Genomic DNA, 72089 nt, shown 5'->3' with positions numbered 1-72089 from the left:
TTAGCAGTATTTCCTATAAATCCCTTAATTTTCCACTGAAAAGGATTCCAATAGCCATTAGATTTGTTAGTTTTGCATATTGGTTTGGAAAGCGTAGCCATTAATTAAGTTTGTCAGTAGTCATATGGTTGGAATTTTATGTAGGGTTTATTTCTATTATTTGGCGGCTTATTTTTGACAGCATAGCTGGCAAGTACAAATGTTGGGAACAAACAGCGCCAGCGCTGATCCTTTCAAACAAAAGTATTACAAATATAAACAAATGAGCACGTTGAGAACAATCAACCATTAAAAAACACACAACAATGCATCTCATGTATGGTGTGTTTTGGTGTTGTTGTCATCGACGTTCATAACTACTACTAATAGTACATCAGCTTGGACAACCGGCAAAGTTATTCGTAAATTAAGAGCTGATATGTCAGAATGCCGCCAACGCTGGCTGGCTTCCCGCCCTGTCATTCGGTCGGTCTATCCACCGGCAAACAAGAACAACAAAAACGTATATTTCACAGAGACGGAGCTTGCATTGAGCATGCATAGAAATGGGACATTCGCAATGGATGTATGTGCGGTATTTGGTGGCAAAGGCAAATTGCCGCGCATCAACTCATCAGCCCATATATAATATTCCACCTATAGGTGGTCTATAGTACAAAAGTATACTCCACAATCATCAAACATACAAAGACGAAGACAGTAGTCCGTTGAGCGTCAACAGTTTTCATATAAGTTTTCATAAAACAATTAAAAATTCTATTCATTTGATTAAACAAATGGATGGAAGCCAGCAACAAAGTCAAATTTCAATTAGTTGCTAACTGTTAGCCCAACAACAGATTGGTTGTGTGCCCGACCAACCATTATTCGCCTTTCGAAGTTGGTCTTGGTGTTGAAGAAGGCGATGTTGTTAACAAGTGATAACGGTTAGAAATTTTCAAAATAATTTGAAATGGATTTGGAAAATATTGAAAATAAATTCGAAGGCCAGGCCATACATTTTGTTCATCATCATGGCATAGCAAAGTGTTGTATATAAACTAAAACATACTTACATACATACAATGTAGGTATGTAATTGTTACCTAATATAACAAAAACGAAAGAAACGACGATGAATTCGCCCCAAAAGAATAGCAAATTGTAAAAACAAACACGGAATGAAAATGTAAAAGAAAGAAAGAAACAAAAACGCTTTTATATATATTTTTGTTTGTGTAATCAAAAGAACGAAAATTATACATTCACACAATTGTAAATCAATCAAAAATTCACGAAACGAAACAAACACCAGAAACCAGAGTATGTCTGTACACAGGCATATAACACGAGGAGCAAAGGGGGTCCTCTTTGGAAATGTCCGACACAGACATGGTAACACATATAAACAACCATATATATAGGGGTGCTCCAAACAAAAACACCCTCCTCCTTACATAGTGGCAAACACAAACACCCACCTATGTAACTATATGAAAAACATTGGCAAGTTGAAAACAGACCAGACAGACGAAACGAAGATGAAAATTCCTTAATAGATACACAGCAAATTTTCGATTTTTCACCAAAAAGGAATTGCAGCCACGATTTCCACGGCAAGGATTAACAACCTCCACACACACACACAAACGTACACATTTATACATATTGGATACCATAATCGGAATCCATTTATCCATCCATTACCAGCAGCAGACCCACTGCGCACTACCATTTGACGAACAGCATTGTTCCTCTCAAATTCTTATTAGAAATTGTGAAAACATTTCCCAATTGCCATACACATTCCCAATCATTTTTTCACACCTCATTTGTCATCATAAAAAACACAAATAATTTTTTGTCTTTCGATTAGAATATTGTTCACGGAGCAAGTCCGTTGTCTGTCACGTCTGCGTGCCCAGATACGCACCTCTGACCTGCGTGTAAATTTTGTTGACAATATTTCTGCATCAGATTTGTTTTCCAACTCCATTTAAAATTCTCGCTGCGCTTGTTGCACACTTCACATTGCACTTTTCTTTCGGATAATTTGGTAATTTGTTTTTTTGAAATTGAAAATTCTATGGCTTTTAACTGAGGAAAATTCTTGACATTTTCACGCAAATCGATGAAACAGAAATTTTCTCGTACTTGCAAGCGAACAACACGAAAATGGAAGACAACGATTGGGTCGTTGATTAAGGGGTTGTAAAATTTGTTTTGGGGGGGTTGGGGGCGTATGTGTTGTGGTTATTTCTAGGGTTGTGTCGTTCCGCAACGAACTACTTCAAATGAAAATATTCTGAGAAATGAACGTTCGGAACGATTTCGAACTGATTCATTTATCCGGTTCCTTTAGTTCGACTAGTTCAGTTTGAGCAGACGAATTCTTGTCGTGGGTTTATTTTGAATGTATGAATCTATAATGCATAGGTTGGGCCAGATGATGTCACTCGTGCTCTCCGAATGTTTTCTATTTTCAATAATTCATATGAAAACAAAAATGTTGACAGTATGAGGACATTCGAATCGGAAAAAAACTATTTTGTTTGGTTGATCTGTGTAAAAGCCCAAGCAAAATGGGTCCGTTGCGTCATCCATTGCGTTATATATTATCGATAATACAACCACCACAAGGGAATCGATAACGTTTGAAGTTGATGTGCGTTGAACTTCGGATTGACGCGATTCCATGGACAAGTCGACATTGGATAATTTTATGCTGTGTTAAAAACACCAATATCTATTTTATTGTTATCGATAAATTGTTATTTCGATTTAACACTTTTTATGTTAATAGCCTGAAAGTATGCTATGTTTACTTTAGATTATTAGCATCGACAAGGAAACATTTTGGAATAATCACAAGACTCAGGTCATGGATTTTTAATGAATTTTAGAGGAATGAAATCGGGCATGTTATATTAAATTTTGAGGGATATTTAGAGGATTTATGGCGTGGATTTTCTAATGAATTTTAGAGGATATAAGGCGTGGATTTTTTAATGAATTATAGAGGATATAAGGCGTGGATTTTTTAATGAGTTATAGAGGATATAAGGCGTGGATTTTTTTAATGAATTATAGAGGATATAAGGCGTGGATTTTTTAATGAATTATAGAGGATATAAGGCGTGGATTTTTTTAATGAGTTATAGAGGATATAAGGCGTGGATTTTTTTAATGAATTATAGAGGATATAAGGCGTGGATTTTTTAATGAACTTTTTACGAATATTTGGTGAACTTAAGGCGTGAATTTTTAATGAACTTTTTACGAATATTTGGTGGACTTAAGGCGTGAATTTTTTAATGAACTTTTTACGAATATTTGGGGGACTTAAGGCGTGAGGAAGAGGTATATTTGTACGACTTAAGGCGTGAGGAAGAGGTATATTTGTACGACTTAAGGCGTGGATTTGTTTAATGAATTTAAGAGGGATATTTATAGGACATAAGGATTGCATTTTTTTAATAAATTTAAGAGGGATATTTATATGACATAAAGAGTGGATTTTTTTAATGAATTTAAGACGGATATTTATAGGACATAAGGAGTGGATTTTTTAATGAATTTAAGTGGGATGTTTATAGGACATAAGGCGTGGATTTTTTAATGAATTTTAGAGGGTTATTTATTTATTTACTTATGAAACAACTTTCATATATCCAGGTCGATTTCTCAATAAATTAAAAAGTACTATAACACTCATATATAACACACTTTGATCCTTTGAATAAAATTAAATGTGCAAGTTGTACAATTTATCTGACATATGCTGTCAAACATGCTATTATAGACGCATTCTGTGTTGATAGATAGATGTCGCCCTTCATTGACATGTTTATAATTACGAAACTCCCCTGACCATCTTCCTCGAACTAACTTTTCTTACATTGTCAGTCATATTTAATGTACTACTCGTTTGGTCTGTTCCAGAACCTGCAAGAAGTTACCATTTTTTACTACGATAACATATTTTCCTTTATGGTATCGAAGAAAATAGTTAAAATTAGTAGATTCTTGCAGTACGGGAACAGACCAATTATAAGCAAATGCATAATTATATATATATATATACATATAATTTAAATAATATTAATACATTAATAGAACGATCCATTCCAACTGATGTGCTGTATGTGTATGTGTTTGCTAACAGCATTTAAAAAATTAATACATAAAAATAAATAATTTGTGGTTTCTAATTGCTAGCCGAGAAATTTGAATCATAATAATAATATTCCTATTAAAATATTTCGTGGTTTTAATGATTGTTAAAATACCAATCCTTGGGATATATTCTTAGTTAAAAAACAAAAAACCTCAAAACTTTTGTCAATTTGTACTAAAAACCCAATGTAATCCCAAAATAAATGGCATGTTCCCGTACTGCAAGAATCTACTATTTTTTACTGCGATAATGAATTTTCCTTTATTATATCGAAGAAAACAGTAAAATATAGTAGATTCTTGCAGTACGGGAACAGACCAACAATAATTTAAGAGAATTCAGATTTCGACGTCCATAATACTACTTATTAAACAGTAAGAAAAGGGCCAAAGTCGGAGGGGCCGAATATATGATACCCTGAACCTCCTTGGGTATATAAAAGAGGTGTTGCTAAGAATTCACTATGCAAAATTTCGTCTAAATCGGACAAAAATTTGGACATTGGTGTACTATTGAAAATCGGACGGAATTATATGAACCATTTCAAAAAGATTCGCCCTTAGGTCAAATAAATTAGCTGCACCAAATTCCGGATCATAAATGCGACCTGCGAATACTCTATTAAACTTCATTACAAAATTCTCGCCTAAGATCATTGAATATTCAAACAAAATTCCTTTATAAATCCACGCCTTGACTTCTCTGAATATTCAAACAAAATTCCTTTATAAATCCACGCCTTGACTTCTCTGAATATTCAAACAAAATTCCTTTATAAATCCACGCCTTGACTTCTCTGAATATTCAAACAAAATTCCTTTATAAATCCACGCCTTGACTTCTCTGAATATTCAAACAAAATTCCTTTATAAATCCACGCCTTGACTTCTCTGAATATTCAAACAAAATTCCTTTATAAATCCACGCCTTGACTTCTCTGAATATTCAAACAAAATTCCTTTATAAATCCACGCCTTGACTTCTCTGAATATTCAAACAAAATTCCTTTATAAATCCACGCCTTGACTTCTCTGAATATTCAAACAAAATTCCTTTATAAATCCACGCCTTGACTTCTCTGAATATTCAAACAAAATTCCTTTATAAATCCACGCCTTGACTTCTCTGAATATTCAAACAAAATTCCTTTATAAATCCACGCCTTGACTTCTCTGAATATTCAAACAAAATTCCTTTATAAATCCACGCCTTGACTTCTCTGAATATTCAAACAAAATTCCTTTATAAATCCACGCCTTGACTTCTCTGAATATTCAAACAAAATTCCTTTATAAATCCACGCCTTGACTTCTCTGAATATTCAAACAAAATTCCTTTATAAATCCACGCCTTGACTTCTCTGAATATTCAAACAAAATTCCTTTATAAATCCACGCCTTGACTTCTCTGAATATTCAAACAAAATTCCTTTATAAATCCACGCCTTGACTTCTCTGAATATTCAAACAAAATTCCTTTATAAATCCACGCCTTGACTTCTCTGAATATTCAAACAAAATTCCTTTATAAATCCACGCCTTGACTTCTCTGAATATTCAAACAAAATTCCTTTATAAATCCACGCCTTGACTTCTCTGAATATTCAAACAAAATTCCTTTATAAATCCACGCCTTGACTTCTCTGAATATTCAAACAAAATTCCTTTATAAATCCACGCCTTGACTTCTCTGAATATTCAAACAAAATTCCTTTATAAATCCACGCCTTGACTTCTCTGAATATTCAAACAAAATTCCTTTATAAATCCACGCCTTGACTTCTCTGAATATTCAAACAAAATTCCTTTATAAATCCACGCCTTGACTTCTCTGAATATTCAAACAAAATTCAAAATTCCTTTATAAATCCACGCCTTGACTTCTCTGAATATTCAAACAAAATTCCTTTATAAATCCACGCCTTGACTTCTCTGAATATTCAAACAAAATTCCTTTATAAATCCACGCCTTGACTTCTCTGAATATTCAAACAAAATTCCTTTATAAATCCACGCCTTGACTTCTCTGAATATTCAAACAAAATTCCTTTATAAATCCACGCCTTGACTTCTCTGAATATTCAAACAAAATTCCTTTATAAATCCACGCCTTGACTTCTCTGAATATTCAAACAAAATTCCTTTATAAATCCACGCCTTGACTTCTCTGAATATTCAAACAAAATTCCTTTATAAATCCACGCCTTGACTTCTCTGAATATTCAAACAAAATTCCTTTATAAATCCACGCCTTGACTTCTCTGAATATTCAAACAAAATTCCTTTATAAATCCACGCCTTGACTTCTCTGAATATTCAAACAAAATTCCTTTATAAATCCACGCCTTGACTTCTCTGAATATTCAAACAAAATTCCTTTATAAATCCACGCCTTGACTTCTCTGAATATTCAAACAAAATTCCTTTATAAATCCACGCCTTGACTTCTCTGAATATTCAAACAAAATTCCTTTATAAATCCACGCCTTGACTTCTCTGAATATTCAAACAAAATTCCTTTATAAATCCACGCCTTGACTTCTCTGAATATTCAAACAAAATTCCTTTATAAATCCACGCCTTGACTTCTCTGAATATTCAAACAAAATTCCTTTATAAATCCACGCCTTGACTTCTCTGAATATTCAAACAAAATTCCTTTATAAATCCACGCCTTGACTTCTCTGAATATTCAAACAAAATTCCTTTATAAATCCACGCCTTGACTTCTCTGAATATTCAAACAAAATTCCTTTATAAATCCACGCCTTGACTTCTCTGAATATTCAAACAAAATTCCTTTATAAATCCACGCCTTGACTTCTCTGAATATTCAAACAAAATTCCTTTATAAATCCACGCCTTGACTTCTCTGAATATTCAAACAAAATTCCTTTATAAATCCACGCCTTGACTTCTCTGAATATTCAAACAAAATTCCTTTATAAATCCACGCCTTGACTTCTCTGAATATTCAAACAAAATTCCTTTATAAATCCACGCCTTGACTTCTCTGAATATTCAAACAAAATTCCTTTATAAATCCACGCCTTGACTTCTCTGAATATTCAAACAAAATTCCTTTATAAATCCACGCCTTGACTTCTCTGAATATTCAAACAAAATTCCTTTATAAATCCACGCCTTGACTTCTCTGAATATTCAAACAAAATTCCTTTATAAATCCACGCCTTGACTTCTCTGAATATTCAAACAAAATTCCTTTATAAATCCACGCCTTGACTTCTCTGAATATTCAAACAAAATTCCTTTATAAATCCACGCCTTGACTTCTCTGAATATTCAAACAAAATTCCTTTATAAATCCACGCCTTGACTTCTCTGAATATTCAAACAAAATTCCTTTATAAATCCACGCCTTGACTTCTCTGAATATTCAAACAAAATTCCTTTATAAATCCACGCCTTGACTTCTCTGAATATTCAAACAAAATTCCTTTATAAATCCACGCCTTGACTTCTCTGAATATTCAAACAAAATTCCTTTATAAATCCACGCCTTGACTTCTCTGAATATTCAAACAAAATTCCTTTATAAATCCACGCCTTGACTTCTCTGAATATTCAAACAAAATTCCTTTATAAATCCACGCCTTGACTTCTCTGAATATTCAAACAAAATTCCTTTATAAATCCACGCCTTGACTTCTCTGAATATTCAAACAAAATTCCTTTATAAATCCACGCCTTGACTTCTCTGAATATTCAAACAAAATTCCTTTATAAATCCACGCCTTGACTTCTCTGAATATTCAAACAAAATTCCTTTATAAATCCACGCCTTGACTTCTCTGAATATTCAAACAAAATTCCTTTATAAATCCACGCCTTGACTTCTCTGAATATTCAAACAAAATTCCTTTATAAATCCACGCCTTGACTTCTCTGAATATTCAAGCAAAATTCCTTTATAAATCCACGCCTTGACTTCTCTGAATATTCAAACAAAATTCCTTAATAAATCCACGCCTTGACATCTCTGAATATTCAAACAAAATTCCTTTATAAATCCACGCCTTGACTTCTCTGAATATTCAAACAAAATTCCTTTATAAATCCACGCCTTGACTTCTCTGAATATTCAAACAAAATTCCTTTATAAATCCACGCCTTGACTTCTCTGAATATTCAAACAAAATTCCTTTATAAATCCACGCCTTGACTTCTCTGAATATTCAAACAAAATTCCTTTATAAATCCACGCCTTGACTTCTCTGTATATTCAAGCAAAATTCCTTTATAAATCCACGCCTTGACTTCTCTGAATATTCAAGCAAAATTCCTTTATAAATCCACGCCTTGACTTCTCTGAATATTCAAACAAAATTCCTTTATAAATCCACGCCTTGACTTCTCTGAATATTCAAACAAAATTCCTTTATAAATCCACGCCTTGACTTCTCTGAATATTCAAACAAAATTCCTTTATAAATCCACGCCTTGACTTCTCTGAATATTCAAACAAAATTCCTTTATAAATCCACGCCTTGACTTCTCTGTATATTCAAGCAAAATTCCTTTGTAAATCCACGCCTTGACTTCTCTGAATATTCAAACAAAATTCCTTTATAAATCCACGCCTTGACTTCTCTGAATATTCAAACAAAATTCCTTTATAAATCCACGCCTTGACTTCTCTGAATATTCAAACAAAATTCCTTTATAAATCCACGCCTTGACTTCTCTGAATATTCAAACAAAATTCCTTTATAAATCCACGCCTTGACTTCTCTGAATATTCAAACAAAATTCCTTTATAAATCCACGCCTTGACTTCTCTGAATATTCAAACAAAATTCCTTTATAAATCCACGCCTTGACTTCTCTGAATATTCAAACAAAATTCCTTTATAAATCCACGCCTTGACTTCTCTGAATATTCAAACAAAATTCCTTTATAAATCCACGCCTTGACTTCTCTGAATATTCAAACAAAATTCCTTTATAAATCCACGCCTTGACTTCTCTGAATATTCAAACAAAATTCCTTTATAAATCCACGCCTTGACTTCTCTGAATATTCAAACAAAATTCCTTTATAAATCCACGCCTTGACTTCTCTGAATATTCAAACAAAATTCCTTTATAAATCCACGCCTTGACTTCTCTGAATATTCAAACAAAATTCCTTTATAAATCCACGCCTTGACTTCTCTGAATATTCAAACAAAATTCCTTTATAAATCCACGCCTTGACTTCTCTGAATATTCAAACAAAATTCCTTTATAAATCCACGCCTTGACTTCTCTGAATATTCAAACAAAATTCCTTTATAAATCCACGCCTTGACTTCTCTGAATATTCAAACAAAATTCCTTTATAAATCCACGCCTTGACTTCTCTGAATATTCAAACAAAATTCCTTTATAAATCCACGCCTTGACTTCTCTGAATATTCAAACAAAATTCCTTTATAAATCCACGCCTTGACATCTCTGAATATTCAAAAAAAATCATTTATAAATCCACGCCTTGACTTCTCTGAATATTCAAACAAAATTCCTTTATAAATCCACGCCTTGACTTCTCTGAATATTCAAACAAAATTCCTTTATAAATCCACGCCTTGACTTCTCTGAATATTCAAACAAAATTCCTTTATAAATCCACGCCTTGACATCTCTGAATATTCAAAAAAAATCATTTATAAATCCACGCCTTGACTTCTCTGAATATTCAAACAAAATTCCTTTATAAATCCACGCCTTGACTTCTCTGAATATTCAAACAAAATTCCTTTATAAATGCACCCCTTGACATCTGTGAATATTCAAAGATTATTCACGCCGTCACCTCGCTCAATATACTAACAATGTTTCTTGAGTTTTTTGAACATTCAAAGAAAATTACTTTATCAATCGACGCCTTGAGTTTTTTGAACATACAAAGAAAATTACTTTATCAATCGACGCCTTGAGTCTTTTGAATATTCAAGAAAATTACTTTATCAATCCACGCCTTGAGTCTTTTGAATATTCAAAGAAAATTACTTTATCAATCCACGCCTTGAGTCTTCTGAATATTCAAAAAAAAAAAATTACTTTATCAATCCACGCCTTGAGTCCTTTGAATATTCAAAGAAAATTCTTTATTAAAATAATCCACGCCTTATATCTCTAATATTCAAAAAAAAATATTCCTTTATAAAATCCTTTGAATATTCAAAAAAATCATTTATAAATCCACGCCTTGACTTCTCTGAATATTCAAAGAAAATTCTTTTATAAATCCTTTTATTACAAACGCACGCCTTATATCCTCTAAAATGTATTAAAATATCCACGCCTTATATCCTCTAAAATTCATTAAAAAATCCACGTCATATATCCTCTAAAATGTATTAAAATATCCACGCCTTATATCCTCTAAAATGTATTAAAATATCCACGCCTTATATCCTCTAAAATTCATTAAAAAATCCACGCCTTATATCCTTAAAATGTAAATCTAAAAACAACAATATTTACCTAGTGTGCATCGCACTCTGCGATCATGTCACAATATATCCTGTTAAAATGTTGTTAAAAAATCCACGCATATATCCTCTAAAATTTATTAAAAAAATCCACGACATATATTCTCTAAAATGTATTAAAATAACCACGCCTTATATCCTCTAAAATTCATTAAAAAATCCACGCCATATATCCTCTAAAATTCATAAAAAAAAAATCCACGCCATATATCCACTAAAATTCATTAAAAAATCCACGCCATATATCCTCTAAAATTCATTAAAAAATCCACGCCATATATCCTCTAAAATTCATTAAAAAATCCACGCCATATATCCTCTAAAATTCATTAAAAAATCCACGCCATATATCCACTAAAATTCATTAAAAAATCCACGCCATATATCCTCTAAAATTCATTAAAAAATACACGCCATATATTCTCTAAAATTCATTTAAAAATCCACGCCATATATCCTCTAAAATTCATTAAAAATCCACGCATTATATCCTCTAAAATTCATTAAAAAATCCAATTCACGCCTCATATCCTCTAAAATTCATTAAAAAATTTTAAAATTATGGAGTCCTTTTGTTTTCATTTAGATTTCACTTAATTTTTACTTTTGTAATATTTGTGTGGTTGTTGTAGTTATTTAATTTGCACTTTTCGTTGAAATCAAATTACAAGGAAGCCCTTCACAAGGCAGCTAACAATCTGAAAACAGCTATGTTGCCAAATGATGGACTGACTTGAAATTTTTCAAATGATATTCACTATTTAATATATATTTTTATTATTTATTTATTGGTGATCGCTATATATTATTATTATTTATTTTATCCACTTGCTCTCCTTAGGAACAATGTCAGAGGAAATACGAAATGCGACTGAGGAAATGCAAAGACGTAACGGAGACTTAAATATCCCATATTTTCAGAATGAGATTCTATTCGTAATAATATGCGGTTCCGATAAGCGTTTCAAAATGCTTGATATACACCCATATATATATATGTGTGTGCATGTGTAAATCTTACATATGGATGGGTTTTCTGCGACTTGCGGATGACTGATGCATGTCGTCGTCGCCATCTAAAAAAGACCCGCAGAAAATGTGTGGCTTACGTTCTTACTTGCCCCGATGTATGTATGAAACTCAAGATCGTGTGTGTGTGTATGTTAGCGTGCAAGTTATGTTTTATTTTGGTCGCTTATCGCAAAACCACGCCTACACGTCATTGCACAAGAATTAGTGGTTATCATCTTTATTTAGCCTGTCGACTTAGTCGTATTTGTCATATTTGTTCCTTTTGATTATGATGCGTATAATGTTGGGTTGGGTTTATGCTAAATCTGCTGGCTAGATTTTGTTTCATATTTATCCCGAATTGTTTTTCTTATGTTTATGTTTCTTATCTATAAACCGGACAATTCTTAGAATAATTTATTTGGCTTTTTCTCTGTACAATTTATTTTAATCAATGAAAGTTGGTGTGGATTCTTTTATCGTAGATCGAGAATTTTTATGCATTTCTAAGGTATATTTGAATGACTCATGACTCGTAGATATTTTAGGGATTTTTGTAGGATATTTTGAGGATATATTAACTGGCCTTATGTCGTATAAATAGGATTCTTAAGGCGTGGGTTTTGAGGGATATTTAGAGGACTAAAGGCGATTTTTTAATCAAATTTGGAGGAGTATTCAGCGAATTTTTTTATTGAATATTATGGGTATATTAAGAATGCATAAGAATTTTAATGCATTTTAGAGGATATAAGGCGTGGAGTTTTTAATGAATAGAGGATATAAGCGCGAATTTCTTTAATGAATTTTAGAGTATAAAAGGCGTGGAGTTTTTATTAAATTGTTGAAACGAGTTGAATTTTCAATGAATTCTAGAGAATGTAAGGTGTGGTGTTTTTAATGAACAGAGGGATATTTAGATGATATGGATTTGAAAAAAAAAATGAGAGATATTTAGAACATATAAGACGTGGATTTTTATTAAACTTTTGAGGGATATTTAGAGTATAAAAGGCGTGGATGTTTTAATAAACTTTTGAGGGATATTTAGAGGGTATAAGATGTAGATTTTTGTGAGGTATTTTAAGGATATAAGGAGTGAGTTTTTTTTGGATGATATAAGGTGTAGATTTGTAATAAATGTTTGAGGAATATTTAGAGAATAAAAATAAACACATTTTGATGGACATTTAGAGGATATAAAGCGGGGATTTTTTAATAATTTTTTTAGGAATATTTGAAAGATATAAGGCGTGGATTTTGTAATATATGTATATTTAGAAGATATAAAGCATGGAGTTTTAATAAATGTTTGAGGGATATTTAGATGGTATAAGGTATGGATCTTTAATTAACTTTTGAGGCATATATAGAGGATATATGGATTGGATTTTTTAATAATTTTTTGAAGGTTATTTAGAGGATATAAAGCGTGGATTTTTTAATAAATGTTTGACGGATATTTAGAGGAAATTTTTTTTATATATTTTTAATCAAATTCTTCAATGTCTAAGATTTTGTAACTAATTCATTTGTTTTTTTAATAATTTCAATTTCCACATTGACGGCAACTCTGTCTCTCTTTTATGTAATCATTTAGTACATGTCTCCCATGTATACAATAAAAAATACAACTTATTTAATTTTATCGTTCTCCCTTGCATATGCTTTTTTTTAAAAAAATCTGAATGAATTGCTATTTTTTTTCATATTAAATTGATAAGGCATTTTAGGGGCAATGTATCAAAAGTGTACGTACGACATTAAGTAGTTTAGTACAGTCTTCAAAATTTTGGTATCTGTCGTTGGCGGTAAGAATATAAATGCGATAAATAAAAATAAAAACAAAATGGAAAATAATTAAAGTTTGCTTAATTAGTATGGCAAAATTTCAATCAATTTCAATAATAATATTATTAATAATAATAAAAATAGTAATTTTAATAATAATAAGTATTTAATTCAATTTTTCGATGTCATAGGAGGGATTCACGCATTTAGATCATTTAAAAAACGGCCTCTGGAAAATAAAAAAACATTAATCAAAGAAATTAATTATAATTGTGTTTTTATAGTCCCTGCAGAACAATTTTTCATACCTTGTTGTGACTTTCCTTTAATCCTTTTGGAAATGCCTATGGACTGTTTCCAAGGGGTATGATAATAAAATTTGGGCATCGTATGAACCCTGCTTGAACCGTGGCCATATCTCAACACATAGAACTATTCCGGTACCTTTTGAAGATGAGATTGCTTCTGGGTTAGTCTCTATCGGTAGATGAAATTGCTGGAAGACTTTGCTGTAGGTTAAACCCGTTTACAGCTTGCTGGACGGCTTGGATATGAATCAATGTCCGTTCAACCAGCCAGTCTCGATGTCTGATGGTGTTATATTCTGGATGCGCAGGTATATCTCCGGATGTGGCAAGGGGATATATTCTTCCACATGATATAATTTCCAGTGAACAACATGTTTTATTTATGTTCTTGTGTTCCTTAGCTCCTGGTCTTGAACTTTATCCTTAATTTCTGAGCAAATTATATGATTTAAAGATTTAAGAGAATATAAGGCGCTGATTTTTTAATGGATTTTAGAGGATATATGGCGTGGATTTTTTAATAAATTTTAGAGGATATAAGGCGTGCATTTTTTAGTGAATTTTTGAGGATATATGGCGTGGATTTTTAATGAATTTTAGAGGATATATGGCGTGGATTTTTTAATGAATTTTAGAGGATATATGGATTTTAGAGGATATATGGCGTGGATTTTTTAATAAATTTTAGAGGATATAAGGCGTGCATTTTTTTAGTGAATTTTTGAGGATATATGGCGTGGATTTTTTAATGAATTTTAGAGGATATATGGCGTGGATTTTTTTAATGAATTTTAGACGATATATGGCGTGGATTTTTTAATGAATTTTAGAGGATATATGGCGTGGATTTTTTAATGAATTTTAGAGGATATATGGCGTGGATTTTTTAATGAATTTTAGAGGATATATGGCGTGGATTTTTTAATGAATTTTAGAGGATATATGGCGTGGATTTTTTAATGAATTTTAGAGGATATATGGCGTGGATTTTTTAATGAATTTTAGAGGATATATGGCGTGGATTTTTTAATGAATTTTGCCTCACCAAAAATGTATTTTAATTAATGACCGACTTCTATAAAAAAAACAATGGGTGTCATTGTTTTAATACTGACCCCCACATCTGCATATTATGGCGAATGTAGAACGAACGGGACAAGTTCAAAGTTATCATAATAACAAGCTTCAGTCACTCAAACACTCTCAAAATGTTCAAGTACAAACTTCGTTTTGAATTATTTGAAATCTACATACATACATTCGTATTTACGGTATTGTTTTGAATTTTGGTCTCACACCATTTTCCCAAATATTCATTACATATTAGGCCAACTACTTACTGACAAACAAATAGTCGAATAGAATTATTTATATATCTTCATTCAATGTTGGTTCCACATACAATTATGTCCCCAATGTAATGCTAATAAGAATGGATTTATATCTCTGGGAGAATTCAAAATAATAATAAAAACACACACACACACACAACAACAACAAAATATTTTCTTTCATTAGTGGGTCACGTGCAAATGTATTTAGGCAAAAATACAGCACTCATCGCATAATGTCCATAGCCTGAGTCACAGACACCAAACACAACAGAGCCCCACAACAACAAGGAAGCATTTACGGCTTAGCCAACAATGCCACCTTCCACCCACCAACATATACGACGGAACCGACAAATTCGTTTTTAAGTCTTGTTGTATATGTGATGGTTCACAATATCACTGTGTGTGTATGTCATTCCTTTTTGAGGCTACACTGAGGTGCAAATATTTTTCGTAATACCATACCTCAAAATATTCGTCGGTGGCCCTATTAACTGACAAGGGATATTTATAGGACCTAAGGTGTAGATGTTTTACTCATTTTAGGGGAATATTTATAAAAATTAAGGCCTGGATTTGTCAATAATTTTTAGAGGAATATTTATAGCACCTGAAGCGTATATTTTTAAATAATTTTTAGAGGGATATTTATAGGACCTAAGGCGTAGATTTTTTAGAGGGATATTTATAGGACCTAAGGCGTAGATTTTTTAGAGGGATATTTATAGGACCTAAGGCGTAGATTTTTTAGAGGGATATTTATAAGACCTAAGGCGTAGATTTTTTAGAGGGAAATTTATAGAACCTAAGGCGTAGATTTTTTAGAGGGATATTTATAGGACCTAAGGCGTAGATTTTTTAGAGGGATATTTATAGGACCTAAGGCGTAGATTTTTTAGAGGGATATTTATAGGACCTAAGGCGTAGATTTTTTAGAGGGATATTTATAGGACCTAAGGCGTAGATTTTTTAGAGGGATATTTATAGGACCTAAGGCGTAGATTTTTTAGAGGGATATTTATAGGACCTAAGGCGTAGATTTTTTAGAGGGATATTTATAGGACCTAAGGCGTAGATTTTTTAGAGGGATATTTATAGGACCTAAGGCGTAGATTTTTTAGAGGGATATTTATAGGACCTAAGGCGTAGATTTTTTAGAGGGATATTTATAGGACCTAAGGCGTAGATTTTTTAGAGGGATATTTATAGGACCTAAGGCGTAGATTTTTAGAGGGATATTTATAGGACCTAAGGCGTAGATTTTTTAGAGGGATATTTATAGGACCTTTATTAGGCACAAAGACGAACCCTATCGAAATTGGGAAATATCGGTTCAGATTTAGTAAATGGTGCACCAAAGTCCCTATATATCTTTCGATTCACACGCAATTTGGCATAGCGTACAGAATTAGGCCTAAAATGAAGTTCGTGAAATTTCGCGAAAATCGGTTCAGATTTAGATATAGCTCCTATATACATTTTCGTCCGATTTAATGTAAATGGTGCACCAAAGTCTCTATGTATCTTTCGAAATTTGGCGTAGAGTACTAAATTTAATCTTGACTGATGTGTTCTAAGTTTCTTGAAAATCGATCATATATATTTTCATGTTGGTGCAAAAATTCTAATATATCTTTCGTTCATTTTCATGTTAATGTTCTTTCGAAAAGACGACGTCTGTGTTGAAGGGTATCATATTGACGGGCCAGTCCGACTTTACTATTTCCTTACTGTTTCTATTATATTAAATTTATGAGTGTTTTAGTAACACAAATACCGATGTATAAAGTATGTATATAGTTTAGGCTAAATGTTTGTATTTTTTTTATACAAAAGGAGTAATAAATATTTTATCCACAGTGTAATTGTATATTAATGCTAATATATTTTATATATTTCCCATTTCGATTCACATTTTATATCTGAGCGATTCGAAGACCCAATATTTATATTAACATGTAATTATAATTACACATTTTATTAATGTAAACAAATACTTCGATACATTGGTGTACTGCAGAGAGAAGTTTAAATTTTTAGTATTTTATATACCAAACAAAAACACAATATTAAAGTACATCTTTTTATATGTATGTGCACGTTTATTTGCCTTACATACACATGTATATAGTATATATGTAGTATTATGTATATACCCGATTATATACTTAGGCAACATTGTACTACTTAGGGACAATTTTATATACTATACAAGTCACACTCACTTTGCACTCACGTAAAATATAAATTTATTAAAATTTCTTTTTATATTATTGTATATTTTATTTATTTTTTTATTTTTCCAACAATTTTTCACCAGGTTTGTTTTTATAATATAATTACTTATAGTTTTTATTTTGAAAAGAAAAGAAAATTTAATAAAAAGAATGCCACAATTTCCTGTGTCGCGTTTAGTTCTGATACACACTACAAAATACGAGTCCTTTTTACGTTATGTTATGGTATTTTTTTCTCTCTAGAAATCAAAACAAAGTATCCCCGAGCCCCGATTCGGCGTCCCTCTTCTAATAACAAAAACATGCCTTCGCCTATATATGTCCCTCCAAATACAAAAAATCCAACAAACGAACGAACGTACGAACAACATTGATGGTGATGTTGATAATGATGATTATTATGAAGCTATAACCATGATGATGTGATGAGCGTGTACACGAGTATTTGTTGTTGTTTTTTTGTTATTATTGTATTGTATCCAAAAAGTATTTTACGATGTTGGACACACACACGAGGTCGTTTGGCGTATTTACAGGAGCGCATGCGTTTCCTTAAGTAGTCGTTGTCCTTTTTGCCTACAAATTCCCTCATCATAACATTGTATGATGGTGGTGTACGTATTGTTTTTGTTGTTATAATTTTTTGTTTGGGGTCAGGAAGACCGGAGGTTGGGATAGGTTGACGAATTCTTTAGTTATGTTTCTTGTTTTCTATATATTTTTGTTGTATCTTTAGTATATGAAATCGATAGAAAATGGATTGTGTTTAGAGCCATCACCCTCCTCCGAAACTATCGCTCAGTCTACAGGACATTTTTTGGCGCCGCATCTGTTCGTGTTGGTTTTACCTTTTTATTTGATACCTTTTTAGCCGATGTGAATATAGTATTGATGTAGGTTTGGCGTTAAAAAAACGTTAAAACCGGTTATCTTAAGGGGGAAACTCCTCATGAAAGCTGATGCGTTATCCAGAATATTAAAAATACATAAATTTCATTAAATAATACACGCCTTGGTGGCTTTGAATATTGCTCAAAATTGTCATTAAATAATTCACGTTCTGATTGCTTTCAAAATTTCTCAAAATTGTCATTAAATAATCGACGCCTTGATTGCTTTGAATATCCCTCTAAATTTCATTAACAAATTCACACCTTCATTCCTTTAAATATCCACTCCTTAAACCCTTAAAAATCCACCTATTAAACCCTTTAAATCTCCCTCTACAATTCATTAAAAAATTAAGGCTTTCACACCTTTAATTTTTTTTAATTCTACGTCTTATGTCCTTTACAATATGTTAAATATATATGCCATAAAACCTCTAAAATATATTTAACCAGTAAGGAAAGTAGTAAAGTCAGACGGAGCCGACTATATGATACCCTTTACCACATTGGATACCTTTACCACATTTTTTGAATAACCATTGACATGAAATTGGTCTAAATAAAATGCGTTTAGATGTGATCCGACGTTATTGATCGTTACTACGATCAGTAACTGGGTACATTTGCACCTTTTTCGAAATAATCATTTCCGACCCTATAACGTATATGGGCAATATTGCCAATTTTTTAACATAGCTGAAGCGGAGGTTCACCCCTTTATAACTCGGGAACTACTTAAGTATATGAAAAAAAGTGAATAGTTATGGGTTAATTAATCTGTCGTTGCAAACTGTTCATGATATTAACCTCCAAACTCTATTTTGGTGGAAGCTGTGTCTACTTTAATGTAAAAAAATGTGTAAAAACAGGTTGAGGCGAACCAGTTTTTTTATGTTCTCTATCGATTTGTGACTAAGCCACTCATTGCATGGCCTTCGTGTCAAAATAAAACTAGAAGCCAACAAAATGGGGACTACGCCCCTTATGTATCATTTTTCAAAATTTTAACTGCATCTACCTTTAAATGATGCTGACATTTTGAAGCTCGATTTTGAGTGTTTTTTGAATTTTACTTCTAGCTTTAATACGCAAACACGAATTTATAAAAATCGATTATAAGATTATTGTAGTCGCGAATCTGCGTAATTTGATATGTATTTTGTGTATGTAGTATTCACAGCTTCAGAGTAATACTCATCCGAAGGTGCGAATTTTGTGCGATCAAATTTCTAAAAAACCTATTTTTCGGGCCAAATTTTTAGATCTGTCAACTGAATGATATGGGTACCCGCGATCAATAAGGTTTTTTACGTTTCGGATGATATAAAATCTTCTTCGTGAAAATCCATCTACTAGAACGGCGGGAACTGGCCTTCCAAAAACACGAAATTTGGCAAAAAATGTTTTTGAAAATATCGCGGATTTATTTGCGTTTTCTGTGTATCATTTCCACTTCAATAAATGACCTCATACGAATTGTGATCTTTTTCGAAAAGAGAACTTTAAAAACTTCAGCCGAAAGAGAGATGTACGCAATTTATCTCAAAAATAGATTTTGCTGGCACATCCATGGTTCTTAATGGACCACATTGAAATGGTATATATCGATGTATTTTTTTAGGGTGCACACCGAAATCGGATGCGCGTTAATGGCATATGGAGTTTTCGGAAATTATTCGCGTTTTACGATTTTTTGGGTACCTCAATGTAACGTGCGGCACATCTTAACCGTCAAATGAAATTTCGCAAAATTTATATGGATGGGAAGATAAACTTCAGTACTTCCTGGAAACCGCATGCGCATCAAATGATTTTAAGAATTACGCGATTTACACGCAATTTAAAATGTATATTTCATAATATTATTTTATTTTATGATTTATTCCTATTTATAGAATTCTATGATTTATCGGATGAGTCTTGATATAATCCGCAAGGCGTATACTTATACACAAAAAGTGATTTCTATTCTATATGTCAATTTTTCGGCGAAATTCGGGTAAAATAGCAGAATAACCCCAACATTTTTTTTCTGAAATTTTTTGTATACAAATAAAAAAATAAATATTATGACATTATTTTTTCGAACCAAAAACAAATATTTTTCCTCAATATCTTGTTTTGTTGTCGCTGTAATTTACAAACCACTACACGGACTTGTGTGATTTTGATATCATTTGGTTCATCATGGTGTTTAGATTATGCAGATATTTTTAAATTAATTTTTAGGTTTGTGTATGTCATTAGTATAATGAAAATATTGATGTAATCTGCTATATTTTTTTTCTCATATTTCGCGAAGGTGTGCAACTTTATCGCGATTATTATAATATATTCATATTATTATTTTACGGAGGAAGATCTATATCAACGTTTTTGGTCATTATAATAAACGGCGTAATTTTAAGATTTTTTCTTATGCCCAAAATTAAACCCTCGATAACTTTTGCGCGCATCAACCAAAAATTTGATCGCGAACGGTTTCGGAGTCTGAACATTTTTCTCTATATGTGTACCAAAAATCATTGATGTGCCACAAAAACAAAAAAGCTGATTTTTTGAAAATGGAATATTAAAAAATTGGCAATATTGCCCATATATATTCTCAATCAGCGCAAAGGTATAACATTATATAAATCAAACTATTCATTACAGAGCCTCAAGTGGACACTAGTTCATTATTTGGAGGTCAATTAACTGAAGTCAGTCGAAAACATATATAGGAACAATATTTTCATCTGAACCAATTTCTACGAAACGTAATATTCTAGGCTCAATTTAATACCTTCACTTAACACATATCAGGCTATACTGTCGTAAGAACGTAGTGTAAAATTTTATGTCAATCAAAAAAGCATGAAGAGTTTGGTACACGATTCACGTAAAATCGGACGAAAATATATTGGGAGCTATATCTAAATCTGAACCAATTTTTTTAAACATATTTACCAGTCGTTATTGTATACCCATTTCGATATGTTACGCATAATGTTGTGTCAATCGGACACAGTTTAACTCTTTGGTGTATTATTTATAAATAAGAGCTATATCCAAATTGACACCGATTTCAAGCCAATCGGCTTAAATTTTACTTATTTGACTACGTTGTACCAAACGGCCGAAATTCAACTCTTTGGTGCACCATTTGCTTAAAAAAAGGGGACTAAAATATATATGGAAGCTATATCAAAATTTGATTTCAATAAAACTTGGCACACTTTAGGCTATCCTAACTTCAGAATGTTGTGAAAAATTTCGTGCCATTCGGCCTAAATTTGAATCATTGTTGCAGAATTCACATATTGGACCTATATCTAAATCTGAACCGATTTTAATAAAACTTGGCACACGTTAGACTGTCCTAACTTCAGTACTTTGTACAAAATTTCGTATTATTCGGCCTAAATTTGACTCTTTGGTGCACTATTTGCTAAAAATCGGACGAAAATATTTATGGGAGCTATATCTAAATCTGAACCGATTTCAATGAAACTTGGTTCACCTTAGGCTATCCACATTTCAGTCCGTTGTTCAAAATTTCGTGCCAATCGGTGTAAAATTGACTCTTTGTTGCACCATTTTCTAAAAATCGGACGAAATGGGAGCTATATCTAAATTTCAATAGGGTTCGTCCTTGAGCAAAACAAATGGGCTGCGACCTGTACTTTGTTTACAATTTAACATGGACAGACAGACGGATTCTATGCATATTCTTAAAAGGAACCATAGGTCCCACTCGTTTCCTTTTGCCTGTTACAAACATATGCACTAAGACATAATACCCTGTACCACAGTGTGGTAAAGGGTATAAAAATGTTCGCCTTAGGATCTCAAAAAATTATTTAAATATCCACGTCCTAGTTATCTAAACATATATCTAAAATTCACTATCAAAATTTATTTAAAACCTATACCATATTACTATTAACCTGCCCAAAACCTGCAAACATGCCTCTACATTTATTACTAATAAACGCCCTATGTTATCTTCCAAATATCTCTCTAGAATTAAAAAAAATGCTCGCAATAAGACCTGAAAATATCACTGTAATATTTATTAAAACATATACACTTGAAGTCGTCAAACATTTATTTAATTCTTCATTCCTCTAAAATTTAATAAAAATCCTCCTCCTTCAATCCTAACCCTCTAAAATGCATTGATGTGTCCTACCCCCCTAGGAAAATTCATTGTATTTAATTGGTGTATATAATGTTTATTTGAAAGATCACAAGTGATTTTTTTTGTATTAATAAATTATGTGCTTATGTGTTATAATAAAAAAACAACAATTACAACGAGAAAAAATTTAATAGAAAAAAGTACACATATTAATTTGTTCTCATTCAAAAAAAAGTAGAATCGAATATCAGGTAAACGGAATACAAGTATATATAATGGTTTATTATAAATTTGTTACCTTATGCAAAAATAAGTATGTTTTAAACTAAACAAATACATTAATTAAAAAAACAATTTCTTATCAAATATAAACAATACTATTTATAGTAAGACACTTGATAGTTTTCAGTATAATCGTATTAGAACATCTAATTACATAGGGATTTTTGTTTTGTTTTGTAATTCCATTAAATCTATTTGTTGTTTGTTTCATATACTACAAGGACAGGACAGTTGTGGAAACGAAGATTAGCTTTAACATTGTCACAAACTAAAGTGTGCTGCTTCATTTTTTGTTTTATTTGGATCTTCTTTTGTATTCAATAGCGCTTATGAATATGGTGTGCGAGGATTCACATTGATCATTTCGGCATTGCTGTAAAGAAAACAAAAAATAGAATATTATTAAGTTCATACTATATAATAGGGATTAAAACTATGTGTAGAAAACTATATTAAGGCCCCCAAGCCATCGGTGTTTGTGCAATCTCCATATTGCAACCTTTATCAATTATTTTTAAAGACGAAAATAGATTTGTTTCTCTATACATTTTCCTCAAAGCAAAACAGGAGGTAGGACGAAACTGTGCCGCATGCCAATGTGCCCACAATTCTTATTGCTTGTGCATGTGCTTGCTTACTGAATAAATAAATGTGCAAAACAAAATGTTTCCCCTTGCCTCAATTAACCATTTTACACTTTAGATTTCTTTAATATTCAATTTTTATTGTTTCCAATAAATTCAACTGAAAAAAATTAAATTTTACACCTCTTATTTAAACCAAAAAATAAATAAATAAATGAATAAAAATAGTAAATAAATAAAATTTATACGAAATACAATTTTCATGGTAATATATCAAACCTTTTACTACACTTGATATGTATGATCAACAAAGCAATGCCAAGTATAAGACAAATACAGCCAACAACAATATATGCAATGCCCAAGAAGGGATTTTTGCCACCCAATAGCGATGTTGTAGATAGGATCATTTTCTTGGAACCATTAAAAGCGGATACAGGATATTCTGCAAAGAAAATAAATTAAATTAACAATGCAAAAATCTGTAAAACAAACCATTCAAAAATACATACGATAATTTATGGATAATTTATATTGACCACTCTTTAAGCCATTTTCAAAATTCGGCTTACTGTGATCAATGCGTCGGTATAATTTACGAAAACTGGGCAGAGCAGCGGTACGCATCCAAACAATTAGATCTTCATTCTGCAACAAATTGAAAACAACATTAATTCATATTCATTGTTTTGTGCTGCCATTTTTACAACCCACCTGAAAACCATTGTTATCGGGATTTTCCTCATCCAATTCCCACAATTCTTTACTCCAGAACTTGGGCTTAGCAAATTTACGCTCCAGAGCAGCTTGTAAACTTCCTTGAGGATTACGGAATTTTACTTGTTTATCAGATGGCCATGCAATACCAGTATTCAACAAAGGAACTGGTTTGCTATTAAACTCCAATGACATGGAATCTAGGAAAAGGTAGAAAATACAAATTAATAATTTTATTTAGGGTCGTTTGAATTGGTTTACCATTGAATAGTGAATTGGCAATAGCACCACAGGGTGCAATTGGCAATTGAACGCCAGTTATTGGATCATCATCATAGGCAAATGGTACACAATCTGTGGATGGGGTCTGTGATAAACGACCCAGTAATTGATCATCATCTCGTGATTTTACATATCGTCTGTGATTTTGATAATAATTACTAAGACCATAATACATGTAGACATTTCCCTGGAAAGATTGAGGAAATGGATAGAATATAATTTAAAGGTTTATTTATATAGATTTATTAATAAATATTCAACCTAAGACTACTAGAATTCATTAAAAATCCACGTCGTTATCTACTTCTATTTATATCTATTTAAAATTCTTTAAAAAATCCATGCTTTAAATCCTCGTGGGAATATGCAGATGGTGCATTAGTATTTGTAGTATAACCTATATGAGAGAAATATTTTAAATACGATTTAGACTATAGTTTACATGCATCATTCTAGGCTTATGTCTGGCTATTTTAACTATAGAGGCATTAGTACGGAGAACAACCATAAAATCGGATGATATGAGATCAATATTATTCTTATTGTATAACAACTGAGCCGATTCTCATCAATTTTAATAGTGATCCTTGGGGTCCATTGGACAACCGTAAAAGCAATTAAGAAAGTCACTCCATATCTATTGTAATTTATTTTTTTATTGAGTTTTTTTCTTAAAAGTTTCAAAGGGTTCTTGCTATTGCGAATATTGCGTTATCAATTTTTAGACCCACATAGTTTCCAAAATAACAAATATTTATTTCAAAGATTACCATTCAAATTTCTAATCGCAATCGAATAACCAATACTAAAATGTTAATAACTCTAAAAATAGTTATCTATTTGGTTATTAGCTTTCCGTTTATTACTCATACTCACCACAAAATCTTTATCTAGAGTAAATGTTATTTCACATTGGCATGTTGAACTTGGATTCTGTTCCAGATAAGACGAACATGTAACATTCTTTTGGCCAACTTGAAGACAATCGGTGTAATCAATGACATGTTCACTAACTTCATCGGAAAAATATAAGAGGGCCACACCAACTGGTATAAAGAGTATACCGATAATGAAGAATGTTGGTAGGACAGTACCAGCGGTCAAGACAGGTTGCCAGGCTGGTAAACGTTGTTGTTTAAAGGCAGAATCTGGAAAGGAGAATCAATTTAGTATCCACACTAGAAATACATTTGGAAAATAAAATCAAAGTCTTTATTCAATTGATTTGATTTACGTTTACTACATTTTGAGTCATAAGGCATATGGTGGCCCTATCAATGACCCCCACACCTCTTAATCACTCTGATATATTCAACTGTTTTCTTTCTCACGTACATTAATAGACAATTTTTTTCTTCTTACCTGAAGGTCGTTTGGACTTTTGTTGCAGCCCTTGGGCTTCTACAGGCTGCGAAGCCATTTTCTTTTGTAAATAGTCACCTGTAAAATACTAAATATCCAAAAGCTTTAAATAATTATTAAAAATTAATTGATTTAATCAACAGAAAAACAATACAAGTAAAGTCGTCAACTACCAAAAACTCCTTGTCTGCAAAATAGGTATAACTAAATCGTTTATTGCTAATAGAGTTCTAAAGTTCACGAATTTATGAGTTCACTTGGACGATTCATTGAAAAGAGCCCGTGAACAATTTTAGTCCAAATAGTTCAATTTAAGACTTATACCATGGTACAATTATAAAAGGTAACAGCCAAGGTAGATATACAAGGTAGCCGCATCGGCGAATTTCTACAACAAACATCGGTTGTTGTATTTTGATATGTCAAAAATATTTTGCAAAAACAAACAGATTTACAAGATTTTTTTACAAAAATTCTTGTAGAAAATGTTAATAAAAGTAGTGCCAAAAAAGCTTTTCGAAATTCGGAGATTTTCATTTATAATTTTGTTTTTTAATTTTTTGGTTCAACACTACAACAACATTTTTGACATTTATTTGCCCAACAGCTGGGCCGATGCGGCTACCTTATTAAATATACCTTGGTAACAGCAAATCCCAGCTGATTTGATTCCAACGTAATACTAGTGTCAATATGAATTTGACAACTTATGTTTTTAAAAATCACCCAACAGGAAAATTGGGAACGCATACAATTTGAAATTGTTCTTTATTAAATGTGCTACCGTATTCAATTTACTCAATCTGCCTGCTGGGAAAGTTTCAGGAAGCAAATCTTTCTTCAAGGAATAACTCGCTATTCCCAGCTGTTTCATATGTGTTATACATATATGTGGCAATGGCACAATTAAAGGAAAGATGTGGACGCGATAGAAATATAAATTTGAAAGATTTTCATTCATGTTTTTCAATTTTTATTTTGAGGATTCGAAAATATTTCATTTTCAAAATAAAAATAATTTGATGATAATTTGTTTGTTTGTTTACATTTTTCTGTCAAATGAGTTGACACTAGTAGAACTTACAACAACAAATTTTCATGTGGTTGTTGTATCGTTTTTTGTACAACAACACTTGCTGTTACCTTCTATTATTATACCATGGACTTATACCAAGAACAAATAAAAACCACTAAGGAAATTTCAAAAGTCGGACGAGGCCGACAACATGATACCCTTCACCACTTTGGGTACATACCAGAGATTATCATATGTACAATATCCTTTAGATATAATATACATATCATCTTTGGAGGACCATTGAAATGGAATCGGACGAAATTAACTGCGAGAATTGCATAGATATTTGAACAAAATTAAACAATCCATACACATACCAATCTGAAATTTATGATAAATTGAATGTCAATCATCGAGCAAAATATGTATAAAATCTACATAAAAGTTTGGTATGCTGCAGCACAGTGCGCTGTCCAAAATCTATCTCGACATAATCGAACGAAAATATATATGAGAGCTATATCTAAATCTGAACCTATTTCAACCTATTTTGAAAACTTGTAAATCTCATATGAAGCGAATTTCATCCAACTTTTTTTTATATTTTTGCCAGCTATAGATCACGTCCGCAGATTCTTTCCCTCTGGAACCTCCCAATAAATTTGTGTGTCATAGACTGGTGGTATATCATTTTGACACTTTTTTACTTGTTAATATTCATTTTAAACTGAAAGAGAAATACAAGGGTCACAACGATCTTTGAAGACCCAGACCTCATGAAGTCTTCGGCTAGAACTATTAAACCTCTGTATAAATTCATATGATTTTTCTTTAATTCCAACAAAATAATTTCTTCTCGCTTTAGTATTTTCCAATTCACGTGCTTTGCTCTGATAAGCGTATTTAATAATATTGCAATCTTTATTGTACGTACCACAGTAATAAGCGTTTCCCCCTTCAGATATACAAATAATTAAAATGAGTTATAATAATTGCCAATACATTCCAAAAATATTCCATCATCCCATTATAGATACACAACAATAGCAATACCATTTTTGTTTATATCACTTTTTTATTAATTTTAAAACTAAATTATGAAATAAGCTGGATAATGAGAATTTCACAGATACGCCTCTCCTAACATACAAGCCAAAAATTTAGTAACATTCATTTTGTATAGATCGTTCCAAGGAGAAATTATATTCATCCTGTTCGGTGACGGACATTTGTCTGGTTAGGAACGCTAAAATACCATCGACTTGAGTTTGTGTATCATCAAATGTAGATTTTGTACAAAGTTGTGGTGCCAGAACAAATGGTATGTCGTGCACATAGGGAACTGGATGATTTTGATTTTGTGCTATACTATTCGATTCGTTTCCAACTCGTGGTGGTGGTGGTGGCGGACCATATGGATATGTTGGATATGGCGATCCATAGGCTCCCGCACCTGGTGGTATTTGCGGATACATTTGATGTTGAGGTGGTGTTGGCTGTTCAGGTCTAGTATCGCCTTTCTTCTCCACAAATATGAAATCATCTGCTCCGCTATTTTGTGAGTCATTTGTCGATGAAGGTCCTTGTATTATGACAGGAGAATCGGGATTCTGTGCTTTTTTCGTAAAGAATGAAAACATTTTTTTATTTTCTTTTTTTAGTAAATTAATAGGTCTATTATTTAGAAGATGAAGAGCTATATATTATTTATGTTCTTTATTATTAATAAAACGTCATTTCCAAACAATAAAGAACACTGTCGAATCTATTGAATTGAACGGCGTACAATCTAGATGAAACGACGGCTTTGATTTCTGTTAAAGAATGCATCTTCAATATGGATGTGTGTGTATTTTTTGTGTCATATACATTAAGCTTTAAATATAAATTCTTTACAGCTCTTTAAAACGGCATTTACATTAAATTTTTTACCGGGCTAATCTACTTTATTAGGACTTTTTTTAAATATATACAATGGAATTGACAATTTGTATTTGTATTTTTTGTATGTCTCGTCAACAAAGAAAAAATACCCCCTACGCTGTGGGCCATGGCATAACCACGATGCCATAATAAGTTGTCGTATCAAAACAAAAATTTTTGTTTTTGTCTCGACAACATTTAACTGTGACTACATTTATCGTAGTAAAAAGTAGTAGATTCTTGGCTCGATATCGAGCCATATTCGCCAAAAAACGTAACCTTCAAATTTGAAATTTTACAGTAGAAGGTTTCATTTAATAAATTCAGATTTAACAAAGTTATTATTTTGAAATTCAGAACTATAGTTTTGTTATAATACGGCATTTACATTAGAACTTTTTACCGAGTTAACCTACTTTATGAGGATTTATTTGGCATATATTCAAGGGAATTGAAAATTTAAACCCACTGGGTTAACCAAATCCGGTTAAATGTAAACGACCTTTAAACTAGTTTTGTTTTAAAATATTGTTCTAAATTTCAAAATAATAGCTTTATTAAATCTGAATTTATTAAAAGAAACCTTCTATTGTAAAATTTCAAATTTGATGGTTAAGTTTTTTTGGCGAATATGGCTCGATATGTAAAGAACATATTGTGTAAAATTGTGTTCCCGTACTGCAAGAATCTGTCACTTTTTACTACGATAACAAATTTTCCTTTATGATATCGAAAAAATAGTAAAAACTAGTAAGTTCTCGCAGGACGCGAACAAGCATAGATCTAATGCAACCGTGCCGTTAAAGAGCATTAATTTTGAATTAAATGTAAGGACACGTAAACAAAAAAATTTCAATATGGGGGTGTTACCGTTAAAATGGCCATTAATGATTGTTTTCTACTTGGCCTCTGTAATGGACCTAGGACATGAGGTACTGGAGCACATAATAATTTTATTTAAGTCTGCTTTTCCACAGGCAAATTTTTATTTGGCAAATACTGAGTTTGTAGGCGAGAGGGGTGCAAGGAAGAAAAACAAAAATTTGCCTGTTCAGAATTTGGCGTACACGCAAATTCTGCTTTGCTCTGTTCGTTGAAAACAATTTTGTTGATATTTCCTTTTGAAGCTATTCGCTTTACTGACACACAGCCGGCTTTTGTTTACAAAACTGTTGCTTTAATTTGTGCAAGTGAAATTTAATTTTTAATTTTTGCAATTTATATAATAAAATATATAAAAAATAAATAAAATATTAAAAAACATCTTTAAAATGCAAACACTTTTGACGTTTTTTTCCTTTCTTTTGTATTTTGATTCGCAAATTTGGCAAAGAAAAATTTGCTAATGGAAAAGCAAGCGAAAATTTCAAAAGAGAAAACAAAAAAATTGCCAAATAAAAATCTGCCTGTGGAAAAGCGGACTAAGGATAAGGAGTCTGCTGCTACTAATGGTACGTTTAGATTTACGAAATCCACTCGATCTCAAAAGTCAATTCCATGGCTTATACGTCAAATATAATCCACTGAATTTGTGAACAGGATTAACGTGACGTTTTAAATTGAGTGGATTTAGTAGGCTAAACGTAGCCTTAGATCGGACAGTAAGATCAGATTATTTCACCAGCACCCTCAAAATGCTTTCTACTTTTAAAAATGACTATTAACGATTGCTTCAAACTTGACCTCTTTAATAGAAAAGTTGAATTTGAACCAACCTGTCATTAAAAAGTGATAGTGTGTACACCACTTTAAGGACGATAAACGATTTCTCGCAACCCGACTTACGTATCCCTATTCTATGTCAAACAAATCTCAACGCCGACAAAACCATCTGGACATCGTTGTGTCTGGACTCGAACTCTATTTATTGTCCACAGAATCAACCAACGATTTATTTATAAAATTATTATAAATAATAGAGAGAAATAACGTTTGGAATCATGTCTAAGACGGAGAATAATCCGAATGCTGAATTAAGCATAATGGAGGTAAGCGAATAAAATACGTATTAACTGAAGTAGTTGATTGCGAATAGGCCAACGACAATTTGGCCAGTACTGTGTTGCAATGAGGAGAAAAAAGTGGGAAATGTGTGTACAGCAGCTTTCATCTGCAAGCAACAGCAGAATATGAATTTCGCAAATCTCTAAATATTCGATATGTATATCAGAAATAAACGTTTGTGTTTTTTAAATATTTTACAGCAAATACAAAATTTAATAAAACCCCCGCCAACGGAAGATGAAAAATTAGGCGTTCGTCCGACGGCCACAAAACATCCATACTATAAAAGACCTGGCAGAGGTCATAACCATGATTTGTGTGATGCCTGCGAAGAAGGGGGTGATCTATTATGCTGTGACCGTTGTCCATCCAGTTTCCATTTACAATGCCAGTAAGTATTAGAAAACGGATGTGTGCAATGCTGGATCAATAAGTTAAATTCTTGCTTAGCTCTGACATTTCAAGCATATAGCTATATATAATACATAACCTAACATTTATTTATTACAGTGATCCTCCTCTAACCGAAGATGATATACCCAGTGGCCAGTGGTTATGTCATAATTGTCGTATGACATTAAAAACAGCTCCTTCGAATTCATCAAAATCTAGTTCTGTAGAACGTACATCGACAACATCAGCTGCGGCGGCTGCTGCTGCCAATTCAAGACCTAATACTCCATCCGCTGGCGGTGATTTGGAGTCGATACCATTAAAGATACGTCATTTACGTAAACGTAGTAGTAGTCGTGCTTCGTTTTGCAGTGATTTAAGTAGTACAGAAAAATATCTATCAAAGTTGCCAGTTGGTATACAGAGAGCATTGGATCCGAACAAGAAACCCACACCATTAGATGAACTAATCAAAGCAGCAAGTATTTTAAATCCAAAACAATTTGAATTACCCAGAGAATTGGAGATACATACACAATTTCCGGGCAATGATAAAAGTAAGTATGGCAAGTTTTACGTTGTATATAAAACTAGTAAATAATTTCCATTCTTTTCGTGGACACCAGAATATCGTTATTAAGGGTATACCCTTATACATTTTTTTCATTATAATCTTATTAAAGAACCATAATTTTTAAAATATGAATTTTCCCGTGCCTGGAATGTCATATATACATACCCCCGTTTGGAGCAAATTTTTTTTAAATCAATTGGCACAAGTCATTTTGAAATCCTACCTAAAATTTATTAAAATATTTAGGTTTTTAAATCAACTATAAGATTTTGAAAAAGTAATTTCTGGGCGTATTTAAAACAACTTCATTCTTTCGATATTCTAAATTATATATTGTTCTTAATTTTTTTTTTAATTGAATGGATTATTTTTTTTTTTTTTTTGTATATATCTAAGCCTATAGTTCCAGTACTAATAAAAAATACATAACAAAATTTCAATACTTTTCCCTTTGTTTACAGTTGAACCTATTCGTAAAAATGGCAATAATCATAAAAAACCAAATTATCGAAGAAATTCCAAACCATTCGAATTGGATTCACAAGGCTTGGTACCTTTGCCAGCAAAAACATGTTTCTATTGTCATCGTTCATGCAAAAAGGCACCACTGGTGGCCTGCGATTATTGTCCCCTATATTTTCATCAAGATTGTTTGGATCCACCAATGACAGCATTGCCAACTGGATTATGGATGTGTCCAAATCATGTGGAAAATTTTATTGTAAGTTATAAGGATTAAAAAATCAATTCAAATAACAAATTTTATTTGCTTTCTTTTCTTCTTTGTCGTCGTCTGCAGGACAATAATCTTCTCTCAAGTATTTCAGCAACGGAACGTGTACGTTTGTGGGATAAATTCTCACAGCCCTTTGATCATGAAGCAGTCAAAATGGATTTTTTTCGACGTGTACATATGAAAAATCCACCATTTCGTATTAAAGTGCCGATAAAATCCCGCGAGGCAATACAAGTACCGCCAATGGTTAAATATCACTATGAAAATCCTCCACCCTTGTTACCCTCCCTAAGAGAAACGCTACGTTATGATATTGTGAAACGACGTAAATGTTTGCCCAGTTCTCCTGAGGTTATATCGAAAGAGAGTGTTGCCGAATCATTGGTCAAAGATTTGGAAGCATTGAAGACGGCAAAAGCTAAGTTCAGAGAAATACAAAAGGAATTGGGACGTGTTGAAGAATTAAGCAGCAGCAGTAGTGAAAGCAGTGACAATGATGATGATCATGATGATGCTAATGACGAAAAACATGAGGATAAATCAGATAATAAAGAGGCTGAAAAGACGGATGATGGGTCTACGAAGGAGGATAAAACACCAATTGGTGAGATCAATGAAAAACCTGACAAAGATAATGAGGGGTCACAAGATGAGGATACTGACAAGACGACAAATAAAACAGCAGCAAAATCCAAACGTCTTAAACGTAATTCAACAGGTCAGCAAATGTCATCCAACGTTAAAGAACCGGAAATTAAAACCGAAACTGAAACCATAACAGAAGAAAAATTGATTGATGACAAATCTTCGCAAACAGCGACAGAGGAACAAATTAAAAGCGAACCATTGAACCAAAGTGCCGGCGCTGGCTATGATTCTGATGAAGAAACAAAATATGATCCACAAATTGATGCTGAGTTGCAATATTTAGATGTGGATCTAATCAAGAAATTGGCCTATCAACGTTTACAACAACTCATCCAAGATCATCCGGAAATTGTGGGACAATATCAAAATCGTACCGCCGCCAAACGTATACGAGAACTGACACAAGTTCCAACACAAATGTCATGCGGAGAACATGTACCGCCACCGCCGCCAGTACCATCGGAAATCCTGTCGCCAACCGATATTAGACGTTTAAGTATAATGTTCACGGGAGAGACCTCATCGATTTTGGTCCAACCAAATAGCGTCTCAGAAGATATGCCTCAACTGCATCCTGCCTTGGCCACAGCGGCAGCAATTGTGGCCGCCGATGAGGAGGAACAAAAATATACACCACGTGTCTATACTGATCAAGAGAAAGCATACGAAATAGCCAGCCGACTTGAATTGAAACTGTTGCGACGAAAAATACGTTGCCGAGCTGTGCTAACACCGCTAGGTGATATACTCGAAGATAATCGTTGGTTTAGCAATATTGAACTGCACTCATCGTTCTTTATGCGGTATCGTAGTATTAACATTGGCTATGGTGACAGCAACATGGGTGTGGACGTTAATTTATCCGTTATTGGCTACTGTCGGCGTATATCCCCCAAACATGCCACCATATTCTATGATGATTTCACTAAAACCTATGAGTTAATCAATTACTCGGAATATGGTACTGAGGTTAATGGACAATTGTATTCCTGTGACTTTACCGAACCCAGTCCAACACCTGCTAAAAAACTGAAAGCTGAAGATGTGGAATTGCAAAGAAAAGTGCAGGCAATTTTAGATAAAAGAAGAGGCATACAACGTCACTATTATGTTGTGGATAATACAGCAAGGTAAGCGTAGATTTCTTATACGATTTGTAGTATTTTATTTTGCGTATTAATTTTTAGAATGGCACCACCACCAAAGCCCGACTGTAAATGTTCACCTTACGATGAGACACCCATGATAAAGGGTGCTTGGGAGGGTACAGCTATACTTCAGCATGGTTCTCTTATGCGTTTTGGGTGTTTAGCCTTTGTGTTCTCAATACCCAAAATAGATACATGCCATGGTCAAGGATAAAAAGCCAGCCCACCACACACACAAAATGCTCTTAACGAAATCATCATCTCACACAAAAGTACAACAAAAACAAAACTTGTAAGAATTTTGTATTTTTCGGTAATTTCTTTTTTCTGTTATCAATGGTTATTTCATGATCTGACATGATTTTAGAAGTGTTTTTCTTTTTTAAACAATTATTTTTTAGACTTAGTTTAAGATATGGAAATGGACAACAAATATTAGTTATATATTGTATACAGTCAGAATGATACTGTATACATATATGTACGTACGTGTTTTCATGTATATAATTACATATTATAGATTTACCTACATACATGCTTATATGTACATAATTCATTTTTTATATGCATAAACAATTTACATATATGTACATATATTCCAAAATAAAATGGTACGACGTTATATTTTGGATGTGTACACTATTAATATACATACATATGAAAAATCATCACAATGATAATTCATAGAAAAAATCACATTATTTAGAATAATGTCGTGTTTTTGATTAATTGATATCTTTATTGAAAATAAAATTTTAAGATTTTTTTTGAAAATAAATTATCCGCAATGTTTTTTATTACTGTGGAACTTAAATGTATGGGATTTGGAGGTGTGCATTTTGTTAAAGAATATTTTTCTAATACCATCTGAGGAGTGAATTTAAAGCAAAAATATTTTTTAAAGCGTGAATCTTTAAAAAATATTTTTAAAGTATTTTTCGAATACTTTGTTGTTGTTTATATATTCTGCAGGATGCCAAACAATTCGCTCGCGAATGAATTAAAATACTTTTTTTTCGTTTTGTGCTCATTTTACGAATAAATTCTTTACCAAACAAGCATTCGCCAAAGAATGTTCGCACACACAACAAACGAGTGAGAGAACACAACAACGATAGTTTGTTTCGTTTGGTGGTTGAAATTATTTCTGGCATTCTCTCAAACATTCCCGAATGCTCAAAACGGCAACAACAATAACAACAAACACTCGTCGTTTCCACGACAACGATAGTTTGTTTCGTTTGGTGGTTGAAATTATTTCTGATATTCTCTCAAACATTCCCGAATGCTCAAAACGGCAACAACAATAACAACAAACGCTCGTGAACTCAATAGTTGTTGGACATGTGTTTTGTTATTCCACACACTTTCTGCTACACACACATTCATTCGTTGTGTGTGTGTTTACTTGTTTTTTTAACAGTACTTGCGAGCATTCGCGAACATTTGTTTTTTGAGTTTTTCAAAAGAATGTTCTTCAGCAAGGAATGCTCGCGAATGAATGAATCGACGACGCTTGCGGCGAAGTTTTTGTAGAACCAAGTCGTGAATTAAAAAAAGTATTTTATATTAAAAAATATTTATTGATAAAATAGTTTAGCATTCAATTCAAATGCCACTTCTGGAATTCTGTTTTATTTCTGAAATAGCACCTAATTTCTCTAATGCTACTGCCCATCGTCATTTTGATGAGACACTGCTATCGGCTTTACCGTATTCGGATCTAGATTATAACGTTCCAATTTCTTTCGCCACCATTCGTCCGGATGTTGACGTTTAACATGAGCATACATATTGGCGCGCGAACGTGACTCTTTGCCACAATGTGGACAGGCATACAACTGGGCACCGGTATGTGTGGCCATGTGTTCAACTAAATTACGTTTCTCTCGAAACACTTTATCGCACATTGTACACGGTAGATTTTTCTCCATTTCATGCCAATATTGGACATGTTTCTTCCAGGTACGTTGTGTCGTAAACTTACGACCACATATATCACATGATCGTGGCCGTTCTTCGTGTCGCAGCCGATGCAAACGTAGACTATCATAATTTTTGTAGAATTTGTGGCATATTGTACAGCGAACGGGTGGCTCATCGATACCCTGATGTGTGGAATAATGTTTTCGAAATGATTCCTTGCATTTGAATTTTTTACCACAAATTTCACAGATGTGATAATAGATGTCTTTGTGTTCGGCATCAATGTGCAGGCGTAGTTCCGATTCATTTTCAAATCTGTGAGGAAAGGATAGGGAATTTCATTTATGCGTTTAGCTTAAGAATTTGTTTGAATAAAAAAAAACGAATTTAAAATTAATTATTTACATTTTGTTGCATATGAGACATTCGGGACTTTTTTCACCATCCGCCTCCGCTACACTGCTATGCTTTTGCAAATGTTTGGTGTAGGCCTTAAAGCTACGAAATTGTCTCGAACAATGTGGACAGTCGTGACATTCAATTGTTATCTGTGGTTCAATATTCTTTGGATGTTTTGTTTGTACATGATTTGTCAAATCTTTTAAGTCATTTAACACCTCGTTACACTGTTTACATCTAAAAAACCGGAAGAGTATATTTATTTTCATTTGGTTAGAATAGTAAAATTTGCGAATGTTACCTTAATTTATGGGGATTTTTATGCCAAAATATGTGGTCAATCAATGGCCTTGGCTTCTCAAATACCGTACTACAACATTTCATATAGGGCCGTCGTGTATGGGCAATTAAAAAATGTTCTCGCAATTCTTTCCATGTATTCACCACCTGTACCTGACAGATATCACATTTCAATTCCACACATGTAGCTATTATTTCTTGTGTAGATAAATATTTTTTTCGTCTTTCTTCGTTTTTGGTTTCACTTGTGACCGGATGATGTTTCTTTGCTGTCTGACTGTCTTTGGTATTTATTTTTTTCTTTTTATTATTTTTACTTTTAAGATTTATTAATGGCACATCATCTGAAAAAGAATTAGAATTAAATTTTATGTTTTTTTTTTTAATTTATTTGATGTTTGTTTAGGATTGCAGAAACTTTATTAATTTATGTCGTTTTAACGAAGCTATTACGACATATCACAACCTTTTATTTATAACCAACACAAACATATTATGCTAGTTCTAATTATAATTATCATGAAATAACAAAAATAGTAAAAACCATTGAAGATGAATGACCATTCTTGTGGACGATCAGTCGCAAAATCATAGTTACACTCGTCATTGAATACTAAAATCCATTATAAACTCTTACCTTCTGACATAGATGTGTCACCTCCCACATCATTTGTATTGAATTCTTGGTCCTTAAATTTATCATCAACTACATCATTTGTATCAAATTCATGTTCCTTGGATTTATCATCAACCACATCATTTGTATCAAATTCTTGATCCTTTGTCATTTCGTTTTCATTAAAAACATCGCCGATAATAAATTCATTATCTTCGATATCCATTTCAGTTTTAACCAAATCTATGGAGGGTTCAAATATTGCATCATTTGAATAGCTATCATTTGTATCATTATCACGGCATTCACTTTTCAAATTGCTGGTCAAATTTTGTTTATGTAATGTTGACTGTTTATTGCTGACATCTTTACAAAATTCATTGAAACTAGACAAACTGTTATGGCAATCCTGGCAAATTGAAGTCGATAACGCATCATCGTGAAGTATCTGAAAGAAGGTAGGAAAGGATAGGGTGTTATACAAATTATGGATTTTTCAGAATAATTTGAATTTAATGAATAATAAAAATATAATATGATATATAAATAACTGTCAATCGTAAATATTTTTGAATAGTGATCAGAGTTTAGCTACTGAACATGTATATTGTTTAAAATAATCTCAAAATAATGGCACAGTTTGAGATTCATCAAGATGTTCCCAAAATACCAAATATTGGTAATCAAATCGCGGAGTTATACATTTTCAATACCAGTGCAATGTGCATTGCAACCTTTATAGTGACTTCTGTTGTGTAAACATGATATAAATTGAGGATTACTAATTAATAGTACGTTTAGATTATACCGAATTTCGTTAACCCATAATGTAGTTTAACCCGGTAAAAAGTTCTAATGTAAATGCCGTTTTAGATTATTTGTAATACCCTTTACTTACATATATACTTTACACTTCCAACAGTACATAAACCATAATATTAAAAAAAGAAGATTACTTGCTAATCACACAACTATTTTAAAAGACGAACAGACATGGACAAATATTTTGTCTATTCTGATCAAGAATATTAAATATTATTAAAATAAAACGGATAGACATATTTAATAATAACCCAAAATTTGGAGTCTTATATCCAATATCAAAATTCTATCGTAAACCACAAACCTTGATCTCAAGATATTTTTCAATTAATGCTAGAACTTCATTTTTTCCATCACGACGCGTGTCACAATCTGTGAAAAGTTCTATTACAAATTCATGAGAAATTTCGCTTAAACACAGACGGCAAACCATTTTATTTTCCACCAAATAAAATTTGTTTTCTTTTTATCAGGAAAAAATATACACAGGCCGACATATGTATATATTTTCTTCTTTTTAATCATTCACTTTAAAATAATAACATGTGGGGCAACTTGTAATGGTGTTTTTACACGATATGTATTTTACATATGTGCTGTCACTTATTTCATCCATATGTAATTCCTTATGTGTGTCAAAATTAGCGGCGTACACAAAACATTTATTTTTGTGTTCAAATCGCCATATGTATTTTACATATGACATAACCTATAAACAAAAAAATCACTTTTATTTTTTCTTAAATCAACATTTTTTTTATTAAACACCTACAAACGAAATAATAATTTGTAATTGTTGCCTTTTCATCATTTTCTTTGACTTGCAATTGAAATATTTTCTTCCAACAATGTGTTTCATTCAAACAGCTGATTTCCTTATGTTTCACATACGAAAATAGAGCGCGTCCTATTCGGAAAAAATACATATGTAATTGCATCTCGTTTTGACACATTGAAATTTCCGTATGTTTCACATGACGAGTTCGATTTCCATATGCAAAAAAGTGACAGCACATATGTAAAATACATATCGTGTAAAAACACCATAAGCTAACGGATCATATGTGTCAATTAGCATGGTATAATAATAAAAGGTAACAGCCAAGATCTATTAATAAGGTCAACAAGATAGCAATCGAAATCGGAAAACAGCTGTTTTTTCTCAAGTCTAATGTCAAAAATTTCCACTTTGTTTACGTTTTCATAATGGAAGTCAATTCACAATAATGCATTTTGACAGCAAACTTGAGAGGTATCAATAATCAGTTAGCTCTCCCTTGGTGACCTTATTTATAGGCCATGGTAACAGCAAGTGTTGTTGTACAACAAACGATACAACAACCACATGGAAATTTGTTGTTGTAAGTTCTATTAGTGTCAACTCTTTTGACGGAAAAATGTAAACAAACAAACAACTTATCATCAAATTATTTTTGTTTTGAAAATGAAATATTTTTGAATCCACAAAATAAAAATTGAAAAACATGAATGAAAATATATCAAATTTATATTTCTATCGCTTCCACATATTTACTATTATTGAGCCATTGCCATATATAGGTGTAAAGGGCCCCATACACTATAAATCATGCCGTCATGCCGATGAACCCCTTTGTGTATATGTGAGGTTGACTAGTGTATGGCATGGTACAATTATAAAAGGTAACAGCAAATCCCAGCTGATTTGATTCCAACGTAATACTAGTCTCAATATGAATTTGACAAATTATGTTTTTAAAAATCACCCAACAGGAAAATTGGGAACGCATACAATTTGAAATTGTTCTTTATTAAATGTGCTCCTGTATTCAATTTACTCAATCTGCCTGCTGGGAAAGTTTGAGGAAGTAAATCTTTATTCAAGGAATAACTCGCTATTCCCAGCATTTTCATATGTGTTACACATATATATGGCAATGGCTCAATTATAAGAAAGATGTGGAAGCGATAGAAATATAAATTTGATAGATTTTCATTCATGTTTTTCAATTTTTATTTTGAGGATTCAAAAATATTTCATTTTCAAAATAAAAATTATTTGATGATAATTTGTTTATATGTTTACATTTTTCTGCCAAATGAGTTGACACTAGTAGAACTTACAAAAACAAATTTCCATGTGGTTGTTGTATCGTTTTTTGTACAACAACACTTGCTGTTACCTTCTATTATTATACCATGAGTGTATGGCAAACTCTTCAATCACTATTCCAAAAAATCGATTTTTGTCCCAAAAATTGCATTTTGAGTCGTAAATTCAGTTATTTTTTATTCCGACACAATTCTATTATTTTTGTACACAAAATTATTTACTGACAACTTTCAAAATGAATATTATTCACCAGATTGATAGGGTTTCATTTTCAAAATCAAAACTATTTTGATTTTCTTCATGCATAGTGTGTGTCACACATACATAAATAAACTTTCAAAAAATAACACATACTATGATAAATGCTGTACGGCATGATGTATAGTGTATGGGACCCTTAACACATATGCAAATGCTGGGAATAGCGAGTTGTTCCTTGAAGAAAGATTTGCTTCCTCAAACGATCCCAGCAGGCAGATTGAGTAAATTGAATACGGGAGGACATTTAATAAAGAACAATTTCGAAATGAATAAGTTCCCAATTTTCCTGTTGGGTGATTTTTAAAAACATCATTTGTCAAATGCATATTGACACAAGTATTACGTTGAAATCAAATCAGCTGGGATTTGCTGTTACCTTTTATAATTGTACCATGGTCAATTAGTGAGGCCAGTATTAAACTATGTTTAGATTTTCTTAGTAAAGGTAGGTATTGATGTACAAATTTCTAGCTGTTTAGACCAGTATTACAATTAAATAAAGTTGATTTGTCAGCTGTTAAATGTTTGCATTTACATACATATTTCACTGATTTCAAAATTCCTGTGTCAATTTTCCAATCAATATTTGCATTTTTTGGAAATAAATCCTCATAATGTAGGTTAATCCCGTGAGTCGATTTAGCAATTATATCGAGGTAATGCACATTATCACCCACGGTATAATTATTACAAGGTAGAGCACAGTTACCAACTGATTACATTTTTTTCTCAAAATTAATTACATTAATGTACAGTGTATGGTGCCCTTTACATACAATAACAATGGTTGTTGTTGAGTTGTATTTGCTGTAGTTTTGCAGTTACCTTGTATAATTGTACCATGGATATAACTATAGATGTTACAAAATATATTTATAAATTATAGAGGCTGGAAACTTCAAGATAATAAACATTTTGTAATTACTGCCACTGAACACGTGTTGTGCGTACATTTCGATGGAGAATATTTTCATTTAAATTTTGAAAGCTGAATGTTGTCAAAAGTAAAATTATAAAAAAAATTGGACTCATATGTCTGGATGAGACTATCTTGTGTAATTATGCCATGGGTGTTCGCATTGCTTTTCGATTGCAATTACTCACAGAGAAAAAGTCCATTTCCAGTAGACTCTCTTAAAAATCAAAAGGAAACCAATGCAATCAATCTGCATTCCAAAATGCCTTCGTTAAGTTTGTCATATTTTCCATCATACCGGTAAGAGAGAGAGAGAGAGAGAGAGGGAGAGAGTTCAAGAACTGTCCATTGTAGTGATCGGGTAATTTTGTTGCCAATTTTGTTGTTGTTATTGAAAAAAATTGCTAAATAATAAGAGGTTTTGAAATAATTAATAAGAATTGATACAACACAATACAGCCGAAAATTCGTTCATACCATTTAAAAAATATTCCGGAATATTCCATTAATGCTATTGCAGAAATGTTTGATTATTAGACTGTGTGTCGTGAATCTAATATGTTGGGCAAAATTAAATTGAGAGCAAGTGTGTGCGAGCGTAACTGAGAATTCACCACTAAAAACGACTGACGTAAAGAGAAAGAAAGAGAAAATGTGTTTAAATCAGTTACGGTAGCGTATATGGCCTGCTACAAAATGTTTTTTTTTTTCAGTTCGCGACCTGCTACAAAATGTTTTTTTTTTTTTGTAATAAATGCAAAGCGTGTTAAAGAGAGTAAATGTTCCACATCCTCTCCTCTTATTTTCCGGTTAAGATATTTTTGTCTTTGTTTTGTCGCATTCGCTTAAGGTTTACTACAAAAGCTTCTTTAGATAAATTTGCATGTTTCATTTTAGCAGTGTTCATTTATTACGGGCTTAAACCATTAAAAGTGGTTTGATTTTCGCAATCGTAGATAAAACACAAATAATTTAGTAAAAAGTTAAGTGTCTTAAGTTAATGTTTCAGACGGGAATATATATATATATATAAAGTATATGAAACCAAAAGAAAGACTTCGAGTAGATATAGCGAGTGTTTAAAGGTGTTTTTAATCTGTTCAACTATCTACCTATTAGCGCCCTCTATTCACATAAAATATAATACAGGGTTCACGACATAGCTGTATTGGTTGCTGCAATGAATAGAGGTGAATTAATTTACACAAACAAATTTTTGTGATACCAAATAATTCTATGATCGGAAAGGTCCAAAGTCACACACAACTTTGGGCATATGTTCATGGGATTCATATTATTGGAGAGACTGGGTCACCTTCGGCAATGACGTTTTCGATATGAAGGTATCATTGTACATCACTAGCTTTTGATTTTTTTTTTTTATTTTTACAGATGTTTTTGTAATATTTCCATTTCGTAAGTATTTCGTGTATAAAATTGTCCATAATGTATATTCTTATAAAAATACGTAAAAACATACAATATTCTAAAGATTGATAGAAAAAATGACAAAACACTATAGAAAGTACATTCGGGGTAGATTCGGCATTTGGGGCAACGTATACAGATAGTGCTATATTATTTCCTTAAAACGTTTTTGAGTTTGCCTTAAAAATAATACATTAATATGGTTCGAAATTATATATATAAGACGAAATGTGCTTGTATTGACGAAAATGCGATAGAAAAAAAAATATTTTTGATGGTGTCTGTGGCATTGAGACGTCAACGTCTCACGGTAGAAAATATAGCCTTAAAAGTCAATCATTTGGAGGATCAATCAGACTAATAGCGGTGATAATTATTACTATGGTGCCGAATGTGCCCCATCCAATGCCGATGTTACCCCGGGTAGGTACAAAACTGTTTAACTAATAATAATTTATTATATGTTTTTGGTACAAGTTTTTATAATTAAGTGTCAGAGGACAATAACCAGCCATAAAGTTGTTATATATTTTGATTAAGTACTGACATATGGAGCTTGGTTTGCGATTTTTTGTAAAATGATTTCGTTAACCCAATGTTCATAGTTTGACCTTCATATGTAGTCAAAATCTTCAGGAATAATGTGTTTTACTCGACTAGTAAGCATATTTTTAGTGGAAAGATTTAACATCCCACAAGAACCAAAAATATCAAATTACAGTCGATGCTCAAAGTCCTCAAAATACTGAATAATAAGGGGTTCCGCGCTATCGGGCTACACCGACACACGGGTCAATATCGATAATTTTTGATAGGGAGATATTCAACTCTACGATAATCTAAAAAATCAAATTACAGCCAATATGGTGCCCAAAAACTGTAAAATGCCCAAATAAGGACCAATATATATAACTTTTAGTAGGAATTCTTTCTACTTAGTGAGAACCCAAAACACAAAACGACAGCTGATGAGGTTGAAAAAAGTTCACAAAATACCTCGAATATTGAGGGTACACTTATTAACACCAGGCACCTTAAGAGTAATCATGTGCATTGCTCTTTCTTCAATACTGCAAGCCCTATCGCGTTTAAAAAGACGGACGATCGAAAATGTCAAACAATTTTATTTTGATAAAGAATATATGGGCAATCTTGTAAATTTTTTTACAGAGCTGAATTCGAGGATAATTAATTATAAGTCCGGAATTATTAAAATACATGAGAAAAATTAAATAGTTTTGGGTTTATTGATCTTTCATTGCAAACTTCTCATGATATTGACCTTCACAGTTTATTTACGTGGATGCTGTGCCTACGTTAATGTAAAAATGGAGTAGTTCTTGGAGTAGTTCAATTCAATATACGTATGTATGTTTAATTTTTTTATATTTGTGATTCAATTTATTTAGATAAAAATATAACTCATTTTTATATATAATAATTTTTCTTTTGTGTGGATTAACAACCATTCCATTCCTACTGGAGTAGTCATAATCAATTTGATCGGTATAATATTCTTTAGTAGTTCAATATCCCTCCCTTTTACATTTAAGCCGCTTAATATGATAAAATTTATATTTAATTGTGAAATTTAGCTTACAGCCTTAAGGTCGAAAGACTGGGCAATATGAAATATATAAATAAATAAAATGGGTAAAAACCGGGTAAGGCATCCAAATTTTTTTTATTTTTTCTCGATTTGTAGCTTAGCCATTAATTTCGTGTCAAAGTAAAAGCCTTTAAAATTATGATTAAGTCCCTTATGTATCGTTTTTCGAAATTTTAGTCAGTATTTCTTGGAAACCGCCAGCTTATATCAAATAATTTTTAGGATTACTCGATGTGTTTTACTTTTGTGGTGAATAACATATCTTGGTCTACCATCAAGGTTAAGGATTGTAGCCCCCATTCGTCCAAACATTGATCTAAATGCTTAGTACAATTTTAAACTTTTCATTCGTTTTGGAAATTTGCATCTTTTAAAACTAAATTTACATTAGAAATTTTTGCAGAGTCAAGCCCCTTTTAAAACTGCATTTACATTAGAACTTTTTGAAGAGTTAACCCATTGTACAATTATACAAGGTAGGTTGCCTTTTGTCAATAAAGAAAAAATACACCACTTCGTTGTTACAGCCCACAAATAAATATAAACAAATGCAACAAGTCGTTCCGTTCTTTCAAAATCGAGCATTATACAATTATACAAGGTAATTGCAATACTCACTTGATTTGATTCTATCGTAGTACTAGTGTCAAGTTCGATATGACATTTTTTATTCATGTATACATTATTTTGTACACATAATATTTGAATTAAGAAATACGATAACACAATTTGAGCTTTACAATATACAGGGAACCAGAAAAAAGACAACACAATTTTCTGAAATGTTTGACATTTATTATTTCTATATTCCCAAATTTGTAAACGATAGAAAAATTTAGTATCGGCGTTTAAATTTTTTCTGAACTGGTTTTACAACCATGAATTGGCATGAGCATTTCAATTATATTAATTTAAAACAACAATTGTACATTTTAATTTAATTTAACAAGTATACATTTTGAAATCAAAGAAATCGCAGCAGAAGTTCGTTTCACCTTTGGTTTACAATTTACTTCAATTTCCTAATGGGAATATTTAAAGCAGCAAATCCTTTTGCAATGAATAATTGCAATTTTCAAAGCTTTATTTAGCGTTTTTGTTTAGTTACCTCTACATATGGCAATGACTCAATTGGAAGAAAGATCTGGAAGCTATAAAATTATAAATATGCAAGGTTTTTCAATTTTATTTTCAAAATTCAAAAATATTGTATTTTGAAAATAAATCATATTAATTGATATTTCATATGTTTTGTTTAAATTTTTCGACATATTAAACTGACACCAGTGTTACCATGGTACCATGCATGGTACAATAATACAAGGTAGGGCAGCTTGGGTTGAATAATAAAAAAGTAACTGTGTATGTGGTGGCTTCTTCTGGTTGTGTTTATTTGACATTTCAACACATGACTAAAACCGCGAAAAATGAATGAAAGGTTATGATTTTTTTCCAAAATCCAGTAGGGAATGCTATGAAATATGTGTTTCATCCTTATAAAAGTAAGTGGTTATATATATATATTATACTTTCAGACGGGCGCGTTAACAACATCATTTTCATTTCAATTAACTTTGAATATATTTCAAATAATTTTGAATTTATTTGACATAGTAATCAAAACAATATACGTACACCAAGGTAAAATATTCAAACTAGTTTGGTTAATTTCCTATTCGTTTACTCTATACCAAATGTACTAATTTTGGAACAATTTTGTATATTTTTTTTTATACATTCAGAAAAAAATTGAAACATATAGAAATTTTAATTAGATATTATGAAGTTAAAAAAATAAACATTATGAATTTTTTTATTAAAAAAAATTAAATTGAACTACGACGGACTATGCAAGTCCATGGTAAAATTTATACAATTGTCACTTTTACAAACTACGAATAGAAAAAAGGATTTTCAGTTAAAAATTCTATATATAAATGTACAAAGGTATCAAATAAAATTCATCATATTACGAAAACGCTTTTAATTTTCTCTTTTGCACTCTGTCACGAGCGTGCAAAATATGTTGTTGTAATACTTTATTTATATCACTGTCCAGCGAATTGGGATATTGGATATGACAGGTTTCTGTAAACAAAAATGCAAATAATTAGTTTAGTTCCGATGTAATAGAAATAATTATTGGAAACAAACCTCTTATAATGTTATATAAAGCAAATTGCTGGAAACTCGGTTTGGTAGGTGTGCCACGCCAAGTGATATCAACTGCCAACTCGTCTGTTATAACTGATTTTATTGCCATCTTAACAAAAGATGTCATATCTCTACCACCAACACGTTGTATATGTAATTTCTATATGAAAGAGAATATGTTTGGTTACTGCAATAATGTATTTTTACAATTTTTTTAAATCATAAAGGAAACATTTTTATAGTGTACAAATAAAAAATTTACTAAGTAGGAATTTTCTTATACCATAGCTGATATTTAATCAGCTATTTTGTTAAACAACAAAATTGTTTTCAAGCAAATTGATTGTTTTGTGAATTTTGTATGGGTTTTGTGTCATTCAACATAAAAATGGGTGAAGGAAACGCAAGTATTTATAATCAACATCAATTATCCGCTTGTTTTCCATTTTTCTAGTAAAGATGCTGTTTTTCTGTATGCACCAAATTGTTTGTTGTTTTAATCAGCTGTGTTTTTTACTGGATGCTATTTAAAATGTATTTTTTACTCTTTGCGTATTTTACTCTCTGCAAATTCTTACTGAGTAAATGTTACTGGGAACGTAAACGAACGAACTTTTTATCAATTATCTCTAAAAACCGGCTGACTTAACTACAAAAAACTACATACCAATTGAACTCGAATCTCATCTCCTTGCACAACTTGTTGATCAAATTGTATAAATTGTTCGAGGTTACCCATCGGTAATGGTGGCAATAAATCAAGTTCATGTTGTGGTGTAACATGTGCATTTGCCTGCCTAACATGGTGTTTCAGCATCAACACTTCCTCAGTAAGGGTTTTAATCAATGATTGTGTCGATACTTGTCCTTCGCTCATTTCTTTCAGCATTTTTTCCATATTTGTATCCCTTTTCTTAAGTTCACTTTTAAGAGTTTCAATGCATTTTTCTTGTTGGCTTATTGTACCTAACAAAATTATAATTGTAAGAAAAAGAATGTTTATAAGTACGATACGTGTACAATTTATATAATTATTTTAGAATTGATGTATGTACTTTATTCAGAATTTAAATTCTTTCACACCTCATCTTAATTACCTTTAGCCTTTTAAAAATAAATAATATACACAGTATATGTTTTTTTAAATTTATTTTAAATAATAAATAAATTCTATAAAATTTAATATTTTATTTATTCACTGAACATATATTTAAAAAAACTAAATATTGAAAATACAATGCAATTTTCATTGTTGATTGATTCTTCTAGATTTATTTTTATTAATAGTGTTTTTAATTCTCTTCAAAGCATTTCTTAAATTTGTTACAAATTCTTCGTATGTTAAACCCTCCTGCCGGATAGATTCTTTAACAAGGGAAACAAAAAAAGGAAAAAAGAATATTAAACATTTATTGAAATATTTAAAAAGACATGCTACTGGGGATAAGTAAATCGACTTTCGACTAATCAAGTAATCGACTTTTTGTATTGAAAAGTCTAAAAGTCGAAGACGACTTTTGATACGACTTTTTAATACGATAACGAATTTTCATTTATGATATCGAAGAAAATAGTAAAATCTAGTAGATTCTTGCAGTACGGGAACATACAATTAATGTGTTGACAACAATTCATATAAAAAAAAATTTTTTAAATTTTGCATTTGTCGTTAAAACTCGAAAATCGATTTTGAACTGGTTTAAAAAAATCGAAAGATCGAAAAGTCGACTTTTTAGTCAAAGACAAAAATCAAAAAATATAAAAGTCGACTTTTACGCTCGACTACATGTCCCCCACATGCTACCTACAACCTTACCGTAAAGACAATTCAAAAAATTCGCATATGTTTTTAATGGTTTCTTATCCTTTGTGCCGTCATAATTAAAGGCCGCTATAATATCTCTACCCAATATTTTGTCCACATTTCTCATTGAATGTTGTAGAATTTTTCTCATAATTTCAATCTAAACAAAAATATATGTATGATTTATTTTAGAATATTTGGTTTACATTTGAGTTTCTCAAAGACTATTTACTTACAATTCCTTGACGTTTTTCTGTTTGCAAAATACTTTCCATTTCATTTAATTTGTCCTCGGATGAGATTGGAAACTGTGTTTCCTCACAAATCCCGAAATTTATCCGAAGCAAATTTTGTTGTTCCCCTAACATTGTTACAACATCCTCTTGTAGGGCGGTTAGATATTTTAATTGTTCTTTTATAGTCGATATTTCGAGGATAACGTTACGATTAGTTGGTTCTTTAACTTCTTCTTCTTTCTCTTCTGGAAAATTGAAGAAAATTTAAACACTTCTAAGATAGATACACTTTAGGTTAGTTCGTTTACTCAATAATTTGTACAAGTTATTACAAAATGTTGTTCGTTTACCCAAAAGTCCAGTAAAAGAGAGTGATATAAGAGAGCAGATTTGACAGTTGTGTTACTGAGTATTTGCAAATTCTTGCAGGAAAATTTACTCACTAGGAATTTTTTGTACCATCAGCTGATATTTAATCAGCTGTTTTGTTATGTTTTGTAAACAATCAACAAATTTATTCTCAAGCATATTGTTTTGTGAATTTTATTTTGATTTTTTATCATTAAACTTTAAAATGGATGAAGAAAATGCAAATATTTATAAACATAATAAATTTCCCCCTTGTTATCCTTTTTTTAATGAAAATGCTGATTTTTTGTTTACACCAAATTGTTTGTTGTTTTAATCAGCTGTGTCTGGATGTTGTTCGTTTAATTTTTGCAATTTTCTCTGTTGGGAACGAAAAAATCGCATTTACTCTCTGAACAAACGCATTTACTACAAATTATTACAAAATGTTGTTGGTTTATGCAAAAGCCCAGTAAAAGATAGTGATTTGAGAGAGCAGATTTGATAGTTGTGTTATTGAGTATTTGCAAATTCTTACAAGGAAAAATTTACTCACTAAGAATTTTCTTGTACCATCAGCTGTTTTGTTATGTTTTGTAAACAATCAAAAACTTTGTTCTCAAGCATATTAATTGTTTTGACTTTGTATCATTCATTAAAAATTAAAATGGATGAAGTAAACGCAAGTATTTATAAACATAATAAATTTTCCACTTGCTATCATTTTTTTTTTCTAATGAAAATGCTGATTTGATTGTTTGTGCCAAATCGTGTGTTGTTTTAATCAGCTGTGTCGATACAATGTAAGCGTACTATAATATAGGTTATTCCGGCTTTGAAATATTTGTACTGCAAGAATCTACTACTTTTTACTATGATAACGAATTTTCCTTTATGATATCGAAGAAAATAGTAAAATCGAGTAGATTCTTGCAGTACAAATATTTCAAAGCCGGAATAACCTATAACAGAACAACAGTTGATAACAGACCAATTGTTGATAAAATGTTTTGAATCGACACCAGATAGACTTATAATAAACTACATTTTCAGACATTTTATTAAAAAAAATACATCTAAATTGGAAGGACGTTTACCAGCAAAAATATGAATATTCTATAATTTGTCTTCAATTTCCCTTTATAAATTTGAAATGTACCACTTTTGAAATTATCTGTGAATCACAGAGATTAATTTGTCAGTTTGTTTTCTTATGTTAAATTATTTGTTCTGTCATTTAATTATTCCAAGGCGTATATAAAACTTGTAACATACTACTTGATATTAATAGCTTATTTCTCTAAAACGATCGAAAGGCTTCTTTCGCTAACATTTTTTATTCTCATTTATAGAATATAGCTATTTTTACAGCTACATTCAATTTGGTACTTTTTCAAATGTAGACGTAACTTGTATCGAACGGTAATTTATTTGTTAGAGAAACCAAATCTGATACGAATTCGAGTGAGTACATTGGATCGAAAAGAATTTCTATCGTTTTAGTGAATCGGGATATTCTGATTATTAAATTAATAAATATCTGATTAATCCTTATCAAGACTCTTACCTTTAGGCAGTTCTTTTCGATCGAAAATATCACCGACAATAACTTCTTCAATATTCATTTCATCTTTTATACTAATGGAAGGTTCAAATAAATTTTCATCAGAGTCACTATCATTTGCTGTATCGCCATGATTGCGTAGCGCTGTCTGTTTTTTAATAATATCTTTACAAAATTGTTTGAAATTAAACAATTGGTCATTACAATCTTGGCAAATGACATTTGAGACAGGATCATCTTTAATAATCTAAAAAAAAGAAAAAGAAGTAAAAGAAAAAATCAATAATGCTTTTTTATATCGATGGTTTTATATTTTATATATAATATAAATGGAAAACGAACACGGTGGGCATGTTGCTAAACATTAATGCCCTCATGCAACAAGTCAGTTTAGGCCCTGTTTGGAAATCATTTAGAAATGTTTACCCCCTTACAAGAATATATATTTTTTAAATATATTCGTGTATATATCTTGGCGATATGACCACCAAAGTTTGTTGGACCTTTGTATTTTTGCATTAGTTTTAAAATTAAAGAAGAATGAGTATCATTTTTAAACATTTTAGGTCCTGATTAAAATATACTTGTTTAAGACGTCCAACGGTTGAAAAAAAATTTACAGTTTTTTCGTTCAAAAAATTTTCTTATGGAAATGTTTTTATGAGCTGATTACAGTTATATCTTTTTATGCGGGGGAAATGCATACTTCCCGAGATATGGGCCTTGAAAATTCAGAGCATATCCTGGTTAAAACGGCCGTTTTACTATTGCCACAAAGGCAATATGGGTATAATTTTAATGCTTATAACGAGTACTTTCCCAAAAAACATAAACAGAGCCATAGACAAACGAATGTATAGACACCAAAGTACTCAGGAAAGTGCTAGTGAAGTGACTTAAACAATAAAACTCAAAGCCAATTTGTAGCTAAAGTATCAATATGTTATAAAATATATTTATATTTTGTTATAGATTTTGCAAAAATCTAACTATATATATTGCCTTCCACCGTAAAAACTTTATAAATTCGATTTAAAAAGGAAAATACCTGTTAGCTAACTCAATTTGAGAGAGCGATGGTGAGAGCATTTTGGTGTCTATGCCATAGACAAATGAATGTATAGACACCAAAGTACTCAGGAAAGTGCTAGTGAAGTGACTCAAACCAAAAAACTCAAACCCAATTTGTAGCAAAAGTAGAAAGATTTTATGTAATATTTGTATCCTATGTTATAGATTTTGCAAAAATCTAACTATATTTATAGTCGTTCACCTTAAAAAGTTTATAGATTCGGCTTAAAAAGGAAAATACCTGTTAGGTAACTCAATTTGAGAGAGCGTTGGTGAGAGCATTTTGGTGTCTATTCCTTCATTTGTCTATGTCTATGCTTTCATTTGTCTATGGTGTCTATACATTCGTTTGTCTATGTATGCACGTAAGGTTAACAACAACTACAACATAACTCATTACTTCCCGAAAAATGTCCATTTTTATTATACTCTCATCAAAATCAAAGCCGGTCAATGCTTCATTCCAATTTCCAGTAAGAGTATGTCCGGCAATTGTCCCCTCGTAAGGTTACGAAACTGCAAAATGTTTACATTCCTTTCGTTTCCATTGTTGTTATGTTCAGTTGTGGCCCTTTTCAATACACACTCTTAAAAGTCAAAGGAATTCCCTGCAAAGCTTCGCTGAAACTTCTTTCGTTAAGTCCCTTATATTCCCCATTTGCCAATAAGAGGAAGTTCTAGAACTCCACGGTCATTTAGTACCTTCGTCGCGTTCATAAAATTAAGACGTTCTTTGTTGTGATCGGTTAATTTTGTTGCCAAATTCTTGTAAAAAATATGAAAATAATAATGGGGTTTTCTGAATAATCGAAAAAGTTGAATACAACACAAAATATTGTAAAGTCCTTACATATCGCCTATAAAAAAATGTTCTGCAATATTCAATTATCTAAAATGCAAAAATGTCTGCTTTTGTTAGTGTGTTCGTGTGTGTATGTACCTGCTTGATTGCACCTTCCATGTTAGATCTGTGCGCGTTTGGCTACAAAAAAAGCTTTTCTATGATAAAAAATATGTTGCCTTGCAACTATGTTTCCGTGTCCATGTTAAAGAGAGTAAATGCTCCACCTCCTCTCCATCGTTTTCCACTAATTGAGTGTTAGTTATTTATGTTGTCGTTGTTTTTGTGATACACATTCGGTTTCGGTATACTACAAAAGCTTTATTAGATAAATTTGTGTGTTATCTTTTCACAAATGTTCACCAGTTAGTGCGGGTTTCAACCATTAAAAATTATTTTTCGTAATCGCAAAAATAGCATAAATAATTTAGTCGAAAAATTTTATTCGAAATTCAGTGTCCCAAACCGCCGTAAAGCTTAAAAATAAATAAATAAAAAATGAAATAAAAAAATCGAATATATAGCGGGTGTTAAAGGAATAATTATGGGTGTTTAAGAGGTAAGTGTTTTCTTTTTTACTGGGATTCTATTAGACCCTCCCTCTATCATTTGTTATTATTACTATTTACAAATATAATATAGAGTTTGTGACTTTGCTGTCTTGATCGCTACAACAGAGGTGAATTAATTAACACAGATCACATAATTAGTTTTCAAGGATTGAGTTTCTTTATGGACCTGGATAGAAAAGATATGATGTCTTTTAGAAAACATAATTTTAGTCTTTTATGAAAAAACGAATACCTTTTGTACTGTTTATTTTTATTTTATTATTTTATTTGTATACATGTACTTGAAGGGGTAAATAAAACGTAAATAAATTGACATAACTGTGTTGTTGTTTTGTAATTAATGAAATGTTTCTTTTTTCGATGGCGAGCAAGAAAACTGGCTTTGGTATGTGCTAGCGTTATTAACTTCGCAAAAAACAAAATGGCGGTCATTTGCAGCTCCTTGTTTGGAAAATCCCATATTTTCGACCACAAACAATGTAAAAAATACGGAATATCCTGACCGATTACATTTATCCTAGTTCATGCGATAGCTATGTACATACTGAATACCGTGCTAAAATTTGGAACCGATTTGATTAGAAGTTTTTGAGTTATCGTGTCCACCATATGTTTCGAAAAATAACGCGTTTAAAGTTTGAGAAGCACTCTCGCTTGATGCTGATCAGCTATATCTTTAAGAATTGTTGAGATTTTCACTTAAAATTATAAAAGAGACATTCTTGAAATAGCTTTGGTTATTTCTAATTAAATAAAAAAAATCAAAATTCAATTTTATGAATCCGAGAATATGTATACAAGGTCTAATCAAATACGTTATTTCCAATTTTCGTAAGTTAGTTTGTTCGATATTTGCTTCTTTAGTCGATTTATTTATATCTTACATAAATTCAAATATAGCCGATTTGTTTCAAAATCTTCAAAATACTGAATAATGAAGGGTCCGCTTATATAGGGCCTACCTCAAAACATAATTCAACATTGATACTTTTCGGTACGAATAGGTCACTGCCAGTGAGAATTCAAAATACTAATTTACAGGCAACCTGGTTGAAAAACATGCACACCAGCACAAAAACAAAAAGAATAATTCACCTATATTGATCATTTTTGGTAAGAATATGAGCTACTCATTGCGAACCCAAAATACCAAATCAGAGCCCTTGGTGGTGTAAAAAGTTTGGACCAGCCCAACTGAGATTTTTACTTGTATATATTATATACTGGAGAGCTATTATAAATCAAAGATTTTCGGCAATTGCTGGAAATTATGTAAATTCAGCCAGATCTACGACTTATATTATAAATAATAATTAAGGCGAACTTCTTCAGATTAGAGAAAATAAATATAATGTAATCTATAGATATATTTCCTTCTGCAAGTATTCTGTATATAAAATGTTATTTAGAGGTATTTTTGTGGAAAAAAACAGTTGCATTGGTTAAAGTCTGACATGACATGTATATTTTGCGGTTTTGTGTTTTAAATTATTCTATATGAATCTGGTCTAGATGTAGGAACTCAAAATTGTATATACATTAAAAGAATACATATTAAAATCCATTTTTGAATGATAATCTATTCAAAACAATTATAGTAATTTCGTTATAGCTTCCCAATGGGTTCAGCTTTTACAATTATTTTTTGTAGGAATCTGTATAGCTTCAGGCAATATGGAATCACCATATTGCTTAGGTAACATTAGTAAAACTTCTCGGGAAGTATGCTTATATATGATTGTAATCAGCTCAATGAGGATTACTTACGGTGGATCCGAGTGGAGCCCCTAAACTTGACATAAGCCAAGACTGCTTTACGAATATGTACAGACAGTGGTTACGCGACATAATTTATTTTAAGTACATGCTTGGGTAAATATTTTTTTATTTATTTCGTTTCATAATACTAAATAATAATCATAAAAATGATACGCGACTCGGTCTTAAACTTGACTTAAATCTTACGGAATTGAATAAAAAAACAGAACACAATAAATTGGAAATGAAATATTTATTTTTGATCGCGGAAGTAACTAAAACTGCACTTCCAGGCAATAGAAGCTTAAATTAATGGTTAATGGTTCTTCTCGAACATCTTAACTTCCGCGATAAGAACACAATGTCACCAGCGATAGTTTCTATTACCTAGAAGACATTTTCCATATTTCTCCACCATCCCTACATACCTTAACATCCAGATTTTTTTCAATTAGCGCTAAAATTTCTGCAGTATCCTTTGAACCAAAACCATTTCCGCAAAGTTTAATTGCATATACCTGAGATATATCATTCAAACACAAACGACAAATCATTTTCTATTTCGTTTTCGAAAATTTCACTTCTTATCCGTAAAAATGAAACAAATGCGAGTGTTTATGTTCTTCTTTTTTTCCTTTCAAATATTCGCACTGGGATGATAACATTAGGAGTGGATTGGTGTAGCTTGAATAGAAACGGACAGTAACTGTCAAATTGACATTTATATATGGAAATTGTAAAAAAATGGAAAAAAGTCGGTATACTTTTTTTCTTGCGAAAATTAGTATTTCCGAAGATATGGGTCTACAAAGTTCCGTTGGGACCCTTATATTTACTCACGCTTTTTAACATATACTGAGGCAATATGGGTATCAATTTAAAGCGTTTGAAGTTACAAAAACACTATTCAAAGGAGATGCGATCGCGTATCCGGAGTTGCCACCTGTCCATAGGAGAAAGTCTTAAATCCCGTGCCGAAGGCTGGCTACCCACAAACACCCATACTGTTTGTTTTTTTAATTAAAGAAAGGTCCCGCGGAATTTTGGAGACACATATCTCAGAATGTGTGAACTTATTTGATAAGAATATTATATTTTTGTAATCAGGGCTTAAAACGCTTGAAATTGATACCTTAGGAAATTTTAAAAATCATGAGAAAATATAAGGTCCCCACGGAACTTTGGTGGCCCATATCTCCGGAAATACCGATTTCCGCAAGAAAGAAAGGGTACCATTGTAATCAGGGCCCCAAGGACTAGATGTGGTAAAAGTTTCAAAACGATCCGAAAATTTTAAAAATCATGAGAAAATAGAAGGCCTTAATGGAACTTTGGAGGCCCGTATCTCCAAAAATACCGATTTCCGCAAGAAAAAAAGGATACCATTGTAATCAGGGCCCCAAGGACTACATGTGGTAAAAGTTTCAAAACGATCCCCGAGGGAGCCCTAAACTAGACTCGTTCCCAATATAAATTTGACAAATTATGTTCTTAAAAATGACCCAACAGGTCATATGGTATGTTGAATTTCATTTAGAACTTGAACCCATTTTAGCAAAACTTTAATTTGGCATGCTGTGGAAAATTTGGTCCAATATTATGTATTTGTTGCACTACACAACTGACGTTCACATGATATTGATTCATTGGCTGGGTCATTACTTGCATGTGAATGCTGTTCTTTCCTGCTGGATAAGCCTGCTGATCTAAGGGTTCTCTCTTTTACCGTTGGGCTTCCCACTTTAGATCATGAAGATCTCTCCTACTTCAAAAACTTATCCGTTGGTTAATATCGTGATGATTCCGGCAATTGCAGCATCGACGAAACCGTGCTATATCGATGTTCTGGTAGGATAATGTAAGCGATACACAATGGAAGAATATTAAATACTAACAGAATAGAGTTTTGAGAATTGTGACAGGGAGCCTCCACTATCCGAAATAGTACTATGCGAATGCTACCGGCATGCGACTAGAGGACTGTGTTCCTATAGTGTTTTAATCCATAGTATTATTAGTAATCTAAATTATATTCCAATAGCAAATAGGATTCAATATAACGGTGAAGAACGATTGTATACATTCGAAGTTCTTACATACATTTTTGGGAGGATTGGTAAAAAGTTGTCTATATTGGTCCCCTGTTTGATTAATCCTTCATATAATGGTACCTACTTATATAAATATCTCGAATTTTATGGACAAATTTTCCAGCAATTTGCCTAACATAAAAACAAACACCACTTTCATATGTAGGTATGTATGTATAAAACTATACTTTATTTTTTAACATGAGTATAACTAAAATTTTTAATAATTTCTTTAAAAATGTAATACAAATATTTTTTTCTTTTATTACACTGTAGCTGCCACAGCAACCGTTGCGCCTCCTTCTCCTTCTAATCCAGTCTTTTGCTCTTTATCACCATCATCATCATTGGTGTTGGGTTTTATTTTATATCGCTCCTGTTTCGATTTTAACCATTCATCGGGATGCTGTCGCTTCACATGAACATACATGTTCGATTTGGAACGTGACTCTTTGCCACAGTGTGGACATGCATACAATTGCGTTTCCGTATGCGTTGCCATGTGCTCGTCGAGATTACGTTTTTCACGAAATATTTTTTCACAATAACTACACTTAAGATTACGTTCCAAACGATGCCAATATCTTTTGTGACGACTCAAATTCTTTTTCGTTTGGAATAGTTTACCACAAATGTCGCAAGAAAATTCCGTATCTTCGTGTATTGTTAGATGGACTTTGAGATTAAAGCGATTCTTAAGCCAGGCACCGCATATCGAACACTGGGCGGCCGGTTCCACAATGCCCTGATGTTCGTCGTAGTGTTTTTGAAATGCCGGTTTCGATTTGAATTTTTTGCCACAGATATCGCAAATGTGTTGATATAGATTATTGTGCACCGATTGGATGTGATTACGTAGGCGATATATTGTCGAACATCTAGGTGAAATTAATTAATGTAGAAAGATAAATATTTTTAGTTAACAATTCACAATGGCAATAATCATATCATTAGTAATTTCCTAGAGTAGTGGTAGGTAAAAATTCGAAATCATGCGGTGCTTATAATAAATTATAACATAAAATTACTTTTTTAATACCCCTTGATGCAATGGAAACAATCGTTTTTATTTTATTTAACAAAAATATTTAAAAAACACACAGCTTTCTTCTTTATTTACATAAAAAATTATCATACATTTTCAATACATCATTATGTTGTTGACGATATTTTTCTATTTCGGGATGTTCGGTATTCGGATCCAAATTCAAACGTTCCACTTTCGATTGCCACCACTCGTTGGGATGCACCCGTTTAATGTGTACATACATATTGGAGCGCGAACGTGATTCCTTGCCACAGTGTGGACATGTATATAGCTGAGCTCCCGTGTGCGTGGCCATGTGTTCTTCCAAATTGCGTTGTTGTCGGAACACCTTGTCACAATATGTACAGTGTAAATTACGTTCCAGCTCATGCCAATATTTCATGTGGCGACGTAATGTGTGACGTGTCTTAAACAGTTTGCCGCAAACATTACACGAATTGGGATGTTCTTCGTGAACGAAACGATGTATACGCAGACTGTGTTGATTTTTAAGCCATGACTTGCATATGGAACACTGTACAGCCGGCTCAACGATACCTTGATGTACCTGATAGTGCCGTTTAAAGGAATCTTTACATTTGAATTTTTTACCACAAATGTCACAAATATGCAATGACATGTCCTTGTGAAAGGAATCAACGTGACGTCGCAATTGGTATTCGGTTTCTAATCTGCGGTAATACATATATTTAAGAAATTTAAATTTTAATGATTTTTTTCTTTTCATATTTTTTTAACTACATACATACAGTATATAAGAAATATTACATATAGTATGAAAGAGATTATACAAACATATACATGATAAGTGGATGTGATATTATAAGCTGTGTATAATATAAATATAGGGTTTAATATATGAAATATATTTAGATTTTTCGTTGTATTCGAGGATATATAAAAATTGTTTTTAATAGGTGTTGTTTATTTATGAAACTACATAGTACCGTTCCCTGCAAAATTTTAAGGCTACGTTTATAAGGAGGGCGCCATTTTTTTTATAAGGAGGGCGCCATTTTTTTACTACAACTTTTTCACATGTTATTCAAAACATATCAAATGTAATTCGAAAATTTCATTTGTAATTCACAAAAAGCAATTATCAATTTAAAAATTTCATTTGCAATTCATAACATATCAGTTGTAATTCGAGAACTTAATGTGGAATTCATAGAATACCTTTCGAAATTCATATACTTTCATTTGAAATACAAATGGTTGCATGTATGAATTTGAAATGAACACCTATTTCTATATGAAGGAGTTGACAGATCGAAAAAAATTAACATCTGTTCATAACAGAGATGGAAGTTTCCAAAACACTTAACTTTTTCTGTTTATACCGCGCTTTTTGTGCTATGCTCAGAACTTTCCGAACTGCCCTCGTACCAAAAATCCCATCTTGAGCGACATAAAGAGACAATAGAATACCTAAAAATAACAAAGCAGCACGAGAAGATGGTTAAGCGGGGCGGAAACTCTACAAACCGATGACAGAGTTACTTCGAACTCACATCGTAAAAGTTTGGGAGGAAGAAAAACGACTATCTCCAACGTGGAAGAGGCATCCTTGCAAGAATTAACCCTGTTCAACACCATATATATAAAAATGAAGAGATGGAAGTTTCCAAAACATTTAACTTTTTTCTGTTTATACCGCGCTTTTTGTGCTAGGCTAAGAACTTTCCAAACTGTTCTCGTACTAAAAATTCAATCTTGAGCGACATAAAGAGAGATAGAATACCCCAACAAATAGTAAAGCAGCACGAGAAGATGGTTTAGCGCGGCGGAAGCTCTACAAACCGATGACAGCGTTACTTCGAACTCACATCATAAAAGTTTGGGAGGAAGAAAGACAACGTGGAAGAGGCATCTTTGCAAGAATTAACCCTGTTCAACAACATATATATAGAATTCTAGCAGTCATAAAACAAAATTGACTGCATGAAAATCCCCCTCAGTGTTAATAAAACCATATTAGTTTTGGATAAAATTTTATGTTTTCTGTCCGAGTTTAATTTGACATGGACTTAAGTCTTTGCTCCTTGAGTATCCGATTGAAAATCCTGAGCAGAGTTGAACAGCCTTCTATATTATTTTCCGAAGCCTTGTAACTTCATAATTTTTATCAATATCAACTCACTAAAGCATATTCAAGACTCTCGCATGGCTTTATTAATCTCACTTTTTTACTTATAGGTGTCCCAATCTGTTCTTAGTTTAGGATTATTTGTTTTGTTGTAGGTGGTTAAAAAAAAGATTTATAGCATCTTAGAAAAGTTTTGGTAACATCAGTCACAGCTCTTTCAAAACCACTGGTCGTCAATAAGCCATAAATCTTACCGAATCCCAGTGCTTTTTTGACATTGAATTTGTTCCATTCCGGTTTTTCTAAGATTTCCATATGGCTTCTGTTTCATTCCAGAGAAAGAGAGAAGGAACACTCTTCTGATACTTTGCACTTTTCAACTTCAGAACTGTCCATAAATTTATATAATTAGGGTATATCATAAAAAAGTTCTCAGCATAACCTGAATGGCGCTTTAATAGAATATCCAAGGATCACGAAATCAAAGTCGACTAAGATGACAAGATGTTAGAGACCCCTGCCAATCAGCATAGATCTGTCATCATTGTTTCTTGCTACACACCAATACAAGAACACATCTTTTTCATTCATTCACTCACATAGTCTCTTCGCGTACGAGTTGTCTTACAGTCTTGTCGTATCATGCTCAACATTTTGTAACGTATTTTGGTTTCCAGTATAAATCTTGCCTAAGTTTGTTAAATCATAAACCAAGTCTTTTATTCACAACATAAAAGCAATCAAATCGTATTTTACCCCACGTAAAAGCACAACACAAAATAAGATTATATGGGAAGAAGCAGAGGAGTAAAAAAAAAAGAAAAGTCTCAAGGCAACTTTAAACTTTGTCTAGTATCTCAATCAAATCTGAATCTTGATATATATTGTTATATATATATAGAAAGAAAGAATAAGAAGCTATCATAATTAGGAGAAAGATGGGAATAGTTTCGAAAAAACATATTACGTGCTAAGGTTGCACTTTCCGAACCACTTTAGGTTTCTAATGATGATGTAGATTAAAACAGGTTCCATAGTTGAAAAGAAACTTAGAGACGGTGGGAAGTGAGCACCCGCTAGTCTGTGCCGTTTGTAGGCCAGAACTGGAAAGCGACACAGGAGATGCTCAATTGTCTCCGTCTGCACTTCGTCAGCACAGAGTCTGCAGTAATCAGTAACATTGCAATGACCAGTAATGATAATTCAGCTTTGCTAAGGTTCAACATTGAGTTTGTTGTCTTGGTTGACAGAGTGGGCCAGATAAATTTTGACACATTGCACATAGGTTGTGCCAGAATTCATTGGCTCGTTCGTCGAAGTACGCCTCAAAGTTCCGAAAAAGATGACAGATGGGTGGTTTGATTAAGCAAAAGATTGCTAGATCTGTAGATTGATATCTTCGTCTTGCTAATTCGTCTGCTTTTTCATTACACATGATGCCACAGTGTCCTGGTACACAGCCGATAGTTGTCTTCTAAATAGCGAAGATTTCAGCTTGGAAAACACTACAGTTGCTTTCCAGCTTGTAGGTAAGCTCAAGGCCTAGCCTTTCACAGTAGACGCCAGCCCCTGTACCTTCTTCCATCATGGATCCTTCCGTATAAAAAGCCAGACCGTCTAGAAGAGTGTTGCTACGGTTGCAGTCGTCTCTACTAGGGATAACGACATATATATCGTCAAATCTCAAGACTGGCATTGGTCTAATTTAATACCTAGTTCGTTCATTATACATCGCCATAGATTTTGTTCATAATAAAAAAGGTTCGGCAGCTCAAAAAGGGTTAATAATGTAGAAAATACAGTTCCGAGAAAATAAAATTTCACCCTTTTAGTAACTATAATATTATTAAATATATAACCGTTCTCCCAATATCTGCACACAAAACAAGACATGATTATATGACTAATTTTTCTGCATACAGTACAAAAGTATCGCCATATTTCGTAATTCAACAAATAAAAAAACTAGAAACCACTATAGAAACAAATATGTATCATTTTACACTGCTATTTTTTTTAATTAACATCCTTTTTAAAGATACTAACATATCTGTTAAGATTTTTCTATTTAAATTTTACAAATTATGGCGATTCTTTTATTGTTTAAAACATATACTATACCAAAACTTACCTCTTATTACATATTTGACATTCAACATCTTTATCCTTGCTGTGGGTGCGTAAATGATTTTGGAATATTGTATAATTGCGAAATTGTTTAAAACAATGTTCACACTCATAGGTTTCAAGTAAATCGACATTATCCGGATGCTGGCTGCTTATGTGAGATGTCAAATCTCTTGAATTGGATAATACTTCATTGCACAATTTGCATCTGAAAAAAAAACAAAGAAAATTAAATACAGAAAATCGATAACATTTATCATAAGAGTAGAAAAACTTTACTTGAATGAATCTGGATTTTTATGCCACAATAGATGTTCGACAAGTGGCCGTTGTTTTTCATATACAGTATCACAACATTTTATATAGGGTGTGCGTGTATGGGCCAATAAAAAGTGTTGCCTCAATTCACGCCATGTATTCACTTTAACCTGACATATGTCACATTTCAGTTCCATCGATGTTGCGATAATTTCTTGTGCTGACATTGTCTTCTTTCTTTCACCTTTCTTTTTTCGCTCCTTGGGTTCTTTGACGGCTTCAGCTTCTGCATCGTCAGCCTTGGTTTTAGTTTTGCGACGTTTCCGTCTGGTTGTGACTTTTTTCTTTTTAGCCTTTAATTTACTTAAAGGCATATCATCTGTACATTAGGAAAAAAATAATATGTTCTCGAGACAGGCTCTTAATATTCACAGCACACACACACATACCTTCTGATGTATTCATATCTACCGGTTCATTGTCACCACTATCTGCAAAAACATCTTCATCCCGGTTAAAATCTACATCATCCAGAACATCGGTTTCAAACATCTCTCGCCCCTCCTTGTCATCATCGTCTAATTCACTTTTAAGCAAATCTATGGGACATTCAAACATAGCTTGTTCCAATTCCTTTGAATCGCAGACAAGATCAACGTTTTGAACATCCTCCAGCACCTTTTTATCTTCTTTCACATCTTGACTGTTATTGGTATCCTCACAATGCGTTTCGACTTTCAGTTGCACCTCAAGAAACTCATTGCGAAGCGATGATTGTTTTTCAGCTACATCTTTACAAAATTTATTGAAATCATCTAAATGATCATGACAATCCTGGCATATAGTTGTTGACACCACATCGTTTTCTTTAACCTAATGATAACAACAATAATAAATATAATATTCAATATATATCGAACACAATACGCATTAAGCCAATAACTAATTAACTCGCACACAACAACAACATCGAACAAACGTTCTACCCACCTCAATATCTAGATACTTTTCAATTAGCTTCACCATTTCTATTGACTCGGCCGTTGAATTGATATCATGATATAATTTTATAATCGATTCATCAGGTACATCCTTCAGACATAGACGACAAACCATTTTCAACGAGAAATTAGTTCGTATTTTGAATAATAAAAATAATATTCACAAAGTTTTTCTTCTCATCAGAACGTAAGATATGTATATTTTCTTCTTACTGGCATACGCAGTCACTGTGAACTGATAACACCATATGATGTGTCATGTCTGAAATGGCCAGATTTATTTAAAGTGAACGTTTTATTAACCCATTTTTGACCATCCTCCAATCGCTCATCTATATTAGGCTTTCACAAATATACCGCAGTCGCCTTTCCAGGATTAAAAAACTGTAATCTGGAGGATCTTATATCATTGAAATTTAAGCGGGTTCGACATGATTGCAAGTTGTGATATTGTGGGTAATGATGACCACATTATAACCTTAAAAAGGGCCTTTAAATCTCAAGGGATATAGCACGACAGGCCTTTTAACAATTATTTTTTTCATGAGCACAACATACAGCACGTTTTCAGACATGACTATTCTTTATAAACAAAAAGCCTCAAATGAAACATCCGTATCATCAAGTCGATGCACACAGTAGACCGAATTTTTGCTTTTCACTAAGATCATAGGAAGGAGCTGGGGATTAAAACTGGCTGTATGATAAGGTTTTTCAATTCTGAGGAAGCTAGCAATCACGAAGAAGCTGTGTTAATCAAAAAGTTCGTAAAAGACCTTGGACCATGCTCTGCATAGGTTAGTTGAGTTTACCTATAAGTTGGATAGCAACTGTAGTGTTTTCCAAGTTAAAATCTTCTCGATTTGGAGGGCAGCTGAAATGATAAAAAGTCTGGATGCAAAGATCGTTGAACCGGTGAATATCTTTGTGGATAGTCAGGCGGCTCTTAAAGCCATCAAATCCTGTAACATCAAGTCTGAGGTCGTCCTCGAGTGTAGATGAGTTTGGAGGGCAGCTGAAATTATAAAAAGTCTGGATGCAAAGATCGTTGAACCGGTGAATATCTTTGTGGATAGTCAGGCGGCTCTTAAAGCCATCAAATCTGAGGTCGTCCTCGAGTGTAGATGAGTTTTGGAAACACTTACTAACAGCTATAGGCTGTGCTGAGTATCAGAACACTGTGACACCATGGGTAATGAAAAATAAGGCGAACTAGCAAGACAAGGATCTCAATCCTCGGACCTAGCAATCGATGACTCAATCAAACAACCGGAATTTTGCGTTTCCACGACAGAGGGGTCTACGATCCGAAACGACCCGAGTCTTACTCGGCCAACGTCTGTCACCTCAGCCCATTGTGTAAAAGCAATAGGGCTGCTACAACAACAACAACCGGAATTTTGATATGTTCTTTGACGAACGAGCTGGCCGACTCTGTCAGCCAAAAGAACAATGAGTAATGACAGGAGTTATTAGTGGTCATTGCAGTACCATGGCCTTTACCATGTCGTTACTGATTACTGCAGATTCTGTGACGACAAGGAGGAGACGGAAGTAATTGAACATCTCCTGTGTCGCTGTCCAGTTCTGGCCTAAAGACGGCACACATTAGTGGGTTCTCAGTTTCCACTGTGTCTAAGCTTCTTTTCAACCATGGAACCTGCATTAATCTTCTCCGTAATATTTAGAAATGCTTAGTTGCTTTTAGTTTTGTTAAAAAATTACGATATATACCTTAGTCATTACTATATGAATTATATTACTATATGGATTTTATATTTAATTTTATTCATATTACTATATACACTTAAGAGAAAAAAAGTTTTGAACATTGAAGGAAAAATTAAAATATTTTTTTTTACGTTTCGCACATATTACGATACTCTTTCTGTTTTATTAGAATTTCGATATTCTTCAGTTTGATATCACATTCGTGCATATCTTCTTCCCTTTTATTTTTTGCTTGTAACAATTTTAATTTTCTTTCTTTAATATCTAGTAACTTTTTATTATAAATATTCAATTCGCATAGACTTTGTTTTAGTGAACATAAAAGTTCATAGAGTTCACGTAAAATATCCATTTGTTCGCCATTGTATTCTGTTGTGCGTATTTTTTCATTCAAACTTGATATTTGATTGGCTTCTTTCGATGTTGATACTTCTTCGTGTTTTTTAATGGAAATTTTGGCTTTTTTGCATTTCGACGCGGTTTCATCTTCTTTTTCTTCCAGACTATTGAAAAAATTTTCAATTGGTCGATTTTTTTTAACTTCTATGTTATTAGTTTGTGTAGCTGCTGCTGCAGTTTCAGAATTACGGGGGCTATAGATAAGTCTGCGACGTCCGGTTTTCTTCTTGCCAACTTTTGAATCGTTTTGTACCCATCCAAACATTTCCGCTACCTCTTGCTCCAATGGAGTAAGTTTCTGTACTTGCAAGCCTTTGATTGTGTGTGCTTCCTTGATGTGCATTACTTTTTTCTTTGTTTTGAATTTAAAATCACGCCATACCTATAAGAAAAAAAAATGATATATGTGAATCATATCATTGACTTGAGATTTTTATGTATTTACTTTAATCCAACCATCAGCTAGTCGTTTGGCAGTTCCCAATTTATTTAAATCTTTAGCTAACACTTCCCATTGATCTCTGAAGCTGTACATATCGGTAACATTACGGCAATTATCAAGAGCGGGATTTTTAATTAGTTCTTCGACTAATTTCTCAAATTGTGATCGGCTTGTAAATAGTTTTACTTTTTCATTATTATTTGGCAGTGGTACTGAAAAAATGAAAATATCCTAAATGCGTATATAAATTTTTGTAGAAATGTTATAACTAGGTATAAGAACCGTTTAGACTACTAAATTCACTGAATCTCGAACTTCAATTCCATGGTGTATATTCACGTTAATCCTGTTTACAAATCTAGAGGATTATATTTGACAAATACACTATGGAATTGACACTTGAGATCGAGTGGATTTCGTAAATCTAAACGTATTTTAAAGTTCTACAGAATACATATTTCCTTCTTTGCTATAGTCATGAAAAATCTTGCAATATCATAAAGACCAATTAGTCTGTATTGGAAGCACAGGTCTTTATAATGAATAATTGACCCATATAGAGACGACAGGTCTTTGTAAACACCAATTGACCCGTATATAGACTACAGGTCTTTGTAAACACCAATTGATCTGTATGAAGACAACAGGTTTTTATAAGGACCTATTGATCGGTGTTGAGACCAATGGTCTTTTTAAAAACCAATTAGCCATTAAACAGACAACGGCTCTGAAATAAGTCAAGTTTAGGAGCTCCATTCGGATCATTTTGAAATTTACCGTAAGTCCTCCTTAAGCTGATTACATGATACATGCTCCCCGAGATATGGGCCTTGAAAGTATTACCACTAAGGCAATAAGGGTATTATTTTAAAGCTTATATCGACTGATTTTTTAAGAGCAATGTAAGAATCAAATTAATGTTTTTTAAGTAGACGGGCTTAAGACTTTCACCCATGGACATGCGGATACATGGCTATGCAATCCAAATCTTTTTTAAGTGCAATTTCAGAATCAAATTAAACGTATTTTTGGATTTTTCCTAAATACCTTAGGGGTGTGAAAACTACTTTGGAGGAAGAGCTCAAATATGATAACTTACCTCTTAAATTACACATAGCAGTGGGTTCATCATCATCTTTTTCATTTGTCGTTGTAATGTCCTCCTCCTCCTCGCCCCCATTATTGCCATCATCTATTGTTTCATCTTTAATCTCGATTATTTCATTTTTACTTATTTCCATGAGAAAAACATCATCTTCGTCGTCCTCCTCTTCCTCATTATCGTTCCAAATATTGGCAACATTTGTTTTTTCTCCCGCTGGTACAAAATATTCTTCAAAGATTTCTCTCAATCTATTTTCAACCTGATGTTCTCCTCGTTTAATTTTTACTCTCTTTAATCCATCAAATAAGGTTTTCTGTTTCTCTTCAATCGTTTGACGGAATTGATGGAATTCTTCCAAGTGATATTGGCAATCACAACATATTAATGTCGATACATGATCGTCATATGCAACCTAAAATTAATTATTATATATATATATATATATTATTAATATATATATATTATTAATAAATTTTCCACAAAAAATAGGATTTCAACGACATACCTCGATATCTAAATACTTCTCAATTAAGGTGAGTAGCTCGGTAGCAGTAATACTAGTACCACTTGTAGTTTTTTGATAAATTTCTATGAAGGAATTATTAGACGGCTCCAATAAGCATAAACGGCAAATCATTTTGTATATTTCTCATATGCTTCTGCAACTTGAGGAAGACAGAATCATGTGGCGCCAGTTTGTAAAGCAATGAGATGTAATTTTTATATATTAACTTGTTATTTTTCCCAAGAATTTACACTAAAAATTAAAACATTTCCAGGGATACAAAGTCGATTTTCGACTAAAATTGATAAATTGAACGCTTGTGCTATCAGCTGTTTTCTTTTGCTGCTGCGTTCGAATGCATAAAATCGAATTTTATTTAGTTTTATAATCGATATTAATCGATTTATAAGGTATATAATTCAGAAAATATAACTTTGTGAATTTAAACAAAGAACAAAAAATTGAAGAAATGTTATTGAAACGTAAACAAAAAATTTCGACCCTGAATTAAGAAATAATTACTTAGTTCCCCACACACAATTTTCTGAGCGAACACCGATTTTAGTATGTAGTTCAATTCGAACCACCTCTAAACAACAAAGAAATTCGTCCCTTCACTAACAATTGAGAACATTTATCGAAAAAAAATAATTTTGAGAGCATGAACAAATTTTTAAAATTTACAAATTTTTTCACAAAAAAGTGGAAATGATGAGTGAAAAGTATAAAAATGATTAGTTTTTATACATTTTGCGGGAAGTAAATTTAGTTTCCTATTTATTTCGATATATCTTTCTTTTCATTGGGCTCTAATTAGCGTATAAAGCAAGAAACAAACGTGGGATAAACAAACAAAATTGAGAAAATATAAAAAGGTATTAAAAACAACATTTTCAGAAACAAATTCTGATGGCATGAATTAAGAATGGTGTTATATGAACGGGTTAATTCATGTAGGTAATTCTGAGAGCGAACTACGTTTTTCGATTGGTGGTTCGTTCCGTTATGTGTTTTCAATAATGCAACTTGCACAAGGGGACGATAACATGAACGTTGGAAGTCGAAGTGTTTGCAATAGTTTTGTTAGTATTTAAAGAAGGCCAAATACTTTTGCAAAGCAGGAATTTTCTTTTTGGTAATCAAAATGTTTTTCATAAGGGTTACAGTACTTCGACTTTGATCATGTATATTACGGATACTGTTAGACATAATTTTAATGAACACAAGTTGTCGTCTTTGGTTTTTTCTTAATCTAACTAAAGCTTTTAATTCTATATCACACAATATAATGTTTGCTAAACTACATAATAAATTTCAGTTTTCCCCTTCCACATGTCGTCTGGTATTGTCGAATCTCTCTGTCTGATCTCTATAGGAGAAAGTATTAATACTGTCTGTCGCGTAGCCAATGTTGGTATCTGTCCATAGGAGAGAGTCTTTAATCCACAACAGATATAGCCACATATCGCACCATTTTTGGAAAGGGCAAATTGTAGTCTATCATTTGAGTGAGGATTGGAGAGGGACCATAATGTACCAAAGTTCGATTTTTAGGTAGTTTTTCAAAAAAAAATCGGGGTCCAAAACCCAGTATCCTCGAAACGGTTCGAGATAACCCTATATCATATCACCACTAAATGGAAAATGATGCCCATTTTATATTAACAGGATCCGTAGAACGGGATATAACCGAGTACCCGTACCCGAACTTCCGGGTCAAATAACAAGGTACGTCCCCAAGAAAAATCATATATATATATATATATATATATACATGGTACCTACCTCTGGAAAAAAAATTCAGAAAAATATGATCGTTTTTACTAAACTAGATAATTCTGACACCCTTCAGGCTAAAATTAATTTTTGTTTGGGAAAAACTTTTAGATTGGGCGAGAATAAAATTAATTTGTAATTAACCCAAGTAAAACTAAAGCCATTTTGTTTGGCAATTATAATTTCAGGCCTAATGTATATTTAGATCAGAAAAAAATTGAATTTGTAGACAAGCATATGTGCCTAGGTGTTCTTCTTGATTGGCATTTGGACATTGGGTATCATGTGAACCTAGTTCATTTCAGAGTGTACCTTACGTAGAATTTACTACAACTGTGTTGATATTCGAATCCTTTAGAATTTTCACCTACTTTAACAATGTTTTTCGTAGAAGAATTAAAGACTTTGTTACTTTGATTTATCAATGCGTTACAAATTAGGATGCTTGTCAGACAAGGGCCAGATGATTTCACTCGAGCTTCAATTTTGAATTATTCGTCTATTCCTCCCATTGAAAAAGAAGATAGTCAAACGTAAATAAATAATTTGTACTAAAATTGTTTTTATTCATATAAATAACTAATATTAATATGTACTATAAATATAATACTACCAACTAGTTATATGTATACACAAAATGGGTATGGCGTAAATGGTATTTATTATAATTTTTTATTAATAAAATAAATAAATTAATCCTGCAATTAAATACATAAAAAATAATTCGGTTGCAATTCAGTGTGATAAATGTCCACAAACGTATTTTTTATTCTAAATTGACATATCCTGCATGTCTAGTACATCATTATGACATTTCTTAACATTATCTACGGCCTTCATACAGTCATCTTTTGTTATTAACGGTAATAAATCCTCAATACATTTCTCAGCGAATATTAAACGTTGTTCTCTAATATCACTGGGATTAAATAACGACATATGGGACTGAGGTTGACTTTTGACATTCAGTTTAATATAATTCCAAATAGATTCTAAAGGATTTAGCATATACGAATAGGGACTTAACAAGAGTAATGTTACATCGGAATTATTAAAGTATTCATCAAGTTCGGAGAAGCAGTAATCACTATCACATACAATAACGAGATTTGTAACATCACATTTACTAGTTTCTATCCACGATTTGAAGATTTCTTCGGGTCGCAGACGACCACGGCTGCGTTTAATAGCAATAACACCAGCTTGTGTTAGGGCGCCCATCATATGCAGTGTTAGATCACATGTAGCAAAGAATCCTGTATTTGTATTGAAACGCCCCTTAGCACGACGACAAAATATTTTAAATGTGGTCTCACCCAACCAAACTATGGTTTTATTCTGTTCGCTATAATATTCTAATGTTTTGACATACTCGGAACGTCTTGTTTTATTTTCTACGGTATTGATAAGATGGGGATTATAGTCGTTTGTTCGCCGATGATGATAAAGTCGTCCTTCCAGCAAGCATTCAACAAAATACACACATACATCTTTTTGGAAATGTGTTTTAATTTTCTTCACAATTTCTTTCAGTGTTAATGAACGATTATCTTCAATCCATTTGATAATTGTTTTTATTTCATCATCGCTAAACGAGATTTTTCCACTCTTAAGAAACATTTCCTTGCGACTAATCGAAACCCAGGTATATGCAGTTTTATATTTAACACCAAGTTTTGAGGCAAGCGCTGACCAATCATCACCACGATTTGCGGCTTCAACAATACGTGAACGATCTTCGGGATTGTGAGTTTTGTAGGGTGTTTTGCGTACAGGAGCCACCGACTTTGATGATGTTTTTGATGATCTGTTGAAAAAGCAAAAACATAAATTTAAATGTTTTAATGGAAATGGATTAAACCTAGCTCAGTTCGTCGATAATGATCTGAATACAAATATGTTTTTCTTGTTGAAATTTATGCTACCCTTTATATGAACTTACAAAGTTACTGCATACATTTATCCTGTAAACTACATATGGGCAATATTGCCAATTTTTTAACATAGCTGAAGCGGAGGTTCACCCCTTTATAACTCGGGAACTACTTAAGTATATGAAAAAAAGTGAATAGTTTTGGGTTAATTGATCTGTCGTTGCAAACTGTTCATGATATTGACGTCCAAACTTTATTTTGGTGGAAGCTGTGTCTACTTTAATGTAAAAAAATGTTTAAAAACAGGTTGAGGCGAACCAGTTTTTTTATGTTCTCTATCGATTTGTGACTAAGCCACTCATTGCACGGTCTTCGTGTCAAAATAAAACTAGAAGCCAAAAAAATGGGGACTACGGCCCTTATGTATCATTTTTCAAAATTTTAACTGCATCTACCTTTAAATGATGCTGACATTTTGAAGCTCGATTTTGAGTGTTTTTTTAATTTTACTTCTAGCTTTAATACGCAAACAGGAATTTATAAAAATCGATTATAAGATTATTGTAGTCGCGAATCTGCGTAATTTGATATGTATTTTGTGTATGTAGTATGCACAGCTTCAGAGTAATACTCATCCGAAGGTGCGAATTTTGTGCGATCAAATTTCTAAAAAACCTATTTTTCGGGCCACATTTTTAGATCTGTCAACTGAATGATATGGGTACCCGCGATCAATAAGGTTTTTTACGTTTCGGATGATATAAAATCTTCTTCGTGAAAATCCATCTACTAGAACGGCGGGAACTGGTCTTCCAAAAACACGAAATTTGGCAAAAAATGTTTTTGAAAATATCGCGGATTTATTTGCGTTTTCTGTGTATCATTTCCGCTTCAATAAATGACCTCATAC

General features: G+C 32.3%; 3 protein-coding genes across 3 annotated transcripts; 1 reads left to right on the top strand and 2 right to left on the bottom strand.

The window, feature by feature from the left end:
• Positions 1-23470: 23470 nt before the first annotated feature.
• On the bottom strand, positions 23471-25655 carry LOC133327567 (cell cycle control protein 50A). Its single transcript, XM_061536083.1, has 6 exons — positions 25574-25655; positions 25088-25359; positions 24191-24398; positions 23927-24129; positions 23725-23860; positions 23471-23657 (listed from the first exon to the last, which is right to left on the bottom strand). The coding sequence occupies exons 1-6, from the start codon at positions 25629-25631 to the stop codon at positions 23473-23475; spliced, it is 1062 nt and encodes a 353-aa protein (XP_061392067.1). The 5' UTR covers positions 25632-25655; the 3' UTR covers positions 23471-23472.
• Positions 25656-27751: 2096 nt separating this feature from the next.
• LOC133327579 (uncharacterized) lies at positions 27752-28231 on the bottom strand. The gene has a single exon (XM_061536095.1). It carries the CDS (start codon positions 28229-28231, stop codon positions 27752-27754), a length of 480 nt encoding a protein of 159 aa, XP_061392079.1.
• Positions 28232-30439: 2208 nt separating this feature from the next.
• LOC133327575 (PHD finger protein 12) lies at positions 30440-34231 on the top strand. Its single transcript, XM_061536091.1, has 6 exons — positions 30440-30502; positions 30719-30909; positions 31029-31468; positions 31947-32206; positions 32285-33999; positions 34057-34231. The coding sequence occupies exons 1-6, from the start codon at positions 30455-30457 to the stop codon at positions 34229-34231; spliced, it is 2829 nt and encodes a 942-aa protein (XP_061392075.1). The 5' UTR covers positions 30440-30454.
• Positions 34232-72089: the final 37858 nt, after the last annotated feature.

Source organism: Musca vetustissima, unplaced genomic scaffold (genome assembly GCF_032173495.1).
Source record: "Musca vetustissima isolate MV318-11 ecotype Yass unplaced genomic scaffold, APGP_CSIRO_Mvet_v1 utg2353, whole genome shotgun sequence".
In the NCBI taxonomy this organism is placed as follows: domain Eukaryota; kingdom Metazoa; phylum Arthropoda; class Insecta; order Diptera; family Muscidae; genus Musca; species Musca vetustissima.
This window is presented reverse-complemented; position numbering and strand designations above follow the sequence as displayed.

Bases quoted from the DNA above. Each gene is read 5' to 3' on its own strand.
- LOC133327579 (XM_061536095.1), bottom strand. From the start codon at position 28,231: ATGTTTTCATTCTTTACGAAAAAAGCACAGAATCCCGATTCTCCTGTC.
- LOC133327575 (XM_061536091.1), top strand. From the start codon at position 30,455: ATGTCTAAGACGGAGAATAATCCGAATGCTGAATTAAGCATAATGGAG. The intron at 30,910-31,028 runs GTAAGTATTAGA...TATTTATTACAG, and splicing joins AGTTTCCATTTACAATGCCA to TGATCCTCCTCTAACCGAAG. The intron at 34,000-34,056 runs GTAAGCGTAGAT...ATTAATTTTTAG, and splicing joins GTTGTGGATAATACAGCAAG to AATGGCACCACCACCAAAGC.
- LOC133327567 (XM_061536083.1), bottom strand. From the start codon at position 25,631: ATGGCTTCGCAGCCTGTAGAAGCCCAAGGGCTGCAACAAAAGTCCAAA. The intron at 25,360-25,573 runs GTAAGAAGAAAA...TCTCCTTTCCAG, and splicing joins AAAGTCCAAACGACCTTCAG to ATTCTGCCTTTAAACAACAA. The intron at 23,658-23,724 runs GTATGTATTTTT...TTTTCTTTGCAG, and splicing joins TAAATTATCCATAAATTATC to AATATCCTGTATCCGCTTTT.